Source organism: Erithacus rubecula (genome assembly GCF_903797595.1).
Source record: "Erithacus rubecula genome assembly, chromosome: 5".
Taxonomy (NCBI): domain Eukaryota; kingdom Metazoa; phylum Chordata; class Aves; order Passeriformes; family Muscicapidae; genus Erithacus; species Erithacus rubecula.
In genome coordinates, this window is record NC_136687.1 from 1,379,296 (window position 1) to 1,450,143 (window position 70,848).

Here is a 70,848-nt window from a genome sequence, read left to right on the forward strand (position 1 = left end):
AAAACAGAGAGGGAGGAGAAAAAGGGGAGATGTGAATCCAGCACAGAAAGCTGATGTAGGGTGGCAAAATGTGTCTGCTCAGCTCTTCACTGGATTTCTTCCACTTGAATTTGAATGGAGAAGGATGAGGATGTAATTCACTGTGATATCGTCGTTCTGCTGTCCAGCGTGGGTGGAAGAAGATGTGCATGATAAGAGAACTCCAAAGATAACAGCAAATTTTGGAAAGAATTTTTTAAAATGCCATTAGAAGGTGGAGGTGGCCATGCAAGCCCTGGAGCCAGGTGAGTATCCAAGGTGAGGCATGGCCAGAAATTCTTCCTGTCAGTTTTCCAGAGCTTCCCATCCTTGGCAGAACCAGATTGCTGCTGTTCTCCAAGAGTGTGCCTGCACTTTTCTCCATCCCTGACACAGCTCCTATTTTTATTTAAAAAAAAAAAAAGAAAAAAAAAAAGGTAAAAAAGTTTTGTTTTGCTGATTTTGTTGTTTTGTTTTTTTTTTTTAAACACAGCCTAACAAAACTCCAGATAATGACAAACAAGTGAGCAAGACTCTGGCACAAGCAAACGAGATTGAATCTGTCAGCCCGTGGGCGGCTGGAGCAGGGTAGTGCTGGCTCTATTTTCTTAAGGTGGCTCTTTCCATCCCTGGGGCTGCTTAAAATAAAGCAGATGGGAATACAGAATTATCCTCGATGCTGAAATATGGTGCTGCATGCAGGAAATGTTGCTTTTTGTGGAGTCTCTGCTCTGACACACTAAATCCACACCAGCAACTCAAGCACTGACTGGAAAATGATGGCCCAGACATTTCAGTGGCAGTGCTGGAGCCAGGGAATCAGATCCCTCGGGATGTTTGAGCCTGATTTTGGGGTTCAGGGTGTTGAAATGCATGAAGAAAGGTCACCTGGGCTCAATGAAAAGAACAAACCCTGGATAGTCCACTGATAAAACCCAGAAATACCTCACCAGGCTGTTGGGTGTGAGAGCTCCTGGTCCATGCTGGGATTCATTTAAGGGACCTGGACCAAAATCCTGGTGCTGTTTAAGTCACCCCATGAGCCAGGAGGTGGCAGTGGCTGCTCTCCTCCAGTCCTGTTGCATTTTTTGCTTCCCTCTGATCCAGACTGTGTCAGGGAGATAAAGGTTCAGCTTGGTTCATACCAAAGACCTGATGCACTAAAGCAATGATTGGGCAGAACCACTGAACACAGAATCCTAGAACCACAGGATCCAGAACCGTTAAGGTCAGAAAAACCCTCTAAGATCAGCAAATCCAACCATTCCCCCAGCACTGCCAAGGCCACTCCCAAACCACTCCCAAGTGTCACATTGACAGGCTTTTTGAACACTTTTAGGGATGGTGACTCCACCACCTCCCTGGGCAGCTGTGCCAGGGCTGGACAGCCTTTTCCATGAAGAAATGTTCCCAAATATCCAATCTGAGCCTCCCCTGGCCCAGCCTGAGGCCGTTCCCTCTCCTCCTGTCCCTGTTCCCTGTTCCCAGACCCGCCAGTGTCCCCTCCTGTCAGAGAGTTGTGCAGAGCCACAAGGGCCCCCCTGATCCCCCTTTTCTCCAGGCTGAGCCCCTTTCCAGCTCCCCCAGCTGCTCCTGATGCTCCAGACCCTTCCCCAGCTCTGTTCCCTTCCCTGGACTCTCTCCAGTCCTTCTTGTTGGGAAGAGCTAAAACTAAACCCAGGATGCTTCTCCTCTCTCTGCAGACAAAGGAAAAGTCAGGAAAGGTTGACTGACTCAGGAGTGCCATGGGAGAAATGGATGAGCCCAACTCCATCACTGGCAGGACCCTGAAAGGACAATTCTCTCAGGGGTGCACAGGGTGGGATCATGGGGTGCCCTGTGCAGGGCCAGGAGTTGGACTCTACTATACTTGTGGGTCCTTTTCATCTCAGGAGATTCCATGGGTCTGTAATTCTTTAAAAAAAATGGGGATACATACAAAGGAAATAGGATGCAAGGGCATTCTTATATTTAAAAGTGATTAAGCACCTTTTCAGCCCACCTGTCCTTGTGTTTCAGCAGATGGGAGGAGAAATCCCTGCCCCTTTCTCTTGGCTTCCACCTCTCTCTGCTGGCTCTGTGGGAATTTGTGCAGCTCCTGCTTTGGGGGGGGGGTCACTGCCAGACCATCAAGCCCCTGCCTTGAGACCAGTGGCTTCAAAGGGTGGTGACCATGGGATGGCAGCAAAATCCATCACTGGGCCCAGTTTTCCCAGTCCTTTCTGGCACTGGGACACAGCAGGGCTGGGGCTGGCAGTGCAGAGCCCAACCTGAGGCTGAAAAGGAACAGGCATGAGGTGACATCTTTTTTCTCAGGGGTAGTTTTGCTTCCCTTAAAAAACAAAAACCCAAAACAAACCAAAGAAGAAAAAAACAATATAACTGCAAAACACACCATTCATTTTGGATGAATCCTCCCGAGCTGGATGCTTTCTATAAATGGGGAAGAAGGTGGATGAGAGTGATGAAAAATTAAAAATTTTGCAACAAAATGAGTTGGTTTTTTTTTTTTTTCCCACATCCAAGCTGTCCCTCTCCAAGCAGCAACCTCTGTGGATGCTGGGAGAGCAGAAGGCACTCGGGGCAGGCAGAACAGGCTGTTCTGCTCAGGGATGAGGAGATCTCTGCCTAATGAATTGGCCCCGTTTCCAGAATGACTGCCAGGATGAAATGGGGTCTCTCCTCCACTTATTCATGGGAATTGGCTGCTTCCAACCTCTCTGCCTGTGTCATTTCTGGGATGAAAAAAAAAAAAAAATTTAAAAAAAAAGTGAAATGGGAAGGAAAGGGAAGGAATGAGTTCACATTTATGTTCTGGTAGGGATTTTGGCTGAACCCCATGAAAACCAAAGTAAATCAGGGCTTTTTATCAGGGTTTTATAAAGTAACACCTACCTGGCATCCTTTTCCTTTTTTTCAGAGCAGATAAAAATTGCAGGAGGGAGGAAAAGAAAACTAAAGCTGTGAGGTTTGTTGTATTTTTTTTTCAATAATGACATTTTGAGAATTTTTTTTTTTAAATAAAGTAAGCATGTCCCGATTGACTTTCCCCACCCTCCTTTTTAAACTTTATCATGGAATAGTTTGGGTTGGAAGGGACCTTAAATCCCATCCAGTCCCACCCCTGCCATGGGCAGGGACACATTCCACCATCCCAGGTTGCCCCAAGCCCCATCCAGCCACTTCCAGGGATCCAGGGGCAGCCACAGCTTCTCTGGGTACCCTGTGCCAGGGCTCACCACCCCCTCAGGGAAGAATTTCTTCTTAATATCCAGTCTAAACCTACTCTTTTTCTATCTGAAGCCATTCCCTGTGTCCTGTCACTCCATCCCTTGTCCAAAGTCCCTCTCCAGCTCTCTTGTGGCCCCTTCACTCCAAGGCTGTAATTCACCCCAAAGCTTTCTCCTCCTCAGGCTGAACAATCCCAGTTTTCCCAGCCTTTCCTCATGGCCAGATGCTTCACCTCTCCTTTCCCTCCAGCTCAGAACAGGAGCAAAGCATCTCCTCCTCCTTTTTCCATCCTCAATAATTATCCAGCCCCTCAGACCTGAGAGGACTGACAGAGGGGAACCTCCCCACCCATCCCACTTCCAGACAAGGATGGGGTCAGGTAATCATCTTTCCCAGCAGATTTAATTGGGAATCCACCCCACTGACAGAGGCTGGATTCACTCTATCTCTTCGAGGTCAGCATGCATACAAATCAACTCCAGTGCCTCCAGTTACAGAGAGCTCTTAAAGCTGTAGGGTTAGGATTGAAGAGTCTAATAAGGGGGGAGAATTAAGCCTGCAATCACTTGGACTGATTTAAATTAGGGTTGTTTTTTTTTCCCCTCTTGCTTTGATTAAAATAAGCCGATTTTCCCTTCCACCTGTGTTTCTTATGCGGGCAGAATTTCCATTAACTTCAGTCAAAGCTTTTTTTAACTTCTCAAAGCTCAAACTTCATGGCATCCCTTCCTCCTGGTTGCCAGGATTTTCCTGAGCACATTCCCTCCCTTGTGATATTAATTATATAATATCTCCCTGCTTTATGTACCAGTCACCTCTGTTATTAAATGGACCTCCTGTGTGCTTTTCTTCTCTCTTATTGAAGAACACTGACCTTCGTTATGCTACAGAAAATGATGAATATTCATTATGGGATAGGGATGATCTTGGGCTTATATTGTCTGCAGGAAGATTTAGGTCAGGAATAAAGGAAACCCTTGCTGTGACAGGGACAGTGATGGACTGGAAGGGTTTGGAGGTGGGAAAGGGCACGTGGCTTTCAAGAACACAGACAGATATTAGGGATGCAGCAGCAGAGGTGATGCTGATTTGGGGTGAATAGGTGGGATCCTAGGCAGCCCTTGTCCTTTTGCACACTCCCTATGGAAACAGGAGTATTGGAAACCTTCCAGTGAGTTCTCCCAGTAGCCATCCATTAAAATGAACAGCACAATGTTTAATAGCATAATTTTCAAGCTCTGGACTAATTGTACAGTGCTTAAATCAAAGAGAAGACAAAGTAACCTAGACAGTCATCTCTGGCCATCTATTCATCCTCCAGCCCTGCACTAATGGCACTAAAGACAGTACCTGTCCCCATCCCCCTGATGTATTCATCAATATCCAGGAAATCCTCCAGCAGCCACACTGAGCTCATCTCCCTGCCTTTCACCCAGCTTAGAGCTGGGATAATGCCCAGCAGAGGGATGGGAAGTGCCTGAGGAGCACAGAGAAGGATACAGCAGCCCTGGGAGCTCTGGCTGCAATCCACTTTCCTCAGTCCCATAGATACTCACAAGGTATTCACACCTCCCTCTTGACTTACAGGAGGCAATCCTTTAAATTCCTTGGGTGGGGGCAATCCTGAGCTCAAAGGCTGTGTGGAGAATGAATTTAGATTGATTAGGATTATTTAAATCTTGATTGTAAAGGTGGTGAGGCATTGGCATAGGGTGCCCAGAGAAGCTGTGGCTGCCCCTGGATCCCTGGGAGTCACCAAGGCCAGGCTGGACAGGGCTTGGAGCCACCTGGGCCAGTGGAAGGTGGCAGGGGATGCAATGGGATGATCTTTAAGGTGTCTTCCAACCCAAACCATTCCATAATTCTATGATTTGGTTGCCAGTGGCAGATGGAATCCAGTGAACCTTGTTCATGGGGTTACTGGTTTTGTATCTCTCTCCTGGGGATCCAGTTTAGCTACTTTAAGATCTGCAACAGAGCAAGGATAATTTCTGAGCATCATGGCCTCTGTTGGAGACAGACCTCTGCAGAAAGAGGCCCTGCAGACACTTTCCTGGCTGCTTTTGAGGGATATTTGTTGCCTGAGTTTCCCTGTCCTTCCCTTTAGAACACCATGGAATATCTTGAGTTGGAAGGGACCCACAAGGATCATCAAAGTCCAACACTTAAAAATCCCAGACTTTCATGATTGAAAATACACAGAGGCAGCAAAAGACTCCTGGTACCTCTGGCACAGTCCATGTGTCAGCTCTGACCTTTTCCCACTTCCCTGGGGGATCCCAGCTGCCTTCCCCAGATTGTTCCCACAGCCCAGGCTGCTGTCACAACCTCAATTACTTGTCCCTACAACCTACTGTGGGTCTAACCACCACCAACAACTCACAGCCTTCCAGACTCTTGGAAATCTTCCTGATTTTTTTAAAGCTGATCTTGCAAGGATGGCAGTCAGGGCAGTATTTTGGGGGAAAGTGGAACAAAATAAGCTATTTCTCTTCGGAAATGTTCTGTACAGCTTTTAAAATGATTCCTGGAAACCTGCTGTGCTGGTCATCAAGGAAAGCAAGGAACTGGATATCGTGTGCCTCGAGCCTAATCCAGCCTGACAGTCCTCACAATTCTGTGTTCCCTCTGTTATCCACAGAGCAGGGACAGGGACAGCACAGGCAGCTCTGCTCCCTTTTCCCCACTGCCCAACCAACACCAGGCAGGAGCAGCTCCATTTGTGGGCAGACAAGGCAATTCAGTCCAGACATTTAACACAGGCAATACCTCAGCACCAGCAAGGACTGCTGCCTCCTGATCCTGCTGAACCCCTGCTAAGCACTTTGATTTTAAGGATTCCTTTAATTTATTTTTGAATAAAGATACTCTGTCTTCTCCTGCTCTCCCCTGACTTCCCCCAGCAATGTGATCCATTTGGATTAGCTCTGGGAAGATGAAAGCAGCCTTGCTGCTCCCAGAGTTATCTGTGCACTCCACGCAGTGCGAGGAGAAAAGTGAATATTCCTGGTTGCTGATGCAGCTCTTGGCCTGCTGTCAGCAGAACACAGCAGTGGTATTTCACAGACAGATAAGGAGACTCTGCAGGCTGCATCCACACTCATCTCTGCCTGGACATGCAATTCCTTTTCTTCTGGTTCATGGGCATTTGTAGAATTGCATCAAAATTCAGGCTGGGTAGTGCCTTGTCCAGCTGAGTGTGGGATACCTGCAAGGGAAGCAAAGCCCCCAACCCCTCTGGGCTTGTGGTCCAGCATTTCACCACCCTCACAGTGCAAACATTGCTCCTTGCCTTATGGAATTGCCCTTGCTGCAGCCTATGCCTGCTGCTTTTCATCCTTTCATCACACACCTCTGAGGGGAGTCAGGCTCTCCCTTCTCTATGATCTTAATTACGAAGCTGAAAAGAGAAATTGAATCTCACAAGGCAAGACCACAGCTGGCCAAGACAGAAAGATCTGCTAAATGAAGTCCAGCACCACCAGGACAGGGAGAAGAGAAGCTGGGTTTATCCAGCCTCACTGAAGAAGTCTGGAATGGAGATGAGTGCAGGCAGATGAACACCCACCCTTGGGTTACACCAGTAATGCTGTTGTGCCACATCTTTTGCTGGTAAAAAGGTTATCACAATTCAGGATCCATCCCCTGGTCCATTCCACTATGTGCTCATGAGCACAGAGGGAAGGCAGAGGTAAAGGGATGCTGAGAACAGTGGGAAAAAGCCTTTAGAGGAAAGGAAGCTTTGCCCCAAAGACAACAGGCACCCCACAGCTCAGTCTTCAGCCAAGCCAACATAAAAGTGATTTCTTCTGTGTGCATCCAGAAAGAGAAATGCAGCCCATGACTCCAGCTGCTCATGCCAAAAGCAGGATGTGAAATGGTGAGCAACGTTCCCATTAAGCAGAGTCTGCAATCCAACTAACTGCTCTGGATTTATGGAGTTGGCTGGAAAGGTGGATTTTTGCAGCTAAAAGCCTCCCCCAGGCAGCAAAGCCATTACAGCTGCAAGTCCCCGTGGTCCCTGGGGACAACCTGAGGGAGGAACTGCTGGGTCACAACTGCTCCCCTTTCCTTCACCTGCAGCAAAGAAACCAAATTCCATTTCGGCATCTCTGCTTTTCTTTCCCCTTCGTGCTGATGGATTTTTGGAGACGGGAGAACAGTTCTTTGTTAATTTGTACTGGAAGTTCTGTTCATCCAGGTCTTGGTCACTGCTCGTGTGTTGTCAGCTGAGTCACAGACTTTGAGGGACTTTTATTACAAACGCAGCTGACGCCCCGAGAATGAGATAGCATTTGTAATTAAATGGGGTTTAATGGAAACACAGGAAGGCACAGGTGAAATTAAAGCGAGGCTGCAGTGACCGACTTCTTAACTAACGACTTGCAAATTGGTTACAATTTACATTTTGAAAAGATACATGAAACTCATTAAAGCTCTAGACAAACAGCTCGATGGGCATGAGAAGAGAACGGGAGCAGCTCTGAATGACAAAGACACCCAGAAGAGCAGCAAACTCTGAACGTTTCCACTACGCTGGTTCTTTTTTTCTTGCCCTCCCCAGGACGGACTTTGACAAGAAAAGCAGTATTTTTATCTTTGATTTTTAGCTACCAAATTCCAGAGGAGAAGCTTGCCCGGTGCTGGGACCACAATAATGCAGCTGGAGCTAAGTCTTGGAAAAGACCTCCAAGATCAAGTCCAACTTTTGACCCATCACCACCTTGTCAACCAGCCCAGTCACCTCCAGTCATGGGACACCTCCAGGGATGGGGATTACAACAGGTATTTTCTAGGAACGTGTCCATCCTCAAGAAACACTGGTCAAGAGTCATTTGGAATAGTTTCTAGCCAAAAGAGATTAATAAAATATTGAAGATGAATTGAAAAGACAGCCACAGATGGAGCTGCAGCCACACAGGCTGAACCCTGTGGTCAGGGCATTAACCAGGGATATCCAGATCCACCACCTCTGTGGTTTCACTGCACCAAAGAGCCTTTGAAAGGTTTTGTGGCCCCAGGAGGGAAAGCATCTGAATTTCACTTGTAGGAATTTCACTTCACCATCATTTTTTTCTTATATCCTCTGTCAGCACAACAGTCTTGATCTCCAAATATTTTTGAAGACCTGCTCAAAGAAATCCTTAATCTGGCTGAATTTCTTTTAGATTTATATCTTTACTGGCATTATTTGCTTCAAATCTTCCCCCAGCTTTTAAGGCAAAAGAGGCCTTTATCTGATCAAGTCTCACTCCCTGCATCTCTCAGACATCCTGGCCCAGAAGCAGCTGTGGCTGAACTAGACCAGGCACTCAAATCTTCAGAGCAGAAATGAGCTGTTATGAAACACAACACAGAGGGAATAGCCTTACAATGATTTCAAGCCTTCATATTTCTTAATTTTGTAATGTTGTTTTCGAGAACTAAGACTCTATTTTGATGATGGCCACTACTTGTGTTTAAATTTCTCTGTTTAAGGTAGATTTGGAAGCTATCTCAAGCAGCAATAAACCATTTTATTTCACCTAAAACAAGTGACACTAGTAGAGCAGTGAGAAGAAAGCAGCAGAGCCAGAAGATGCCAAGACAAGTCTCAGAAGCTTCTTCAGAGGCTTTGGCAGGTGCTGAGCTGCAGATGGTGCAGGGGGGTCCTGGGTGGAGCTCACCCCATATTTAGGGGCATCAGCAATTATGAAAAAATCTGCAGCTCTTTGGCACTCTGATCCAGATCCTTCCCCGAGTGAGATCCTGCAATCCAGAGCTCTTCCTGGAAGGTGCTGTGTCCCACTGGCACAAAGAAGTGATGCAGAAACGCTCCCCTTCATCAGCACATTTCGAGAGGATTTGGAAGAATAGCCGAGGTCCATATCCAAGTGGGCGGGAGCTGGAAAGCAGCGTTTCTTCCTGTAAATAAATCCTGCTGCACCAAGGTTGCATCCCTGCTGGAAAATAAGTACATCCATGGGAGAAAGTGGTTAGAAAGTTCCTCTGCACAAACTTGGGTGCCAAGCTGCATTTTCCTAGATAATTCCCGGCTCAAAGCAATCCAGGAACAGCTCCCAGCAGGCAGCTCGCATCCAGCCACCCTCTCCTGGAAGGCGAGGCAAGCTGACAAGTGTGAAGAGGGCGTTTTGTGCCAGTTGGCCCCGGAGGCCGGGATACACGGAGTTCCTGGATGCACTTTAGTTTATTAGCACGGAATCGCCTCTCCTTAGAGCCTCGTTACCGGCCATCCATACCTGAACACCGAGCGTCACTGGATGGAAGCCCCGGGGATGCTCTGCCAGCTGGGCGAGTTCTCCCGGCTGCTCCAAAAAAGTGATGAGCACTCACACGTGGATGTGCCTCCAGCCCCACAAGGATTTCAGTTTAAAAGGATTTTAAGTGTAGAGGTGGAATTTCGGGGTGGTTTAGTGGTGGTTTTGGTAGTGGGGGAAATCGTTGGATTTGATGCAAGGCTTTTCTAACCTTAATGATTCTGTGATTCTGTGCAATTCCTTTATACAATGAGGTGTTTGAGGGGGAATGTGTTATTTGATGTTTTGTCACAATAAACCAAAAAAAAGACCAGTTTTCCCTTAAAACAGCCTATACTGGGATCAGGCACTGCCCCCACACTGGGTGAGAAAATTCCATAGGTCTGCAAATAGTGGATTATTGTGATTAAGGATTTACAACTGCTGGCACAAGGGGAAAGATTTTTAAACTAAAAGAGGGCAGAATTAAACATTAAGGAGGGAATTGTTCCCTGTGAGGGTGGGGAGGTCCTTGCACAGGGTGCCCAGAGAAGCTGCCCCTGGATCCCTGGGAGTGCCCAAGGCAGGATGGACACTGGGGCTTGGGAAACCTGGGACAGTGGGAAGTGTCCCTGCCCATGGATGGAGTGGAATGAGATGGTCTTTGATGTCCCTTCCAATAACCAAATCATTCCATGATTCCATGATATTCTTGCAGTATTTGCATGACTGAGTGGAACAAGTCACGCTCCAGCAGCAGTCACCAAACTCAGTCACCACCCACAGCTCGTCACAGCTTTCACACATTCTCCCAGTGTCCTGGTAGAAAGCCAGCCACAAAATCCTCTGGAATTTACATGGTTATTGAAGAAACCAGAGGGATTTTTTTCAGACTTAAATTAGGAAAATACAAAAAAGGTTTCTGTGAAACACCACCCAAGGGATCTCAAATATTTCACAAGACTCTGGTGTGGTATCAAACCGACCTGAGCATCCCACGCTCGGTCCTTCTTTGGGAGTTTAAGCTGTTTCTACACGGGATATTGGTGACACCTACAGGAAAAACTCCTCTGCTCCCTCTGCAGCCCAGAGAGGAGCAGGTGACACCCCATCATTAGCACCATCTCCTTATCAAAGGCTGTAGGGAAATAAAACACTCAGTGCCTTGAGTGTGCACTGCCTGCAGGGCTGGGTGACAAACAGGGGCTGGGAATCTCCAGCTTCCCACATGTTCTTTAGCCAAAGCTGAAGCTGAGGGGGTGTTAGAGGGGGTGAGAAGCTCCACGTGGCCCAGCCAGACCCCCCATGCTGGGCTGACCCCAGGGTGGGCAGCAGGGAGGGGGATTCTGCCCCTGTGCCCTGCTCAGACCTCACCTGCAGAGCTGGGGCCAACAGCAGGAGGATGTGGAGGGGCTGGAGAGAGTCCAGAGGAGTCCAGGAGATGCTCCAAGGATTTGAAACACTAATCTTAGAAAATTAGGATTTTAGTTACCTTGCTGAAAATAATTAAAAGTTAGAAGGGAGTAGTTATGTGAAACTTAAACAATTGATTGTCTGTCATCTTATGTTTGCTCAGCTGTGCTTACAATGGGAAAAGATGAAATAGTGAGCAGATCCAAAGAAACACAGACAATGCAACCAGAAACCCATTATATCCAAAAATCATTTCTATTGTCATTGATAGAAAAGGTCAAGAGTTCAGGGTGAGGAAGACTCGCCTTACTTCCTCCTTTTAAGACCCCTCCCCACAGAAATAACCCCAGACTTAATTCAAGAAGTCAATCACTCATGCTTAATAGCCATTCAAGCTAATTATCATAGGAAGGATGGGAGGAGATGTAATTATGAATATGTATTTATTTGAATCCTTTGCCAATAAACAGACTCTGTGATCACCTGTGATTTTGCAGTGGGTATTAGAGGATTACCCCACGCTGCTGCCCAGCACTGAATAAACACACACTTTGTAACTTTAAATTGTTAGAGAGTCTTTCGTCTGTCACAGCTGAGTATCGATATTAGACCAAAACTCCTATTTTGGTAAATCAGGCTGGAGCCCCTCTGCTCTGGAGCCAGGATGGGAGAGCTGGGGGTGCTCACCTGCAGAGGAGAAGCTCCAGGGAGAGCTCAGAGCCTAAAGGGGCTCCAGGAGAGCTGGAGAGGGACTGGGGACAAGGGATGGAGGGACAGGACACAGGGAATGGCTCCCACTGCCAGAGATTGGGCAGGAATTGTTCCCTGGGAGGGGCTGAGCCCTGGCACAGGGTGCCCAGAGCAGCTGTGGCTGCCCCTGGATCCCTGGGAGTGCCCAAGGTCAGGCTGGACAGGGCTTGGAACAACCTGGGATCATGGAATGTGTCCCTGCCCATGGCAAGGGATGGAACAAGATCAACTTTAAAATTCCCTTCCAACCCAAACCACTCTGTGATTCTATGAATGATTCCCAAAATACCATTTTTTTTTTGAAAGGCTTTTACTAAAATAAAACTTTGCCATAAAACATTCAGCCTGTAGTTCAGTTCTTTTTTGAGAACTTCCCACTGTGTTGCTGGTTCTACGTTGCTAAAATTCAGCAAATCCCTCGGCAGAAGTTGCTTTTCATGGGCTGACAGATCTGAACTCATCTCGAGCTCGTGACAGGGAACAGGAACAGTGTGGAGTCCACGGCAATGACTAATTAGCTAAACCAGTGCTTTTGATCACCTTTAGATGTCCCACAGCCTCTGATTTGCATTTTCAATTTATTAAAACACTTCACCGAGAGTGCTTTAAAGTCACACTGAAAGCATTTCTGCAGCAAGAAAAGGCTCGATCAGCCAGAACTTCACAAGCACAAAATGAAAATGGGGACAGCTTAAAACATTTCTCACTCACAGGGCAGAGCCTGACAAAGAACTTCAGATCTAACAGCGGGTGACCATGAAGAGGGGAAATTTCTTCTAAATCTCCAGTGCAAGTTTGGTTCAGGCCAGGTCAGAACATCACTCCTGACACTCTGCAGAGCCAGGCAGCTCCAGCTTCACCCCATTCCCAAATTCCAGACACCTAAAGGCAAAAGACAGAAATTCCTCGGAGATGTAAATTAAGTTTCACCATTGCCTGGGACACGCCGACAGCTGTCAGCGAGGGGAGGATCTCCCCAGCCTGGGCCCACCCGCCGCGTGTGGAGGACGGCCGCGTCACCAGCCGCTTTTAGCAGCCAACTCAGCCGATTTTGCCTCTGAGTTTTTAATTTCTCCTTTAACTCCTGCTTTAATTCCTTTTTCCGCGCCCTCCCTCAGCGCCCGCCTCAGGCACCAGCCAGGACCCCTCCCGCGGGCTGCCCGCGCCGCGCCTGCCCGATCGCAGCGCGCCCGCCGCGCCGCGCCGCCACAGGCACCCCGCGGGGCAGCCCGCGCGCGGGGGGCCTTGCGGCAGGGGAAGGGGCCGGGGCGTACCGAGGGTGACGTGGGCGGGGCCGGCGCTGCGGGATGGACGCGGTTCTGCTCGCCGCCGCCGCCGCGCTGCTCGCCGTCCTTCTCTTCTTCGCCACCCGCCTCCGCGGCCAAGCCAGGGCAGGTGGGTCGCGGCGCCGAGCGGAGCGGCCGGGGCTCCCTCGCCCCTCCCCAGGCTCGTTGCGGTGGGCGCGGCCCCGCACGCGCGGGTTTGTCGGGAGCCGCCAGGGGGCGCTGCGCCGCGGGCCCCTGAGGGGAACCCGCCATGTTGGGGCAGCGCGGATCTCGGGGGGTCCCCAGGGGTTTTGGGGTGTCCCACGGAGGGTTCCGGGGCTGTCCCGGCGTCTTTACCCCGCTCTCCGTCCGGGCTGCGGGGCTGCTGCCGCTGCTGGGGCTTCCCGGCCTGAGCGGCCTCCGGGTTCGAAGTTGTTATAAATGAGAAACAATAGTCTCGATATTCAGCAAAATTTAGATTACTTTATTTTATATAGACAGAGCAAGCAGCGTGCTGGGAAAAACTTGAGGAGTCACTGCCCACTCCACGCTTCCACCCAACTTGGTTTGCAGCTCCCTTTTTATAGTCTGGTTTTCCTTCTAGTAATCAATAGCTGTTATTGTTTTGTTGCAATAATTCTGCAAGGTGAGTAGTGCTGGTCAAAGGAACTTCCAAACTTCCGTGGGGCAGCTCTTGGGACAATTGGTCATGTAACCATCGGGTCTTGGTAGATAAAAACCAGAAGTGGGAATTCTGATCTTTAGCAGATAGTTTGTGATTGATCACACAAAGGCAGGAAATCTGATTCTGCAAAAAAACCTTTCAGACTATGGAAAGCACTTTTTTTTTCTATTACAAACCAACAGGAGGATTTAATCATATATTTCCCTTTATCTAGATCCATGTTCTTTTCTTATTTTAAGTATTCTGACTTATACAAACTCCAAAACTTCTATTATTAACACGAATTATTTCTCAGTTATCACAATAGGAAAAGAGGAACTGATGTCTCAGAGGATTGTACCACCCTTCAGAGGGACTTGGACAGGCAGAGAGGGGCAGAGAAAAACCTTCTAAAATTCAGCAGAGTGCAGTTCAGGGTCCTGAACTGGAGAGGAACAACCCTGAGCACTGGCAGAGACTGGGGTCTGATTTCATGGGAAGGACTGAGCCAGCAGTGTTCCAAGGAATGCCAAGGGAATCCTGGGGTAAGAGAATTTCCAGCAGGTCAGGGGTGATCCTGAGAAGATCCTGAGATAAGAGAATTTCCAGTAGCTCAGGGAGGGATCCTGCCCCTCTCCTCAGTCCTGGGGTGTGTGTCCAGCTCTGGGCTCCTCACACAGGAGGGACCAGCAGAGGCTGTGAGGATGATGAGGGAACTGGGGCTGTTCAACCTGGAGAAAACTGAGAGGGGATTTCATGTCCATCAGCATCTGCAAGGAGGGTTCTGCCCCAATTTCTGCAATGGCACAGCAGGAACTGAAGCTTCACCTGAGCAAGAATTTCTGCACTGAGAGAGCTGGAAAGATTCCCCAGAGAGGGGAGGGTGGGGAGTCTCCTCCACTGGAGATATTCCAGAGCCATCTGCACTCAATCCTGTGCCATGTCCCACTCCTGCTCCTTTTCCACCTCACCCAGTGCAGGTGTGGGAAGCAGGTGGATGATGCAGCACTTCCAGCTTGGTGTTAGATCAGAGAATCACCTGGGCTGGAAAAAAAATGATAAAATCCCTGAATCCAACCATAACCAACACTGCCAGTGCCACTGTGGTGGAAGTGACCTCGTGTGGGTGGGAGTTGAGTGTTGTGGGACCCCCCTGACCTTGCTGTGTGCTCACAGTGCAAGGAGTGAGGTTGTTTGGCTGCCAGATGTCAAATTAAGATGTTTAGTCAGGACAAACTCTAAACTCTTGGTCAATACCTACATAGATTTTTGGGATATGGGGTGTTTTGGGGTTGGAATGTGTGTTATTTTTCTTCTTGCTCTGATAATTTTTAATTAGGAGGAAAAAGCACACCTTTAGTATAAACACAGTCATTCAGTGACTCAGGAATCTGTGTTAAAAGCAGATTTTTCTGATAATAATTAAATTTTCCAACACATTTCTCACACACTTCTGCTTCCACAGACCTGGTCTAAATCTTTCATTTGGAAATGTTTGGAAATTCATGTAATTTCACTGGATTCCTATGAATGAGGAGATGAATTTTTGGTAAAAGTGAGGGGTGCATGTCCTGGAGAAATACATCATTTCCTGAGCTTGACTCCTGTCATGATTTAGATAAATCAGGGGCTGTGGCCTATGGGAGGATTTATTTTCTCTTTAAGCATTCAAAGTTCTAAATTGAAGCCCAAGCATTACTTTTAAATAGTGTGAATTATTTTTAAAAAACCTTTAATATTGATTTTGAGCATGTTGGTTGAAGTTAATTTACATTCACCACAATTTAATCACGTTGAAGCCTTTTTTAGTGGTAACTCTTTGACACTTCCAAGTTGGTCATGCTTTTTTTAGTGTGCTTGTAAGCTATTTTTTACTTTAATATATTAGTTTCTGTCATGATGAAGCCCTTCACAGAATTTTAGCTGCTGGAGATGACTTTGTTCTCTGTATACAACAGAAATTATTTTTCAGAACCACTGGTACTGTGGTGTCTTTAGCAGCCACAAAAATTTAGTTTTAAGCAATAATTTGCTTTCCTATTCCATTTTCTTAGGTGGAAAATGGAAGCTGCCACAATTCTGCCAATAAATCTGTTTTGCCACCTGCAAAAGACTTGAAACCAGGGACATTGGACCTAAAGAAGTGGTGGGAGCTCTCACCTTTTCAGGGATTGGGGCAGCAGCTTCCTTTTGTGTTATCTCATGGAAATTGGCTTTTTAAAATGTTCAGGACTTTAGGGAGTTAAGGATCAGGGAGGTAAATTCTGTACCTTTGTATTTGCTTTGAAAGGTCACTGGGAGCAGCATATTGTCAGCAAGATCATGCCTGGACTTGTTCTGCTGAAAATTTAAAAAACAAAAGTGGCAATTCTTGATTTTACACGTGGTTGCCACCTCTCTTTCTGATAAGCTCCACTGGACCAAAGCAGTTCCACCTGTTGAACTTTGAATCCCTTTCTGAATTTCAGAGGTTTTGCACGGGGGCAGAAGGTGGAGGCACTGTGTCCCTGGGACAGCCCTGAGCTGCCACCAGTTCCTCTAGTTCCAGAGCTCCTCCTGCCAGCCCAGGTGTCACCTGCTCATCTGGGGGAACCCAGGGGAAGCTGCTGTCATTGGCAGGGGGTTCTCTAGAAAAGCATCTCTGCTCTGAGCAAAAGTTTGCACAATTTTGTGAAGGGACAGATTTCTACCTGCAGAGTGAAATATGAGGTTCTGATCTGGGCTCTCAATGATTCCATGGTGGTTTTTTTTTTTTTGCAGTGGTGCTTCACATCCAGTTCAGGAATGATTTCTCCTCTCCCTTCAGGAAGGAGACACAACCAGAGTCTCAGAGCTGCTGCTGTGCCCTGGCTGACAAGTCAGCTGAAATAATCTCTGCACTGATGCACCCTGAGCACCGAGGCAGAGCTGCTGTGCCCAGCACAAAAACATTCTTGGGTTTTGAGGGCTGAGTCAGACCCTGGACACTGAAGCTTCAAATACAAGCTGAGCCCGTGTCCATTTCCCCGTGTCCATTTCTCAGAGGGCTGTTGAGTGTTTTGTTTGTGTTACCTGTTAATTTGAGGGGTTTATCTCATTAATTCAGTCTGGCCTGCCACTCTGCAAAGCTTGTGCATGGCTTGTCTCACCTCCTTAATGCTGGCCATTAGTTTTCACTCAGATGGCTCTGGATCAAGGCTAATTAGTGCTTGTGTGACTGATCTCTGCATGATCTGACTAGCCTGGGGTGCCACTGCTGAGACCTCTGCAGCTCCAGGAAAATGAAGAGATGTGTTCAGATAAGTGCAGCAGCCAAACCCTGCCCTGTGCTGCAGGAGGAGGTGAAAAAAAAACCACCCAGCAGGGCCAGACCCCAGAGCAAATCATTCTTGAGCTCAGATCTGATGGTCAGTCCAGTCCCAAGGAAAAGGAAATGTGATTTTTGAGTGTGTCTTCTGTTCTGTGATGCCTCCCCTCTGTGTGCCATCAGTGTGTGACACAGCAGAGCTGAACTTTCAGCATTTTGCAGCAAATGCTGAGTCTGGAGTCTGGTAGGCAAAGCCCTGACCCCTGAGGGGGCAGGTCCAGGTGTGTGACAGCAGAGCAAATGAGGATTTTCTCCTCCTTAGAAGGACAGGAAGAAATGCAATGAGTAACATTCATGCTTTCCAAATCCCTGCCCAGCTGAGTGCCTGGCAAACAGAAGCTGTAGGATTCTGGATTCAGAAAGACTGGAAAAGTCCTTTATGATCATCCAGTCCACCCATTCCCCAGCACTGCCAAGGCCAGCACTGCCCCATGTCCCCAAGAGCCACATCCACACAAGTTTTAAATCCCTGCAGGGATGGGGACTCACCCTGGGGAGCTGTGCCAGGGCTGGACACCCCTTTCCAAAAGAAAATTTTCCCAAATATCCAATCTGAGCCTCCCCTGGCCCAGCCTGAGGCTGTTCCCTCTCCTCCTGTCCCTGTTCCCAGACCCCCCAGTGTCCCCTCCTGTCAGGGAGTTGGGCAGAGCCACAAGGGCCCCCCTGATCCCCCTTTTCTCCAGGCTGAGCCCCTTTCCAGCTCCCTCAGCTGCTCCTGGTGCTCCAGACCCTTCCCCAGCTCTGTTCCCTTCCCTGGACTCTCTCCAGCCCCTCCAGGTCTTTCTTATTGGGAGGGGCTCAAAAAGTGCCCCCAGCACTGGAGGTGCCCCAGCAGTGCCAGCACAGGGGACAGACACTGCCCTGGCCCTGCTGCCACCCCAGGTGCCCCTGGCTCATGTTCAGCCAGCTGTGTGCTGCTGGAAAAGAATCTGCAGTCAGGAGAAATATTTCAGGGACTGGAAGGAAGGAAGCTAGGAAGCTTCATTAAAACATTTCTTTTCCTACTAAATGAGAATCCATAGTGGCTTGATGTCTTCTGTTAATGTGCACAGTTTGGTGATGTGACAAATACTGTCCAACAGCTGCCCTGTGTGTTTGACCATGATATGGGGCAGGTTTGGTGGGGTTTAGTACATCCTGAGTGAGCCCAGTCCCCTTTGAGGAATTACTGAACCTCCTGTAGGGAATTAAATGGAGAAAAGCAAAGAGCTTGGTTCACATGTTTTTCTCTGTGAGGGTTGAGCTCTTCCGTTTGAAATAAATGTATGGCTTATAAATAGATTCCTCTTTCATAAAATGCAAAGCAGTCTCTGTTTCACAGGACAACAGGAACCAAAACCAGCATGAATGAGTGCTGGAACTGCACAGCTGAGCTGCTGGGCAGGACCATCTTGGGAATTACTGAAGCTTGCAGGTGAAAGGATGCTGAGGTTTCAATTACATCATATCTCAAGAACTTAGGAAGTGAAATACTGCATTTGTATAAAAAGCTTTTTGCAGAGTGTTTTTGGCCTTTATCAGTGTCCAAGAAGTGATGATGAAAATGTTTCCTGTAGCATTCCAAATGAGCTGTGAGTAGGACTGGGCAGGCCTTGAAGCAGCATCTCTGGAGCCTGCCCTGGTGATTTCTCACAGCCCTGTGTTGTCTGCAGAGGTGGATGGGAGCAGCAGGGTGACAGCAGTGTGGCAGGGCACTGACTCAGTTCCAAATGTCACAGAGTTTGTGGGGGCTGCTGACACCCTGTGACATCTCTGCTGCAGCAGCTGAGCTGCTGAGGGCTCTGCTGGCCAAGGGCTGCCCCAGGAGGCTCTGCTGTGCACCCTGCTGAGCTGGGGCTGCAGCCCTGTCCTTATCAGCCCTTTGAAGGCCCAGATAACTGAGGTGAGCTGCAGGCACACCCAGATTCAGTCATAATGAATCTTATTTTCTGATGGGAGATATGCTAATAGGAGTTTTTTTTTAGGAAGGCATTGTTTGGATCAGGAGATGCTGGAGACTTGGCACAGTGTGCTCCTGCTGGGACACAACATAATCCAGCAGATCACAAAATAATTGTGTCCTGAGTTGAGTGAGTAGTTTTGCAGTTTTCCATGAGACCATTTAAATATTTGCCTAAATTAAGGCTTAGAAGTTAATATTTTGCAGGATTGAGCAGGTAACAAATACCAGTTAGGCTTATCAACAGAATATGCAAAGCAGGTATCAAGAATGATCATTTTACCATTATCTGTTGGGGTTCTTTTTTGCATTACTGCCATAGTTAAAATCAGCAGGAAACCTCAAAAAAAGATAAATCTGAGAGTTTCCTATGGAAAACTTGTGAAATGAACCCACTGGTCAGTTCCACCCTCCCAGCTGCTCCTGTTAGGATGTTCTTCATTTGCCAGATCTTAATTAGTCACTGCAGCATATGCAGAGAGGATGGCAGTGAGATCTGCAGTGACTCTTAGTTTGCACCTACCTTTGTTTTGTGGAGTTTAAATCAGCGGGGTAAGATGAAGTTACTCTGTAACTGTGTTTATTTCAGCTGTAATTTGTGATCCTAGTTTGCTCTTGTCATGATTTACATATTCCTCTCTGAAACATTCACCTCTGAGTTTTCAATCAGCTGAATCTACATTACACAAGCACAAATTAAAATTAAAAAACCGGAATACTTCAGAAAAAAAAAAAACCCCACACTTTTGGGTCCTTGCTGTAGAAGCAGAGGCAGAAGTGAAAGCTTTAACAGGAATATTTGATTTCCCTCTTGCAGCTGACGAGGAGCACCAGCAGAATGTGGCAGCAGCAGCAGGAGGAGGGGCCAGGCCCCGGCCCCAGGGCGAGGAGGGGATGCCCCGGCGCCGCAGGAACATGGGCAGCAGGCTGATGGCCCAGAGGAGAGCCCAGCAGGAGGAGTGGCTGCAAGGTAACACTGGCTCCAGCTCAGCTGCACACAGTGAAACAGCCCTTCCCAGCAAGGGAAGGGGTGCAGCTGCCTCCTGGAGGAAGTGGTGTTTTGCCCTTTTCTCTATATACCCCTTACATTTAACCTCTGCCTCCTCCTGAGGTGAATCCTGAATATTACTGGTGTCAGACTCCTCACATCCTTCCTGCTTAGCCATGAGGGGAATTAAATTAAATTAGGGGAAAACAGAATCCACACCTTGCACTGAATAACAGGCTGTAGTAAATTACTGATTTCTTTTAAATTGGTGGGAAGCATTCATTCCTCAATGTAATCTCTACAAAATGTGGAGTTTTCTCTCCAATGAGCAATCCAGGTGGTGATCAGAATCAAGTGGGTTACCTGGAGATCACCACAGACTGCAGCATTTTGCCAGCAGGTTGTTGACAATGTGTTGTGTAAACCCTGTGCTGCATTTACAGTTCACAGCTATATTTCTGTGGTGTGGTCATAGACAAAAATATAGTGAAAATAACATCTTTCTACACCCTGTAAGTTTAATTCCCTTTTCTGGTGAAGCTTGACACATTATTCTCTTTATTGCTAAAGAGATGAGATCACCATGATTCACCCCCCTGGATTCTTTCTACTTTCAGATCGTGGGTGAAGTGTTCAGGCTTTCTGCTCAAGTGGGATTTGCTGCACTGGGGTTTGCAGTGGAGATCAGGGTGTCTCTGTGGTGTGCAGGAGGTGAAAGCACTGAGCACACACCTCTGTGATGCCTTGATAAGGGACTATTTGCACTTTGTTCAGCTTTTCTTGCCCTGCAGTTTGTAGAAAGCCTCATGTTGGCAGGTAAATGTGCTTTTCCAGCTAATTATGTTCAGCAGTTTCACAGATGGAGATTGGACAGGTGTGAACTTTTCAACTTTGGTTATTTCTTCTCCTGTGATAACATCCTGGAAAGAAAATGGAATCTAAAAATACTTGGTTTTCAACTCCAGACATCAAAAGTTTGAATGCTGAAGGCCGACAGTGAAGCTGTCAAAGCAAACAGCTCATCTTATCTTATCTTATCTTACTTTGTCACTCTGGCAATAGAAGAATCTGTGTCATTGGGCTTTATAAATAATTCTTTTGCAGCTTTCTGTACATCAGATGCAAGTGCTGCTGCTTTTGCATGAAGTTCCCTTTGAAATGACATGGCTTCTTTTATTTGTTTTCCCTAATTTCATACCCAAATTAAAACAGCTTCTTGCTCTTTGCTTCTGTTTTGTGCTGCTTCTGTGGGTGGTTTTGTTCATATTTTGGGATGGTTTTTCCAAGTGACTGAGCACAGGTGCACAGCAGGAGCAGTGAAGCCTTTGGAGAGTGAGCACACACTTGAGCTGTGGAGAGAAGCTGCTGTCCCTGTTTCCCCAGCACTGAGGTGCTCAGTGGCCATTATTAATTGGGATTAGCCACCCTCTGTGCTGCAAATCCTTCAGCCTGGCCTTGAGCTCCCTGTCTTAATGTGGGGTTTGGGTTTTCCCCTTACAAAAGGATGTGTTGAATGTTTTAAAGACCTCTCTGCAGACATGTGGCACAAGCCTGGAATCACTCTGGGATTTATCCCTTTTTTTTTGCATTTTCTCTGTGTCACTACAATAAAGAGCAGTTTTGCCTAATTGCTGCTTGCATTTGAACCAGCTGGAATAGCAAATTCTCTCCACAGCAGAGTTTTATGCTAAAGAATTCATTGACTCCTTGGAAAGAGAGCCCAGTGCAGCACCAGGGCTGAAGAGCAAAATTATTTGACAATTTAGACAGAAACACCAAACCCAAGCCAGTCTGGTGCTCTGAAAACTTCTGAACATCTGCAACCAAAGAAAACTTTTTTTTTTTTTTTTAATTTGTTATGATGTTGTACTGGTAAGTTTCTGTTCCCTGTGTGGAATTTCCACTCTGGGCCTGTGCTGAACTTTGGGCAAAGCTGCCTGATCCTTCTCTGTGCCACTGATTCCTTCCAAGAAGTGATTTCTTCACCAGCCCATTGCTTCAAGAAGCTGACACTGACCTCAGGGAGGGTGTGAGGATTCTCTTGTCCATCCCTGTGTCCCTGTAAGAGTCACAAAGGAGTCAGGTGGGAAGTGCTGTTGGCACCAAAGAGTTCTGCCTGCTGGGAGCCAGTTCTGCTGACTCTAGGAAATGTCCCCAAAGCAGCACTTGCAGACTTTGGAGTTGTGGTTAGCATGAGGGTTTTCTGTTTTCCATCTAACAATCAGATTTCAATTCCAGAATGAGAAAGAAGCTTTGAGGGTAAAGTTGTAGCCCACGGTTTCTGTTGTGTTTGTGCCAGGACTCAAATCTCTCACAGAAGAATGGGGGAGGAAAAACAACCTCAAACTCTGGGCACTAACATCAAAACCTTGAAAACTTCATGTCCCTTCAGTAGCTTAAATCTTAGTTGTGGATCTGGATCTGGATCTGGATAAAGCATCATCTCAGACAGAGATAGTAAGTGATTATCTTCAATATTCAAATCTACACCCATTGCCAGTGGAGCTAAACCAGGTTGTAATTCTTCAGCTTGCTGGGGGATTTAGCTAATTAAATTAGTTACAGATTGTCACAGACAGACAATAGTGCAGCAGCAAATATTTTGACTTTGCTCCCAGAAGGAAAACCCAACAGTGTTCCTGAGTGCCAGGATCCATGTGGGCTGTGCCATGGGACAGGACCAGCCAGGTCTCACCCTGCCTCAGTTTCTCAGTGAGGACTGAGTGCTCCAAGGTCACCTGTCAGGAGAACATCAGTACCTCTAAATACCTTCAGCTCACAAAAAATTGCTGGGACATGCTTCTCCTTGGTGACAAAGTAATTCTCAAAATGACTGAGACCCCTGAGCTGTTGTAGAAAAATGGTTTTGATTGCCTTAAATTGCCCAATTTAATTCCAGCCACAACACTCCTGCCTTTCCTGCAGCCCTCTGCAATCTGGCAGTGTTGTTAAAAGCCTCTGTGCTCTGCACATTGGAGCAGGGTGCCTGTTCCTTTCCCTGTGCAGAAGGAGTCTGCAAGGAGAGTTGTGTATTCATGTGATTAGGTTGAGATCCCTGCTAGCAGACTTAATTAACTCTGTGTGTCTTAATTTAAATTGAACTCAGACAGAGGTGGCTTTGTGGACTGGCTACAGCCAAACTGAAAATGCTGCAAGGCATAAATGGGTGAGGATTTCAGGCATTAATCATTTAGGGCAAGAGAGGCCAAGCTAAGCAGTGGGAAAAGGGGAGAAATTGGAGTTGGACTGAGGGTTGTGGTAGTGTAAATAAACAGCATTACCCATTTCCAATTTCCAATTCCTTCTATTCACCATCCAAGGAGGGTGTGCTTGGCTCTTGTTTTTGCCTGACTGATGCTCAGAGTGCACCCACTTGGATTCTGCTCACCTCTGGGTGCATATAAGGGTGTTTTGTTGAGAGCTTTTACTTGGTTGCTGATCATGTGCAGAAAAAACACTTGTCCAGCTCTCAGGTTGAGCTTGACCCTCCAAACCTTGTCCTTGAACACTGCAAAGAGCTCAGGAGTGCAGAAGGTGCTTCTCTTGAGGCTGAATTTTGGAGCAGAAAGTGAACCATTCTGATATTTGCATTAAAAACTTCATTTCCTCTCAAGTGACAAGAAACTCATGAAGATGAAATAATGACAGGTACAGTTGGGTTGTCTTGATCCAGCTGTGGTAAAAACAATGAGGGTGAGGAATTTCTGTCACTTGGAGTTGTGTCTTGGGCCAAAACTTTGCTGCTGTTGATGTGAGGGAGAGAGAAACTGGTGATTATAACTGCCCTAAATCATGGTATGGTGAGCAAGAAACAGCCTTGTCTGAGAAATGCCAGCACTTTTCAAAGTGTCCCACAGAACAGGCACCACTGGGTCTGCTGGGGGTGTGGATGGAAAAAAAAAGGAAAAGGGAAGGAGGTGTCAGAAGATCCTCAGCAGCCCAGTCCATTTCCAGGGAGTATTTTTCAAGGGTTTGATTTTGTAAGACACTCATTTTCACATCTTCAAAATGATCTTTCTGACTTGTGGCAAAATGTGTTGCTGAAAAATGAGGCTTTGTTTGGTTTGGTTTTTTAATAAACAGCAAGTAAGGACTCCCTCAAAGAAATAATTTGCTTTTGTCAGGTTGCTTTTATTATTTACCCCAATCTGTGACTTCTCTACTTCTGGCAGCAACATGAAACTCCAAGAGGTTAAATATTCCAATATCTCCATGGCTTCTCTCTGAGCTTTTAGCATTGTGCATCTGAGCACAAGTGTTGGAATCTCCAGTACAGTGAACATTTGGTTAAATTATTTTATTTCCACAGTATCAGTAATAATAAATCCAACAACTTTTGACAGTCTTGAGTGCTCAAGCTTGTAAAATGAAACATAATAAAGAAAAGTTAATGAGTGCAACATAAATGAAATTAAAAGTTCCTCTCTTCTTTTGCATGGCAAGGATTGGAGATCAGAATCTCACATTTTTCTTGGTGTTAATCACTATTGGGAAAGAAAGCAAAAAACAAAGGTTTTAAAAGTTTTTAAAGTTATAATAATTGGGCATTTAAAAATGCTCTTTATTGCTTTGTATGACATCTGAGCTCAGCATTCAAATCTTCCATCTAAAATAATCTTGCATGAGTGTTTTCTGCTACTTTTTTGGGGGGAAATAATATAAAAATAATTCTTCATCCCCATTGAGTGATGGATATTGTGCATAAGTTCCAGAAGAACGTGTTTGTGCTGAAATCTCTTAAAATAAGCACTTTTTCTGAGCACTGAAAGATCTGGAAAATGTGTAAATTTAGAAGCAGTGATGTGATCCCACGCTGTTCTTGTGAAATGGAGCTGTGTTAATTGGTGTAGTAGTTGAAATTATTTTAATGCTTAATCAGTAGGAAAACCTTTCTAGTACAGTTAAACTTTGACTAATATCCCAACTAGTGAATCAAAAGTCAGTTTTGCCTTGCTGCTACTCATCCAGTGAGTTTGGTGTTGTCAGAGTGCCCCCAGTGAGTGTCTGATCCCTCTCAGGCACAGACAGGCTGTGCAGGAGGGGGCTCTGTGGTTTCTCACTTCTGCCAAATGGTTTTAGCTGAGAATAAACTTCACATTCTGCTCTAAAGCTCTGGCCTCCTTTGTGTCTGCTGCACTTTGCTGCTCTGAGTGTTGCCTGCTTCAGATGAATAAACAGTTTCTTGTTCAGTTTCTCAAGTGGGTAGCTACCAAATTAAATTAAAAATTTCAAAAACATAGAAATTAAGAGTAGTTATTAGACTATAAATAATCCCACCACAGGATTGTGTTACTGAGGGATGGCCACACCTTTCCAGTGGCTGGTGTCACCCATCTGTTGGGTATTAATTACCTGCTGTTAATAACATCATCTGCTTTTGCCTGGCATCTTTCCCACCTCTCCTTTCTCTTACTCCTATTGTTAGGTGCTGCATAAATAGTAAATAAGGCAGCTGGCTGTGCCCAAAGGACTTTTTGTGAGTAGCCACCTGTGCAACTCTCATTCTTTTTCATGGATGGGAATCCATTTGCTTCACTCAAAATTTAAAAGGAAGCAAGACAAGGACAGCTAGGCCAGGTTGGATGGGATTTGGAGAATGAGAGGATATTTAAGGTCCTTTCCAATCCAAACCATTCTGTGGTTCTGGGATAACTAAAATACACAATGCTGATGGTTGATATTGGAAGTTTTTGTCTATTTTGTACACAGTAAAGAATTCTACTAAATTTCTGTCCTGATAGAGAACACCAGCACAATTTCTAAAGGAACTGGGAAGCATTTTTAAAAAGAAGTCTATGTATTTTCAGGAATCCAGACATCTTTCTGACTGATTACTTTCCTGTTGTGCTGCCTCTCAATATATTCAAAATACCAAGGAGAAGCAAAGATTTCCTTTAGCCACCTCTGAGCTGAGAGCCCCACATTTGTGTAAAGCAGAATATGTGACACTGGTTGTGCCCCCTGACTCTTGAGATGGGAACTCATGGGACTGTTAAAATCACAGAATGGTTTGAGTTGGGATGAATGTTAAAAATCATCCAGTTCCACCCCCTGCCCTGGGCAGGGACACCTTCCACTAGCCCAGGTGGCTCCAGTGTCCAGCCTGGCCTTGGACACTTCCAGGGATGGGGCAGCCACAGCTTCTCTGGGAATTCCATTCCCCTCACAGGGGAAAAATCATTCCCAGTATCCCATGTAATCCTGCTTTCTTTGAGTTTTAATGCTGCCTGTGAGGGGTTTCCCAGCTGGACACACACCCAGCACTCTGACCCCCTGCATCACCCCCAAAGCTCAGGGACAGATGCAGTGCAAATTCCAAGGGGTCTCCCACTGTTGTTCCAGCCAGGAGTGTGTGAAAAGTGACTGTTAAAAGCTGCTGAAACAATCACTGCTTTATTAAAATGAAATAAAGAATTTCTGGCTATGTGCAGCATCCTCCCTGCTTTTGGTGGAGCTGTTCTGCTGTAACAACAAATTGATTCAGCAAATGCTTTGCCTGTGTGTTTATATTCCTGTCAGCATGTTCAGCTTTATTTAGTCCTTATTAATTACCCTAATATCAGGTTTAGTGCCCTGCTGACCTCCCCAGCTCTGCTGAATCATGTGCTGTGTCTGCATCCCCATCTCTGGTTTTTGTTGGATTTAACTCCACACACTGGAGGAAGTGATGCTTAAGGGATCCCATCAGATGCTTCAAACAGGAGGAAAGAAATGCTCCTGAACAACAAAAGGCATGTTTGATCCAGAAGTGGGGAAAAAAAAGCCTTTAAAACAAGCCTTCCTTAGATTTCTTCCTCATGTCTGACTCAGGTAATCTTAATATAGATGAAATCTGAGAAGCCCTCAGGTGGAATAGTGCCATAGATGGTGTTTTTGTTTTATACTTGTGGTGTTTGCAAGAAATGATTTTCTAAACAAGAATACCAGAGCTGAGCTGTTAATTTTGGAGTAATAACTGCTGGTGCTGGGTGTGCTCACCTATTGTATTTGCAACTCCCCTCCATGCTGTATTTAAAATATAAATAAAGTTATTTTAAGCATCATTAAACTTAGAGAAGCCACTGTGTCAGCTCTGAGTATCCCTCCTTGCTCTGTGTGCTGCAGGAAAGGGAAACCCTTTTGATCATCTCAGTACTCAGACTCCAGTATTCCTCTGAAGCCCTCTCAGAACCAGGCTCATATGAACTCCATCTGAAAACAGCTGTTGTTTGAGAGCCACCTACACAGCTCTCAGATACATTTATTTCTCATGGTATCTTGGTGATTTAACCATAGTCCTGTTCTGTGACTTGGAATTAGTAAAACAAGAATGTTTCCAACCTAATTCTTCATAAAAAAAGAAGGGGGAGTGTCATTGATCCATATGCTCCTTTCATAGCAGCTTTTTGAGTTCCCAAAAAAAGGGGTCCAGGTGCTCTGGAGAGATCTCCCTCCAGAAAACATCCTGGCACCAGCCCTGCCACATCTCCTCCAGCTTGGATCTGAAATCAGCATTGAGCAGAGCAGCACTGGGGATGCTCAAAGCACCAGTTTTACCCAAAAAAAGGGATCCATGTGTGGGGATCTTTCACTTTGAGCCTGCCATGACTGTGGAGATGTTGTGTGGTGTTTGTGCAGTGAGCTGAGGATTTCTCTGGGAGGGCTCAGGTCACTCCCCAGCACTTTGGTGGGATCAAGGACTGATTTAGACCAGCAAATAAAGTGGCCAAATATTCCTGAGTTTTATTCAGGGAGGAAGTAGCTGCATTTAAAAGCTCTTTTTTTTCAGCCCTTGAGTGAGCAGAAATCCTCATTTTGCACACCCTTTGAGCATAAAACTCTTTCATATTTCACCCTTGCAGAAATCACCTCTGTAAACAACCATTTGTCATACAACAAGCAAATATTTACATGTCATTCTCTTGCAGGCAGACCCAAGATTTGCATTTCAAGGATTTTTTTTTTCCCCCTCATCCCTGAAAGGTTATTTTTGTCAGGCTGGAACCAGTGGATGAATGGGGTGCCTCTGAATCCCCCCTTTTTTCAGTGGATGTGCTCTGCAAAATCTGAGAGTAACTGGGAAGAAATTCTCTGCAGGCCAATATTGAGCAGATAAATAATGACAACCATTAACACAATTTATGTATCAGAAAAAGTCTCTCTTTTAATTGTGGAAAGCAAGAAATATTTATGAAAAGCCTTCCTTCAAAGGATCAAGGAAATTTTTGCTTCTGCCTTCACTTGAGTGTGTGTTTGCCTTGTTACTTCTGCTCTGTGGCTTTGGCAGTCTCCTGTGATTTTTTTTTTTTTTTCCTTTTTTCCATCTAAAAGGGACTTGTCTGAAATGTGTGTGTGTGTCTCCTTTTCATCTGCTGCTGCTTTCCTAGACAGCACTGAAGTTTTCTCCAAGGGACTTCTGACAGATGATTTAAAATTTGTCATTTATGCCATGTTGCAGAGGAAGAGGATGCTGAGGAGGTGCCAGAATTTCAGGTGTCTGGGAAAATTGGAGCAAAGAAACAGAGGAAATTAGAAGAGAAACAAGCCAGGAAAGCACAGAGAGAGGTGAGAATTTCCTGCCACGTAGTGAGCAGAGCCTGAACAGCTCAGCAGAGAACTGGGGATAGCACAGCCCTGAAAAGCAAAGGCACTGTCATCCCTAAATGATTATTTTATCTTAAAAATGTAAATTCACCTTTTGCTGGCCCAGTGGAAAACAGTGTCTCATTTTCTTTCAGTTCAGACTCGTGGAGAGGAATTAAACGTTATAATTCTCTTTTTTTTTGGATGTTTCTGTTGCTTTCCAGCTTCATGTCTGCCCTTAAAAATGCCCCATGGTGCTGTGGGGTTGGGAGGAGTGGTTCAGGTGCTCTCAGAGTGTAAAAACTTGCTTTATTTTACCTGTGATCTGCCATATTTATTGTTTTTACAGACTGGGGAAGATGAAAAGCATTTTGGTGTTAATTCCAGGGAAGCAAGAGGCTTTTCAGCCTTCTGAGGGCAGCAGTTTGTGCATTTTCCTTGGAATTACTCTATTTTTATTTTTTTTTGCAGACTGTATTGTTCTGTATGAACATTTTGAAAGCTTTTGAAATCCCAAGTTGGGAATTTTAGTGTCACCTGAGGTTTAAATCCAGTGTAGTAGATGGAGCAGTTGGTAATAAACTTAATTATTGTTTATATATAAACTTTCATTACAAATATTTTCTCAGTCAGTGCTTTCATCATTTTGTTACTTTCTATTCTCACTGTATTTAATTTTTCTTCTCTTTTTTTTTTTTTTGGTAAAAAATCTGAGCAAAGCTGAATGAAGTTGGATAAGCATCAGTTGGTAGAGCAAGGAACCTTCTGTTTCAGTTTAAAACATGCTGATTTTTATTTCCCCATGTAGACAGATAAATTCCTTGGATGTTTCTCTGAAACACTCAAAGCAAAATTCTCCACTAGAATTTTTTCTGCTTGTCCTCTTAATATATTTCCAAATTTAAGTATCCTGAAGAGCCTGAAAAAAAATCCTTAAAAAATACACTAAACACCCTTTTTATTTTTCCCTCATTTTGCAACAACCTCTTTGGCTTAAAAACAAAAATAAAATTATTTCAAGAGACCATTGCAGCTTTTTCTGTAAGAGATTCTGCCCAGGTCAATGATACATTTGAATGCACTTTATTTTTAAACTTCCAAATCCTTTCTTTTTCTTTTGTTTCCTTAGAGTCCATTTGAACTAAACTTTAAATAAGGAGAAAGAGAATTCTGTAACACAACATTGCTTAGCATCACTGTTGTAATAAGCTCATAAGCACATTCAAAACTTCAACTGTTACTGAGATACAGATAAGACAAGTGAGGAGGGTAATTTCTAAATTTACCACAATGATGAGTGTGCTGAAGGGGAGGGGGAAGTGAAATGATAAATGGCTTTTTATTATTCTTCTTTTTGATGTTTCTTTCTGAGCAGGCATCTACAAGGTGGTAAGAAATCCCCTCATGGCATCATCATATGAAATATTAAAATGTAGATTTTTTAAAAAAGAGTAAGGCTTGGCTTGCATCATGTTTATTTTAGGCTGAAGAAGCAGAGAGGGAAGAAAGGAGAAAACTGGAGTTGAAAAGAGAAGAGGAAAGGAGGAGAGAGGAGGAGAGGATCCGTCTGGAGGAGGAACGACAGGTGGGAATTGCTGTGTTTGTCTGTGCAAAACTTTGCTTTGGGGATTGCTGCTGGGGAAATTGCCTGCCCTGCAGGGACCACAGAGCCTGTCCTGCTGCAGCCACACCCAGATTTGGAGCTCAGCACTTTAACCAGCCCAGCTCTGAGAGTCTCCTCAGGATGGAGATTCACATTTCTGTTCCCTCTGAGCTGGAACCAGCAGGGCAAAAAGTGAATGGCAGCAGCAGCAGCAGCTGATTTTGCAAGTGTTGGGTGAAATTTGTATGATTTCATTTTAATTCTATGTATTTGCATGTGTTTCCCAATTAAAGATCCCTGAGCTGTGCATATGTTAGCAGAGGTGACCCAGAAAAACAGGTACTGCTCAACTCTAATGCTTTTGTTAAAGACTTTTCATTAGTGAGGGAGGAAAACTTGATTTCAGAGCTGCTTTTTGTACTCAGGCCATCAGTGCTGCTGGCTGACAACTTCATGCTCTGCTGTTGCTGCAAGTTGTGTGGTGGAAAGGACAGAGGTGTTCTGCACAGACCCAAGGTGAAAAATTGCAGCCCCCAGCTCTCACTGTTACTTTTTTTTGATTTTTTAGAAATTTGTGTGTCTGGTTTGTGGGGAGCAGATTTATTTTAATTTGCTCCAAGTGCAAGCTGTGTAAGTGGGGTGTGTTGCTGGTAGTATTTTAAAAAGGAAAAGACAATTTTTGCTTCCTTCTGTCAAAGGCAGGATAAAGCAATTTTGAAAAATAATCCATACATTCCACATACAGATTATATCCATGAGATCTTTATGTGAATATCCATTTAACTCTGGAGTTATTCCCCAAAAATCCTTTTCCTTCTCAACTCTCAGTTCCTTTCCATCAGTAGAAATCCTGAATTTCAGAAATTGGAGGAGGAGAATGTCAGCACTACAACATCAGGAGATGTAGAAAAGTCTGAGATTTTATAAAGCAGCTTGACCAAACTTCCAGAGGACCAATAATTCCACAGTTTCCCTTCCAAGAGAGATGTACAAATTTATTTCTTTAATATTCTCCTGAAGTTCTGAGAGTTTCATGTTCTTGAAACTCTGAATAAGGAGCTGAAATGGCTCCAGTGCATTGGGGGAATTGTGTCACACTGACTGGACATTAAGTGACATTAAGTGACACTGGAACTTCCAGTCCCTTGCAGGGTGGCAGCCAGCACAGCACAGCACAGCAGGTGAATTTTTAAGCAAATTCCACCTGAGCTGGGCCAAGCTGCCCTGAGGAAACTGTAGGACAGGACTGAGATTTCACCTGGGCTTTAGCAATTGAGCTGGATTAACTCAGGCACAGGTGAAAAGTTGACTAGAAAATAAATTTCAACAGCATCTCTTCACAGAGAAATGCTTATTTACTTTCTTTTAATTTTGTTTCTGTTCAGTTGAGGGCTGTGTAATTTATTTTTGGTTGAATGAGGAAACTCTTACTTGTTTCTGGTCCTAGTAAAGGCTGCATTCCAGCACTTCTATTTCACAAGGCTCAGGGAAAAATGGAATACAAACTAAGGCTCTGGTTTTATTTATTTCTTTATTTGTTCATGTGTTTATTTTTAAATTTTATGCACAGCAATCCACAGAGAACTTGGAAAATTGCTCAAATGCCTTGATCCAGCTTGACCACTTTAGCCAATACCTACCTACTTAAATCCTGTATTTTTAAGTTATTTTAGTTTGGTTAAATGATTTGTTTTCCCAGTGTTTATCAGGACAGCAAGCCCACCCACCAGGCTACACCAGGAACATTATTCTGCCTCTCAGAGGAAAGTGCTTTCAATATTTAATTTTTTTTTGCTTGTGTCTAAGTTGATAATCCAGTAACTGCTGAACATTTGGAGCGTGGATCAAAGTAAATATATCTGACAATATTTAATGTCCATGCTCAGCTGTTTTCTGGTAATTTTAAATCTGTCTTCATGGAGTCTGCAACAGGAAACAGAATATTTTGAAGAGAGCCTGTCCTTAGGCTCAGAACATCTCATCTTTCCAATCTTGTTACAGACTGATGGAAAAGGCACAGCCTCAGTGAGAGAATCATTGGGTTTATGGGATACATAGGATAAAATGTCATTTATTTTCCTCTAGAGGAGGAATTCTTCATTGCACCAAGTAATATCTTGTCACCAGGAAGGCCTTGTGGACTGCAAATGTGATGATTCCATTCTCTCACCTAAATTAGGAGATGGAAAGCCAAAATCCTGAAAGATACCTCAAGTAGTGACTGATAGGAGATAAAAACCAGGGGGCAGCTGTTTGTTTAAGAGGCATTTTGGTCACTGACATTGCTGCAGTTTATATAATCCCACAAGGCACAAAAATTCAGTTTATCACTGAAGTTTGCCTGAGAAAGTGAGGTATGTCAGATACTTTATTTCCCCCTTCCTGTCCCAGTACATCAGAATATTTCTGCAGGTTCACTGGCAGGGGCAAGTCCCCAAACAAGCAGAGCCAGCTTTGGTAGCTAAATTCCACTTGAACCTTTTTTTTTCCAGTCTCTCACCCAAGAAGTGCTACCAAAATTGTGCTGACAGGTGGGAACTGCACCTTGAGGGACTTATGGGGGCTAAAATCTTGCCTACTCTTGAGAAAAATACCCTCTGCTTCTATTTCAATAGATTGTATGCACTTATAAATAAAATGTGGTTGCCCCTTGACTTGAGTGTTACAAACCAGATCATGTATTTTTAAATTCAAGTTTCCTTTCCAGTGTTCTGCTGAGCTGATTGGCTACAGGCCTGAGGAAGCTCCTTTATAATTGGCATTTGCTTCAGCTCTGCTTTACCCTGGGGATTTCCCTTTCACCCTTGGAGTTTTTTGGTGGTGAGCTGGTTTACCAGCCAGCACCTTATCAATGAGAGTGAGCTTCCTCTGGTGTTGCAAAACAGAGTCTTCAGACAAAACCTGGCAGTTTGCTCACATAAAAAGCTCTTTTTCCTTTGCCTGTGCACGGAGATTTTGGTAAATTTTCATTTAAGTGCCTGGATTTTCAGAGCTGTAGCAATGGGGGTCAGGCAGGATCCTCTGGAAGTTTTGACTACTTGATCATTTAAGAGGCACCAAGTTTTACTTGTGTTATTATCAAGATTTGTTCAGCAGAGCACTCTTCATTATCTGTTTGATATTTATATCCATTTTTCCTGCATAAACAGTGCATTTCTGGAGGCTTGATGGAGAGCCACTCCATACTTTCAATTTAAGCATCAATTTTCAAGTGTGTGTACTTCCCTCAAAATTAATTTCTCCTAAGGGAATACAAGTTAAAAACCTTGCAAAAAATCTCATTCTCTGATTTTTGAGAGGATAAGGACCCTTACTCTGTCTAAGCAGTGAGGGGGGGGCAGGAATCCTCCAGATCCATCTGCTCTGTGCCAAATTATTCTCTGCAAAATCCCTTTTGCTTTCCTGCAGAACCTGTGCTGACAATTCAAAAACTGGATGCTGTAAAGGAGGGTTTCTTTGGTCCATGGCCCTCTAAACATGAAAATTATGGAAACAGCCACAAATAAAAGAATGGCAGGGAGCAGGTGGTGGCTGAAGAGTGTCCAGTGTTTGCTTTTCTCACTACCAGTGAGATTTTCTCCACCCAAGCAGCATCCCAGAACTCCTGAACAATTTCTGATCCCAAAAATCAAGATATCCTTCCAGCTGGAGGTCTAAGACAGATTTCACCTGGTAAAATTTGGGCTCTTGTGCAGTTGGCACAGGGAATGTGTTTGAAATAATCCCTGGGATCAAGGTGAGAGGCAAACAGAGGGTGATCTCAAAGGAGCTGAGCTTTATTTCCACAAATGAAAAACATTCTTCATGGTAATTGAAAAGTTACATTATTAAATGCAGGCTGAACAAAAGAAGTCTGATTACACTAAAAGATTTGATTTTTGTATCTAGCATGATAAGGAGAAATATTTTTAACTAAAATTTGATTTTTTCTTGTATAATTAGATTTGTCACACTGACTAAACCAGTGAAGAACATTTTTTTGGGGTTGTGTTGGACACACATATGGTATTTAAACTTAATACATTAGCTAAAGTCACTTAAACACTTAAGTTGGCTAATTGGTTAATTTGTCCTACTAAAAACAAATAAAGCAAAAGCATAACATCTAATTGAACTTCAGCTTTTTCTTAAGCTGTTACTTAAAGAATTTCACAATACTACTGATTTTTATACTTAAAGTTCACAATTTTTTGCAGGCAAAACACCAAGTTGAAATTCCTGTGTAATTCACATCTGTATGTCTGCTTTTACTTACACATGCAGGTTCTTGGTGGGCAGGAGGCACTAGGTGAGAAAAAGAACAGAAAACAAAGATTTGTGTGACACATTTATTTATTTGTTCAATTAAAATGTGTTCAAAGTGAGATAGTTTGTTTTTCACATGCAGTGGAATAAACAAATCAAAAAGAAAACTTTGCACTGTTCACCCCCCCAGTCTGGGTAATGTTTAGAGGGGTGAGGAGAGACAAAACTGCTTAAAAAAAAATTAAAAAAAAAAAAAAAGCAGCTGAAGATGAGCATCTGCTGTTACCAAATTTCCACCTGCTGGGATTTCCCCAGCACCCCACCCAGAGCACTCTCTGCTCTGAGCCAGGGCTTCAGGAGGAGCTGAGTGCCAGAGATGGGTTTGAAAGGTGCCTTTGAGCCCAGTGTCCCCAAATCTGGGCTCAGTCTGAGGAGCAGACCCTCAGGGGCTCTGGGTGTTTCCATGCCTGGCTTATTTCTATGGGATTTCTATTCTGTGGGATGCTGCTGCCTCATTTTGACCCTGCAGCTCCCACACTGCTCCATAAGCATGAGAGAAGAGGATTAGAGAGATTGTAAAACAAAAAAATAAATATTCCCAGACATCCTGAGCATGCCAGGGTTCCCCTGCTCCTTCCTTCTTGCTTCTCCCTGAGCACTTGTGCAAAGTCATCTCTCCTCTTGCTCTAAACCAAGCTGCAGTTTGATTAAATTCTTTTTTTTTTTTCCCTACAGATTGAATCACAGGTGAATTTAGGTTGTAAAACATGTGAGGCTCTGCATGAATTTTTAATTTTTAGATGAAAAAAAAAAAGCAGCTGGAAATATTTCATGTTACAGAGAAATTTGCAAGCACCAGGAAGCTTTGAGGGCTGACACACTTTAGCTACCAAAGCAGTGGCTCAGAGCACCTGGAAATGCTCTGCTGATGAAAATTCAGCATCTGGAAAACAAACTCCTATTGGCAAAAGAGGGGCTGGTAGCTGAGTGCTTTGCCTGTGTCACAGCAGGGCTGATTTCTGAATGGAAGTGCTGAAAGCAACGTGCTGGGATGTTTCCAAAAAATGTAAAGTGCTGTTTGTCAGGTAGGGAAGGACCACAGGAAGGAGCCTGGCTCATTTGTTAGACCTTCCAGAAGCAGAAAAATGTGTTTTAGTTATTGTTGCTCTTAGTTACAAATGGGACACTGTCTTCTGATCTTTTTTCTTTTTTTGCAGAACAATCTAGAAATTATTTTCCAAAGCAATTTTGAGGCTTTGTGATTGTTTTTTTTTTTCTCTCTCATTTCAAATCCTGCTGAATTACAACCTCTCTAATAGACCAGGGGAAGAACATTATTCTCTTCTTTCCAGGATCAAGATTAAATTTAATGCACTTACAAGAAGAGAACAATTGCTGTTGCTTCCAAATGAAATATGGTTATGTTGTTCTTGGCATCTGGAGTGCATATAAGGAAAAAAAATCTGCTGTTGGATTAATTGTTGTGGTGATGAATGACCCAAAAATGATCTTGTTTAGTCTCAAGAGCTTCCTCAGATCTGTAGATTTTTCATGAGATAGCAGTTTAAAAAATGAATTTGGCTTTGCAGATACACTGAGATCCTTTTCAGTCCTGTTTTTCTCATTCTTGGATGTTGGCAGGATTCTTCCTCCTGACTTTCTGGGAATTTGATGAAATAAAAACAGGACCAAATACTCTTTGTTTTTTATCAAAGGGCATCTTTTTAATATGGATATATTTTCTATATACTAAATGACCTGTTCCTGTCTCTCCCTGTTTTAATGGAACAAATATTTACATTCCAGCTATTTAAGGAAGCAATTAGCATATTATTATCAAACATATATCATGGCAAGCATTTAGAAATCAATATCATTGTTCTTTAAAAGATCAATTCCTCTGATTATGACAGAGGAATGCCCTGAGGTTGTCACTGAAATTAGAATAACTTCTCTGTTTGTTTTATTCACTCTGGAATGTGATGGAGCCAGGGGCCAGATCCTTTTGGAATCTCTTTGTACCACGTGCTGCACAAACATAAATTCCTCTGTGGAAGGAACTGTCCTGTAGGGAAACATTTTTGTTCTGTGTGAGCCATGGAATCTTTTAGATTGGAAAAGGCCTCTGACATCATCCAGTCCAATCTCAGAGAAAGCAAAACAAATTTAAACTTAAAATAATAGAAAACTGAAAATTTAGGAGTTCCCAGTCAAAAAAAACTTTTCTTATTTGAAACATTTTTCTAAGTAATCTGTCACATTCCCAAACCTTTAATCAGCCTTTTGATTTGTGAAAGTGTGAATTCACCCTGTCACTGATGCTGGGCTTGGAGTTTTCTGGGTCAGCTTTATTGTGAGCTTTAAGGCTTTAATATTTATTTCAGGGTAAGCCATGAAGATTTTTTATTGCAGATAAGTAAAAGCCTGAAGCTTTTGTTTAACAAACAACATGTAAAAAAAACCTCCTTTTGTTAATACAATCATGCCTTGCCTTCTGTGCCTGAAACACTTTATATAATAATTTATATTCCATGTAGGCACAGTTTGCTGCAAGAAAGTTTTCCTAAGAAAGAGATTTTCCTTGAGAACTTGATTTGACTTGAAACTTTTACAGGTTGGCTTTTTCTCTCCACCAGTGTAGCTCCAGTTTTCCTTGTGAGCACTCCCAGTGTCCTGCAGTGGCAGAGCAGAAAACTGGGGCCAATAACCAAAAATGTGGACGTTGCTTCAAAGTGCAGGGAGGGGCAGGGACTTCCTGTCAGAAGCAGCAGATTCATGCAAATGAAGCAGGCAGGTTTGCTATTTAAGAGTGGTTTTCTGCCCTCTGTCAGCTCTGGTAAGAACCAGCCCTGGGTGTGAGATGGTCACTGCCTCAGGGGTGGCTTCTGACACTGGCTGTGCCATCAAGGGACAACTTAGGTTCATCTTAAAAACTTTTAATGTGCTGGCTGCAGAAAAAGAAGATGCTGCTTCACTTAAAACCTGACTTGGGAAAGAGCAAACTGACAACTTGTCATCTTTTCTGTCCAGGAAGAGGAAAAAAGGAAGGCAAAGGAAGAAGAGGAGAAGAGAGAACATGAAGAGTACCTGAAGCTGAAGGAGAGTTTTGTAGTTGAGGAGGAAGGGGTTGAAGAAGCAATGACAGAGGAACAGGTACGTGGGGCTGCTTCTGCACTTCCCCTTCTCTTGCTAGACTTGCTGCATTCATGTAAAATCAGCTTCAAAGTAGGAGTCAGCCAAAGGGTTTTGCTTGTGAAAGCTAAACTGTGTCTGTGGAACAGGTTAACTCTGGAATATTTCCTGGGGAATGCTGCTCTTCCTCATACCAGACTCCTACAGGTTGTTTTAGAGTTCTGAGGGAACCTGCTGGAAATGAGTTCTGTCCTTTCTGTGTCTGAGAACTGAACTAAAACTCATTCTGGAATTCAGATAATCTATCAGTGCCAGCAGCTCTGCCTTACCCACAGACACTGAGCCAGTAAAGTTGAATTTAGAGTTTGAAAGTGCCCACAGACCTTTGGGGCAGTTATTTGGGTTTGGCTTTATTTTCTACACCAAGAGAACTGCTGTGAAATCAAATTAAAAACCAAGCTCTTGTCTCAAAAGGCTTCTGATAAGGGAATCCTCAGGGCAAACCCACAGTCCTGCTCTTGTGGCTGTCTGCAGAGCTGCTGGGGATGGTGGGTGAAATGTGATATTTGATATAAAATCACAACAAACCTGAAAAAGTTCTGCTGTTGCAAGAGGCAGAGTTCTTGTTTTGTCTGGTGAAAACCTGTGAGACACAATTTATTTGCTGTCACATTTTGGAATTGCTTTTGGGTTGTAGCTGCCAATTTGAGCTGTCCAGTGCATTTCTTGGGAAGGATTTATTTCAGGGCCATGTGTGCATTTGCTCCTCTGCTGAAGAGACTCTGGAATTAAATGGATTTTGCTTTAGTGTGACTGAGAGTGGCTTTGAGCACAGCAGGTTGTGCCTAATGTCAGGCAGCATTGACTCATTACAAGTTCTCACTATGGAGTTTTTCCCAACAAGAAAAATTCCTCCATCACACCAGGATTAACACCAAGAGAAGTTCTGTCTGGTGATGGGGAATTCCCTAAGATGCAGTGAACAGCAAAATGCACACTTTTATTGAAACAATTCCTTCAAAAATCTGTACCTGTCCTGTTAAGACATGAGATTAACCCTAAATTTTGATATGTTCCACTTCAAACACCCTTTTAAAGATGGAATGGTTGATTATCCATGTTCCTACAGCTGCCTGTTAAGGAGAAATTAATCTCCCTCAGTGTCAGAACAGAGAAGGGTGTTCCTCACCTGGAAGAGCTTGGCAGGCAGTAGATGATGCCTGGATCTCAACCTGAGCTAACTTTGATGGGGTGGGGAGTTAGAACTTGAATTGCAGGCAATTTAAGTCATATTCAGAAATAATAACAGGTCCAGAGTTATTTGGAGACAGCAGAAATGAGCAAGAAATTAAGTGGACACTCCTGTCCTGGTGGTGGCTGAAGTACTGAAACATTTCAAATAAAAAAAATTAAAAATTGCACAGTAACCTTTCAGGAAACAAATTGTACCCGAGCCACATATTTCTAACATACCTGTCAGAAATCTCTCATGAAGATTAAATCTAGATTATTTTTCTTCCCAGTCCAATGTCTCAGTGTATGTAGCTAAAACTTAGGAATTATGCAATCTAAACACTTTCAGGAAGTTTTCGATGCATTTAATGCTCATGAATTTAAAATAATTGTTTTCCTTGCTGTCTCCAGTCTCGCAGCTTTCTTATGGAATTCCTGGAATATGTTAAGGTAAGGTGCCTTTGGTTTTTCTCCTTAGATGGTGTAAAATACCTTTTGTCTAAGAGAGACATCTTCACTTCCTCTTTCATTTATTTCAATATCCAACAAGTAACAAAAGTGATACCTTCAATACTTGTATTTTTCTGAACCAGCACAAGCACATCCATCATTGCTAAAATAGTTTCATTCCAGCTGGGTCCTGGCTTTTGGGGCAGGATGTGATTCTTGCCCTGTGCTACAAAGACAGACCTGGTGGGTCTCCCTCAGAGTTTGTGTGGATTGGTATTTGGGGCATTCAGGCTTTTTTTGTTTGTGAACATCAGCCACTGATTTAAAAACAGCCTCTCCATGTGAGCTCAGCAGGAAGGAGAGTTGCTGTACCAGAAGGTTTTTGATTTTTGGTTCCTTCACTTTTTTTTATCCATGAACTTTCCAATGTTGTCTTAAAGCAGCAGCTCCCTTGTTTTAACAGGGTGTGTCAGTCTCCTTTTCATCCCATTGTATGGCTGGCTATTTAAAACCTGAGCTGTGTTCCTGCTTTTGATCTGTGAGGGCAAATGCTCTTCACTAATGCCATATCAAAGGTCAGATGCATTTTTCTCCTCTCACTCCAACCCTGTTATGCAAATCTTTTTTCCTAATGAATCCCTTTCTGAACTCTCAGGATTTGTGAAGTGTGTGCAGGGCTTCTCTAGCAAGCAAATCACCTGGATGCTTAGTGAGCTGCTAATCATTTTATATTCCAAATTCTCACCTTTGGGCCGGTTTTGCATGTCCATTATCCCAACAAAACCCTGCACTTAGAGCAGATTTCTCTCCTGAACTTAGAGATTTGCCTCGTGGGTAACTCTCCTTGGGGAGTCCTTTGGAGTGATTGCCAGGCAGTTCTGGAGAGCTCTGCTGGCTGCTCTCTGCCTCTCTTTCACCTCTCTGGGTAAAAAAGGAGATTCCAGATCCTTGGGATCTCCCACAAACACTGAAAGGTTTCTATAACCAGGGCAGACTCTGCCCATTGCCCCAGGGGTTGTGGTGGATGGACCAGATTAGTCACAAACTCCCAGCTCAGTTTTTCAGCACTAAGTTTTGTATCAGTCACTTCATCTTGACGTCAGAGAAATTAAACTTGGGCTGGAAACTGAAGTCTGAATATTCCACACCTGATTTCCTCTGCAGAGCTGAGCTGCAGAACTGGGGCATTGCTTTCTTTCACAAGTTTTAAGTATTTTTCTTTAATCTTGAAAGTGTGCTTAATGTATAGATTATGTATTGCCCTCATCTTCTATTCTGTTCACAGAAACCATTGACAGGAAGCAGTGCTGAGCTGCTCATAGCTGTCTGAAAAAAATGTATAAATTAAGAGTAATTGACATTTTTTTAAAAACAAAATTGAATTTAGCTCTTCTGTTGAATAATTTCTTATGCTGGTATCATTGACTGGAGATAGCTCACCCCATGCTTCATTATTAAGGGTGTTGGAAGCAAAATGCAGCCTCTGGCTCTGTTTCATCCCTTGCTGAAGACAGCAGCAGCAGCACCCTTAAAACGAAATAAATTCAGGAAAATGTGGATGTGTTTTTGTTGCTGGAGGAAAGTTAAGCCTGTCTCTAGAACATGATGCATGTGGAGAAGTGTTTTATTCCCCTGGGATCTCATGGTGTATTCCAGAGTGTGGGGGTGCATCCTGATCCCACCCACCCCCTTGGGCTCTCATTCCCAGCAGGATCTGCCTTGGAAAGCTTCCACTAAACTGGGTCATTGAGGGGGAATATCTTTAAGTGAAGGTTTAAGTCCTGTTTCTCTTGTTCATGTGGCTTTGCACCAACCCCCCAGTCCCTTTAAAAGAAGATGTGACGAATGTTGGCAGTTCCCAGCTCTGAGAACTGAATTCCATGGACTGGTTCCAGTTCCATGTGTTCAGTCCATGGTATTCAGTTCTCTAGCTTGGCTGCATCAAACTTCACAACTGCTAAATCTCTGTGTGGCTTTCTTTTTGGTCTGATTTTATTAATGAAAGAGATTCATCTATTTCAGCCTCTCTTGATTTCTTCAGTGGCCTCCCAGTATGCTCTCAAGACCAGAAACAAAGGGATTGTTTGAAGTATTTAATTTGTTAATGGAGATGCAGCTCCTGTGGCTGTACACACATGGATTTTAGGAATGTAGTCCTGAATATTAACTGAGCTTTCCAACAGTTTTGTCTTTTCCAAGCTCCTTACAAACACTGCATCCTTTTGCAACCAAACTGATGAGCTCCTAAAACTTTGGCAGAGAAGAAAACAGGAACCAAGTAGCTCCAGACAAGCACTGCAGGTGTTTTCTCTGGAGCTACAGAGAAGCACAAAACCAGATGTGAGCAGTGGTGGCTGTGCCCTGACTGAGAAAAGCTGCAGCAAGAATCTGTCAAAAGCAAAATGACAATTTGGAGTTCCAACACTGACAATTTTAATAAGGTGTTGGCTTGCTTACTAAGATTATTATGGCATTAATACACATGACATCAGTAAAACAGACTAAAGCACTTAATGCTGCCAGTCTTGCCTGGGCTTTATGTAAGTGCTGATACACACCAGTGATCATTTTAAAAGGTGCTTTGAAACATCCCTCAAAGAAGAAAGGGATCTTGATAAAACACACTGGAAATTAAAGGTAGCAGCTGAGAAACTCAGGAGGTGGGGGAAGAGAGTCATGGCTGTTCCTTGTGCTCATCCTGATGTAAGGAAAAGTCCAGGATCAACAGTGGCAGATGTGTTTGAGTCTTGCCCTAAGTGGGTCAGAGCACTCAGTCTTTCCACAGAGCTCCCTGCTTTAGGTAACTTGAGAGTTTTTCATCAGAGGAAAGTGCTTACTAGGACATTTTTTATTTGAATGAAAAAAAAAAAAATTCCAACTTTCTCATTCATCAGCTTAACTCTTGTTTGTCTCCACAGAAAACAAAGGTTATCCAGCTGGAGGACTTGGCTTCACATCTGGGTTTAAGGACACAGGTAAGCACTGACTTTTGGGGTGGAAATATTAATTTGTGCTGGGCTCCTGTCTCCCTCTAATACCAGAATTCCATTTAAGTGTGCAGTGAGTTACTTAAAGGATTTATCTGGTTAAAATCTAAATTATAATTTCCTTCTGCACTCATGTAACAACAAGAAAAAGGGAGAGGTAGAACTGTAGCAACCAACACTTAAGGTGCAGTGGAACTGCATGCTTGGAGTAACTGTAGAGTAAACCCAGCCATAAATTCAACAAGTTGCTGCTTTGGGTTGGTAGGAGAAGTTTGCTCCTAAATGGAGCAGGAAAAGATACAAAAAACATGGAATTTTTGAGCAAGGACCTTGGGAAAGGGCTTCAGTGTGCTCCATGGAACTTCATGACACTGCACAGCCTTTCCATGGGAAGATTCCTGTAACCCCCTGCTCCTTGAAGCAGCACTTAATTGCAATAAAAGCCTCTTTTAAGGGATAGGGATTTTAATTTTTAATCCCAAAATGCAAAAAAAAACCCCAAAAAAACCTCCTCCCTCAAAGACCAAAGGGCTGATTGCATCTCTCTGTGTGGGAGTACTGAATTCCTTAACCCTGAGAGATTTCAGTGTAAACCTCTGTAGTTTATATGAACATGTGAAATGTTTTTTGCTTCCCTTTTGATCAGTCTCTTATTCCTTTTTCTCTTCTGCACAGGATGCAATTAACAGAATCCAGGACCTGATGGCAGATGGCACCCTGACAGGTGACAGCCAAAGCACAAAGGGGATTTTTTTGCAGCTGGTGAAGAGGTGGTGGTGCAGAAAATGCCTTCCCTGTGGCAGAGAGAGAATTCCAGTGTCACTGCTGTTTTAAGGATCTAGTAGGACTTGATAGCCAGATATTTATATTTTATTTATTTACCTATCTGTGAAGGCCTTTTGGGGTTGCTGAGCAGCCAAGCTGCAATTGGGACCTTCTGAAATGTGAATTTGAGAGGATCATGAGGATGGATGGCAGCAGAGACTGAGCATGAACAGGGTTGGTTTAGTGCTGGGCAGTCTTGTCCTTCCCAAAAGGGAGAAGTAGGGGAAAGGTGCCAGCACAAACATTTATTGACCTGATCTTGTGCTCGTGGCTGGAGAACATCTGTCTGAGCAAGAACATCTGGAAACCCTCCCAAATGCCCTAAAAGTGCTGGGAATCCAGGGATAAGGATTTTGGCTCTGCCTTGGTGCAATGCACAAAACAAGAGTTTTATTCTCAGTCTAGTTGGAGCAATAGAAATATGGAAACTGAGCTGCATTCCCTTTCAGAGGGGAAGCTGGAAAGGCTGAGCTGGACCCCACAAGGGCTCTCCTGCACCCTCCTGCTCTGCCTTTCTCCAGCAGCTGCCTGAGCTGAGAACATGGGCACCAAAAAAGCAGGGCTGCAGGATGGGGAAGGGTCTGGGGAGGAATCCTTGTGAGGAGCAGCTGAGGGCACTTGGCTTGTTCAGCCTGGAGAAAAGGAGGCTGAGGGGGGATTCCAGTTCTGCAGTTCCTCCCCAGGGGCAGCTCTGATCTCTGCTCACTGTGACAAGGACAGCACCCAGGGCATGGCTGGAGCTGGGTCAGGGGGGTTTATTTTGGATATCAGGGAAAGGTGCCTCATCCAGAGGAGCACAGCACTGCCAGGGATGCTCAGGGTGGGATTGTTGGGGTGTCTGTGCAGGGCCAGGAGCTGGATCATGATCCTGGTGGGTCCTTCCAGCTCAGGACAGTGTGGTTCCATGAACACAAGGTGTGGAGCTCCCTGCCAGCTGTCCCAGGGAGAGGAGCCCCAGAGCTGACTGCAGGGTCCTGTCTTTGCCTCAGGTGTGATTGATGACAGAGGGAAGTTCATCTACATCACTGCAGAGGAGATGGCAGCCGTGGCTCAGTACATCAAGCAGCGAGGCCGAGTGTCCATTGCAGAGCTGGCCCAGGCCAGCAACTCCCTCATCAACCTGCAGCCTGACAGCAGAGCTGTGCCTCCAGCCATGGCCTGAGGAGCACTGCAGGGGCTTGACCTCCTCATGAATAAACCACTCATTAAAAACAGACTAGAACCCCCCCTGTGCCTGAAGGTAGGATGCTCCTCTGAAGCATCAGCTGCAAACTCAGAAGTTTTGCTTTTCCTTCTGCTGGATCTGGTGTTAAATGGTAGAGCTGAGTACAAGAGACTGGTCAGCAACTCAAACACTGGTGCACCTGTAGCCCAGGAAGATCAGTAATTTATCCCTTGGCAGCCAGTCTCATGTTGCTATAAACAAACTTTTTATCCTTTGCAGATTCTGGTGTCTGTATCAAATAGATTTGGGGTTGGTTGCATTCAGGATTCTCCAGGATTGCTCTGCATTATGGAGCTGTTTAATTTGGTGGTAGACACAGCCATGGGTGTGCAGGTTTTGGCTGCTGTACCCAGATTGGAAGGAAAGAGCAAAAAGGAAATTTGTCTTTGTTCTTGCTGAAATAAATCCTGAAACTCTGGAAAGAATCGTTGCTCTCTTAAACTTCCAGGGGCTATTTCAGGAAACTTTTGCTATATAAATATGTTCATATATTGATTTATGTAATTTAAAGTTTACTTGCAGACAAGCTGCATCATTTCCCTGTAGCCAAGAGACAGAAACCCCTCCAGGGAAGGGCTGACTGGGCTCATTTGTTGTGCAGGCCAGTCCTGCTGATACCAAACAGATCCTGGTGATTCATCCTTTGAAGTCAGAGCCAGCTCAGAGTGTCTGAAGGCCTCAGACACTCCCACCCTGTGGCCTCTGTGTTCTGCAGGTTTGGGGGTTTTTAAATAAAAACTTCAGACACTCTGAGTCATGCAATTAATGTTCCAAGTTAATGATTATTAATGTATTAATTGTACAGGTCAGTGTATTTCCTGCATAAGAATATTTATTTTTAAATCATTCATTCATTCTCCTTTCTGAAATCAGAATTTATGTGAATAAACAGTAATTGGGGAGGACAAGAGATTTTGTCTCTGCCAAACTTAGAAAGAACTTGAGCAGACTAAAAGCCACATTATCAGTGGGATGAGACAGCAATAAAACAATGGAAGGAAACATTTCCTGTTCATCTGTGCACTGCTGCTGGATGTGAGAGTGCAGGAGAGGGGAGTTCCACCAGCACCACGTGTTGGTGTGAAAGATCAGCACATCCTCAGTGTCCAACCACAGCAATGAGCTTATTTCACATCTGAGGCTTGCAAAGTCTCTTACAGATTGCATATTAAAGTTTTAAAAAATATTTGGGTTTGCCGTTATATTTTTTTATTCTATCTTCAACTACTCTTGTAATAAAATCAACAATATTGAAAGAATTGCAGGGTTTGTGTTAGAAGTGGGCAAGGACAGGGTTGGGGTAAGACATGGCTGTGATCCTCTCCCACCATTTCCATCCCTGTTTTTACCCAGCTGCATCCTCTCAGCACTCAGCAAAACTCATTTTTAAATGTCCTTTTGGGCTGTTTTGCTGCATGAGAATTGAGGCTGGGGATTAACATGAGCCAGGAGAAAATAATGTAGGTAACAAAAAACATGAGTGGAGTTTTTAACTGTGCTGAAAACTCCTGTGGAACAATCTGCTCTGCCTTGAAGGAATTGTTGCACTTTTCTGAGTTTGCTGAGTGGCTGCAGGAGGGGAGGGCAGGTGGGTGTTGGAGCCACCACTGTCCAACTGCAGCTCAATTTTCTCTGAAAGAAATGTTTTGGTATTTTCTAGGAATTCACTTCCAGAGTCCCAGGAGGCAGTTGAAAGTCTGGAACACAATTTCAGTCCATTTGTTTGGATGGCTCATAAATGAGGCAATTCAAGGCTAAGCTGCTGTTTCACTCTGTGTCTGTGGAAGTGGAAAGGGGGGAAGAAATTCAGGGCTGTGCTCCCAAAATTACTTCACTGGCTGAATTCCAAGCACACATTTAATGCATTCCAAAGGGACACCTGATGGGCAGAGAGTTGTTCTGGGGGCACTGGGATGCTCTTCTCTCCTAATAGCCAATAAACCCCAGGGTTCAGATGTTAAACTTCATCTCCCTCCTGCTGGAGAGCAACCTGGGACAAGGGATGGAGGGACAGGACACAGGGAATGGCTCCCACTGCCAGAGGGAGGGATGGATGGGATATTGGGCAGGAATTGTTCCCTGGGAGGATGCTGAGCCCTGGCACAGGGTGCCCAGAGCAGCTGTGGCTGCTCCTGGATCCCTGGGAGTGTCCAAGGCCAGGCTGGACAGGGATTGGAGCAGCCTGGGATGGTGGAATGTGACCCTGCCATGGCAGGGTGGGACTGGATGGGATTTAAGGTCCCTTCCCAACCATTCCATCACTCTGTGCTCTCTCAAACCATGGCTTTCCTCCCTTTTACCCCAATCCCCTCCCTCATCCCATTCCCTGTGCTCCTGTGGGACTCAGCTGCCAGTGGCACAGTCCCCACCAAATCCAGGGCATTAAAACACTGGGAAAATGGTAAATGCATTAAAATTCTGGGCAGTAGATTTTGGGCTCCTCACTTTGCAAATCACTCATCAAAATCAGCCCTGGGCAAGGGCAGCTCCTCCCACTGCCCCCTTTGTGAGAGACAGGATGGTGGTGATGATTTTTTGCTTCCTGCTGCTTTGTCCAATCTGCTTTCATCTGTTTTTAATAAGTGGAACACCCCCCTATTATCTGACTTTCAAAAAAACTCCCAATTTTCTGTTAAACTGCATTAAATTAAATTAAAATGTTGAATGCATTGTGCAGCATTTTCCCCCCACGTTTTCCCTCTGAAGTAGCACAGGAGTCCTAGGTACTCTGGCTGTACACAAAAATAATAATAATAATGATAATAACAATAATAATCTCATTGGAGTGAACTTGTCCTAATTTTACCATTTCACCCAATGGCAAAGGGGGGAAAAAAAACAAAAAACAAAACAAAACAAAACAAAAAACAAAAAAAACCCCCACAAACAAAAAAAACCCAAACCAACCAAACAAAAAACAAAACAAAACAAAAAAAAAATCTCCAAACCCAAACACCTCCCCCCCAAAAAAAGCCCAAAACCAAAAATAAATAAATAAATAAAATTGTCTCCAGAACATACAAGGTGAGATCAAGGAAAACTCCACCTTCTTATCTGATGGAAGAATAGAGTTTATGCAAAGTGTTTACAAGTTTAAAAATAAATTTAAAAGCAACAAATGCCAGAAGTTTTCATTTTATTTCTTTGTGATAGGAGTTTTTCTACCCTTCACCCTCAGGGTCTCTGAGTTTCCTCTGTAACTATGGATACTGGGAACAGATTTCATTTTTTTTTCTTCTTGTTTGGGGTTCTGTTCTAATTCATGTTGTTCATGTTCATCATTTTAGGAGGATGTTAAATATCACAAGATGGCAGTGAATCACAAAGCTGCAATATTCCCCTCTGCACAGGAACAGCCACGTTCTGCATTCACAGATTTCTTTCTTTTTAACCCCAAAAGCAAATCCAGATCATTAGTACCAATCTTTGACTGCAGGGATCCCTGAAAAAAAAAAGCTGATTCCCAGGGAAGTGTTGTGCCCGCTGCAGGGATGGGACTTTAATTCTTTTCATCTTCTTTGATACAAAAGAAAAAAGCAAAACAAAGGAGGAGGGAATTATCTCCTTGCTGCCCTAAAGACAGAAGAACATTTTCTGATCACTCTGGGTACATCAAACATGGCATTTTCTATCCTTGGGGACAAGGTGGAACAAAGAGTGACATCAGCTGCTGCTTGGGGCTGGATAAACCCCACACCTGGAGTGCCCAGCCCACCTGCTCCAGGTGGAGTTGTGCCTTCCTCACCCATGCTGGTGGGATGGTGGAAGTGTCCTGGGCTGAGAGGGGCTTAAGGACCCTTCCAACCCAAACCAACATGATTCTTCCAAAGTTGATGGGATGGACTGGTGGGGTGATGAGATCAGAGGGACAACTCCAGATTTATTCATTGTCCAGTAATCCCAGTTCATTTCTCTTTTGGAGTCAAAGACCTGCCCTTCCCTTTGTGGAGTGAACCAGCTGAGCTGTTTATCCCTAAACCCCCAGGTCCTGTGCAGTCCAGCAGCACAGGCACAATTCCTCTTGGTCTCTCTCTTTTAGTGACCTTAAAATCTGTTTAAGATGACTGAAAAGCAGAGTTGGAGTGGTTGCAAAAGGGATCTTGCTGTGTGCTCAGGTGTGAGCTGTAGGAGGGATGGGCACCTCCTCAAACACCTCCTGGCCAGGTGGATCCCTGCAGAGGACAGAGATTCCTGGTTTGTGCCAGGGGAGAATTCCTGCCAGGCTGGAATGCAGAGCAGGACCCTGCCTGAGCCTGGCAGGGACTCTGGGCTCAGGAGTGTGGGATGTCACAGATATCCTGGTTCTGCTGGAACCTTTGGGCCATCTCCCACACCCAGAGGAGCTGGGGGACACTGCTGGGGCTTTGTTTTTCCCCATCCTGCCAGGAAAATGCTCCTCTGGGATGCTGTGTGTGAACAACTCCCACCTGGCAGGAGCTCTGTGGGGAGGGCAGGGCATCATGGGGCCAGGATGTCCAAGGAAGGAGAAGGCTGGGATGGGACAGAGCTGCAAATTTATCATCTGCTCCAATGCAGGAGCATTGGAGAAAAAAAAAACCAGAAACAAAACAAAAACCCAGGTGGGACAAAGACATCCCACAGGAGCATGGCAGCTCCTGGGGACACTTTTCCCTGGGTGATGGTGCAAGCACAGGGCCAGGCTACCCCATTTTAAACCATTTAATACTTTAAATGAAAATAATTTAATAAAAGACCACTGTTTCTGGCCTTTAGCACAAGCAATTCCATGTTCCAGCTCCTGTGGCTTTGTCCCTGAAATGGTCAGGAATCCTTGCTGGGTGTCCCATCTCCTGCCTCATGTCCCTGCCATCCAACAGCCTGGCACGTGTCTCGTGTCACCTGCACCACCAGGAGCTGAGCTGAGCTTTCCATGCTGTGGGCTGGGATCCTGTAAAGGTGGTCTCTGCACCATTTAATCAGTGGCTTGTTTTAATTTTCTTCTGTCTTTACTCAGATTCAGGATTAAAAAGCACAAAGGAGATGAATTTTTTTCACGTTCAGGCTTGGTTGTTGATTAACTCTCATCTAAAGTACAGAGAGTTCTGTAGCACTCCTAGTTACAGCTCCAAGTGAGCAAAATGGAGCTGAATCTAATTAGTCACAAGGTCTCTTAAAGCTAAACAGTCCAATAGAGAATTAACACCTGTATTATTTATACTTTTGACTGAATAACCAAATTCCTGTGACCCTCAGAGCAGCACTGACTGTCCAACCAGAAACTACAACCTGAAATCATGAAGAAGACAGAGACACCACCCAAAACCCTCCATCATGTCCCACACCTACCACTGTATTCTAAAACCTCTAATTCCAAACCCTTCACCATGTGGAATCACACATTTCTATTTAATTACACACCCATGATTTTAACTCCATCACTCAAATTTGGAATCCTTCTCCAAGGCCTCAGGTTCTCCTGGGGGTCAGTGTTAGATAACACAGAGAGCTGAAAAATCCCAGGTTTCTGGGATCCAGCAGAATCCCTGATCCCTGTGAGCTCCTGCTGATGGGAAGGATGGGAACAGGTGGGAAAGTGCAGCAAAAGCTGCAGCTCTTGGTTGTCACCCTGAGAAACGAGGCTGAGCTGCAGCTCCAGCACGTCCCACGCTCATTGTGGTGCCTCCACACAGGCAGAGAGAGCTCAGAGCCATCCCTCCCCTCCATCTGCACCCTGTGCTGCCACCTTCCTCCCCTGGCTGCTGCACTCAGGGTGCCAGTGCCTCCTTCTCAGCTCTGTTCCTGCCCAGCCACCTCCCAGCCTCTCTCCATCCTGGGCCTGACCTCACCAACCCTTCAGGGTCCTCCCAGCCCTGCACACGATGTGCCCAAAGCTCCCAAAATAAAACATGGGCAGTTCTGGGCACTGTCCTGGTTTGTGCCAGCACTGGGGTGGCAGCAGGGCCAGGGCAGTGCCTGTCCCTGTGCTGGCACTGCTGGGGCACTGCTGGGCTGCTTGTGACAAAAAGGACATTGGGGAAGGGTCTGGAGCAGCAGGAGCAGCTGGGGGAGCTGGAAAGGGGCTCAGCCTGGAGAAAAGGGGGATCAGGGGGGACCTTGTGGCTCTGCACAACTCCCTGACAGGAGGGGACACAGGGGGGATTTGGGATCTGGGAACAGGGAGGAGAGGGAACAGCCTCAGGCTGTGCTGGAGAAGGTTTAGGTTGGATATTTAAGAAAAATCCTTCACCCAAAGGGTTTTCCAGCCCCGGCACAGCTGCTCAGGGCAGTGCTGGAGTCCCCACCCCTTGAAGGATTTAAAAACTGTGTGGATGTGGCACCTGGGGACATGGGGCAGTGGTGGCCTTGGCAGTGCTGGGTTAATGATTAGACTAAATGATCTTTGAGGGCTTTTCCAGCTTTTAATGAGTTTATGATTTGAGGTCATGGCCATTGGAATCGTTAATGGTTTTTTTTGGGGGGAAGATCCCGCAGGTTCAGGGTGACATTGTGCCAACAGCCGGTGACCCCAGGTGTCACCCCACCCTGCAGTGCCCAGCCCGGGCCATCCCCGACCTGCCCTTGCTCTCCAAAGCCCCGTTCCCATCCCGGCTCCTCCAGGAGATGGCAGCAGCATCTCTCGCATCCCCCTCCCTCCAGCATTTCCATGGCAACTCAGCCGAGCATCCCCAGAGCCTGGAGGGCCACCACAAGGGAGGGGAGAGCCCCAGGGGCGAGCAGCCCCTCTCCCTGCTCGCCAGGGGCAGCCCCAGCTGCTCTGCTCCTCGCCCAGCCTTGCGACACTGAGGTGACAACCCGGCTGTGCTGCTTGAGAGGAATGAGGGATTTGTCTTTACAAACAAGCTGCAGATCTGCTGGTAGATAAAACTACCGCTGAGAGATAAAAGAAACAATGGGATGGATTCCACTGATTGATGAATGGGAAGAGATATTTGCCTTTACAAACTGTAGGTTTGCTGGTAAATGAAATTGGATATCGGAAAGTAAAGAAGGGACGGGGGAAAACTATGAATTGTGAATTAAAAATTAAAAGGGAGGGTTGTACATTAGAGGGGAATCTCAGGTATCAGGTGTTTGGGAAGTCTGTGCCTCTCAAGGTACCTCAGCCCATGGGGAAAGAGAGAGGGAAATGCTGCCGGGAAATTGGGATGAAAAGGAGGCTGCATCCTCCAAAAATTGGAAAGATGCCAGGAGAAAGCCCCATGGCCTCTAACTTAGCAAAAGGACTCCTCTGTCTCCTTTTTGGACATAAACCTCTGGTGTCTGTGGATTAATTTCCCTGACAATTAACCAAGGCTGCCGAATTTTACTTCGTTTAGCAGGACGGAAAAGCCGCTTGTGAAATGATCTCGGCACCAGCAGAGCCCAGCGGCCGTGGGCTGGGAGCAGCCGGAGCCGGGAATTGCTGGCGATAATTCCTCCGGTCCTGCTCCCCCAGCGGAGGCTCCGCAGCGTTCGGGGTCTGGATGCTCCCAGCCTGACACCCCGCCTAAACTGCTTAGCACATGTGGTGTAATCCAGGGCCGGAGCGTGGAGAGATCATTAGCTAATTTGCATCTGCTGATTTGCATTTGTTAATTTGCATTTGTTAATTTGCATTTGCTGGTTTGCATTTGTTAGTGTTCCTTGATAGCAGAGCCCAGAGCTTCACGCCTTGTCCCGGGGATTGGCACCGAGAATTTTGGGCAATTAGGGGGTCACATAACCTGAGTTGTCACCACTTGTGTCCTTCCATCTCTGGCTGAAGCTCCAAAGAAGGACTTTCCCATAAAATGATGGAATTTGGGTGGGAAGGGGCCTTAAATCTCATTTCATTCACCCCTGCCCTGGGCAGGGACACTTTCACTATCCAGGCTGCTCCAAGCCCCATCCAGCCTGGCCTCAGACACTTCCAGGGATCCAGGGGCAGCCACAAAATTTGGATATTTGCAAATGAGGGATGAAGAAGGTTTAAAGAAATCTATAAATGCCAGGGCCTGATTAATTTCAGGGTGGGATTGATGCTGTTTGACAAAATCCCATAGAACCATGGAATTATAGAACCATGGAGTGGTTTGGGTTGGAAGGGACCTTAAAGATTATCTTGTTCCAAACCCCAGCCATGGGCAGGGACACCTCCCACTGTCCCAAGTTGTTCCAAGCCCTGTCCAGCCTGGCCTTGGGCACTGCCAAACATTCCTTGGAGTCAGGGCACAGCTCAAGGAGGGCAAAGGTTTGGAAGGGTTGTATGGAGTCCTCAAGGTTGTTGTCAATAAATCACATTTGTCTGCTCAATCTCATCCCTGCAGGTGTCCAAGGCCAGGCTGGAACAATCTGGGATTGCTGTCCCTGCCCATGGCAGGGATGGGACAAGATGGGAATTAAATCCCCTCCAGCCCAAGCCCTTCTGTAATGCCAGTGTCCCTCCCCTCAGCACTGGGGATAACCCAGCAGCCCTGATTTGTTCTCCATGCTGACTCCAGCCCTGGAGCTGGCTCATCCCTGAGAGCAGGAACAGCTCAGATCCCATCCTGGGGCTGCTCTCCAGCTGCTCCATCTTTCCCTTTGGGATTCAGCTGCAGCCAGAGGTGCTGACAGTGCTGCTGTCACCCTGCTGGCACCTGACACAGCACAACCCTGCTGTTGTTCCAGCCCTGCTGACCAGCTGCTGTGGTTTCAAATCCCAGAGATGGACTGACACAGCAGATACACAGAAAAACACACATCATCATCATCTCATCATCATCATCAGGCCTTTGGGATCCTTAGGAATCTGCCAGATGGCTCCTGCTCCTGTGCAGTTCCAGGTTTCTTTAGAAGGATTACACGTGGTTTTCTTTGGAAGTTTCGTTTTCAAGCACTGGACAGATCCTGACTCATTTCATTTTGTAATTTGAGCAGCTCTGAGGGGCTGCAACTCTCACCAGCCCAGCAGTGGGTGAGGTGCACTGTCCCAAGCCGTGTCCCCAAGGTCTGGAGAGCAGGAGGATGGCACAGGGGCAGGACAGGGAGCTCAGCTGTGGTGCCAGCTCAAGGACCCACTCAAGGAGAGTGGGAAAGGCACAGGTCAGCTCTCCTGGGCTGCTGGATCATTCTCCAGAGATGCTGCATGTCTTTGTCTTCTTTTTCCCCTTGCTAATTTTCCCTGCTGTCATTATTTGCCTGACTGGCAGAAAGGATTCACACTGAGTTAGCAGAAGTATATTCACATGCACACTCATCCCAGAGAGCTGCCACTCACCAGCATGCCAAGATATTTTGGGTAAATTGAAATGGAATAGAATAAAGCCAGAATGCAAAGCAAACTGCTTGTGCAGACAGCACAAAGCACCAGTGATGTTTGCAAAGGACCTTGGTATTCTCTGCTAAAAGGTTGATTATGCCAGAAAAATCATCCAGCCTGCTGTCCAAAGAGCCTGAGCTCCACTTCTAATCTCTGAGGAGCTTCACAAACAGCCAGGTCAGCCCAGCTGTTTGTCCTGTTCTTAAAACCCACCCAGGGAACAGCCCCAGGCTCTGGAGCTGTGGCCATTGGAGTGAGCTGACACATCCCTCAGCCTGGGGGGCTCCTCTCCATGTGGAAGAGCAGAAAAGGAAAAATTCCAGCACAAAAACACCCCCCAAAAAATCTCATGGAGCTCTTGCAGTGAGGATATGGGGTCACCCCACATTTCACATGCCCAGGGATCATCTGTAGCAAGGACCAGGGGAACCCTCCCTCTCAGACCAAGCTCTGCTTCCCCGCCCTCCCTCCCAAGCCCAGCCCCTGTGTCTGCTCCAGACAATAATCTTGGGCAGAAATGTGGCAGGAGGATCCTCTCCAGAGGGTTTGACTCCTGCCAGGAGTTCCTGTTGCTCTCCCAACCACCAGAGCTCAACGGGGAACATCAAACCTTGAGTTTGTTGGAGCCTGTTCTGAGCCAAGGCCAGCAAAAAAAAAAAAAAAAAAAAAAAAAAAAAAAAAAAAAAAAAAAAAAAAAAAAAAGAGTAAAAGGAGTTTTTCTTCCTCTGCAAGACTCAAAGGAGGCTGTCAGGAACCACATCCCTCTTCTTCACCTCTGGATATTGAAATTGGCACCTTCTTAAGATGTCCAGACACCTCCTGTGAGGAAAAATCCCACACTGAGTGAAATGGTTGCAGCTGGGCTCCCATGGCTTTTCCCCTGCCAAGAGCTTTAAATAAAAACGTGTTTTTCACATAAAAAGGGCAGGGATCCATCAGGATGGGAATGACCTGTGCAGCCACAGGATCCAAGAGGTTCCTTATGTAAAGGGGAGATTTTTCAGCATTTCTGGAAGCTGATCATGACAGGAGGGTGGCAGGGCAGATCCCAGGGGGACAGAGGGAGGCTCCAGGTGCATTCAGAGCAAAGGCTCTGCTGGAGGCTGAGATGTCTCTGCTTCACTCTCCCTCCCTCTCCACCTTCCTGGGAGAGTGTCTGGGTGTGCCAGCAGCTGGGAAAACATTTTTGCCAACATTCAGGCACCTTATTAAATCCTATTGAGAAACACGAGCTGGAGGCAGCACTGGGGATGGAGAAGGAAGGACACCAGCAGGGACAGGGGCTCCCCAGTGTGAGGGACACCAGCAGGTCCCAGTAAGGAACAGGATTTCCCCACTATGGGGGACACCAGCAGCCCCTCCCAGAGCTGTCACTGCTGTCCTGGGCTCTGCAGAGCTTGCTGAGCTGAGCCAAGCACAATTCACTGCCTTCCCAGCTCTGCCTGACATTTGCCAGAGGAGATTTCCATCCCCAGGTGCTGTTGGCCCAGCTGGGGCAGCAATTCCTGCCTCTCCTGAATCCAGGATTGTTCACATCTGCACAGCCTGCATGCTGGTGGGGATATAAGTGAGCAGAGCCAGACAAATATTATCAGGAAGCATCTCATTTGGAAAAAAAACAAACTAAAAAACACCAGGATCCACCCCCTCTATCCACCCCCAATATTAGAATATTTAGGGATGTTTTTAATAAAGCTGCAGAGGGTGTTGACTCTGATTAATTTCAGGGTGGGGCTGATGCTGTTGGACAAAATCCCATAGAACCATGGAATCCTAGAACCATGGGGTGGTTTGGGTTGGAAGGGACCTTAAAGATCATCTTGTTCCAAATCCTGCCATGGGCAGGGACACCTCCCACTGTCCCAGGCTGCTCCAAACCCCATCCAGCCTGGCCTTGGGCACTGCCAGGGATCCAGGGCAGCCACAGCTGTGCCAGGGCCTCCCCACCTCACAGGGAATAATTCCTTCCCAATATCCCACCTAACCCTGCCAGATTGAAGCCATTTCATCATCCCCACCCTTCTTTCATGGCATCAGTTTGGGGTTTATTCTGAATTATTGAGGAGCCCCAAGCTGTGGGAAAGCAGGGATTTCCCATCACTCAGCACCTCAGCTTTTATCCATCATCCCTGGGCAAGACCCAGGGAAAGGCTGAGCTCAGGGCACCCAACAATGCCATGGACTCCAACACCTGCTTTCCTTTGGAAATGGGCTAAAAAAAAGCAAAATAAACCATGTCTGTCTTCAGCCATCCCAAAAATATCACTGGTTTGTGGTGAGGAATCAGGGTCCAGCAGCACACAGGACATGGAAAAAAAAATTATCTCCTTGAACCCCTTTGTGACTGGGATGGGATGGGATGGGATGGGATGGGATGGGATGGGATGGGATGGGATGGGATGGGATGGGATGGGATGGGATGGGATGGGATGGGATGGGATGGGTGAGGTTGCACATGACAGCAAGTTCCAGCTGTCCCAGCAGATCTGACAATCCCCACCTGGTGCTCCCCAGAATAATTTGTGGTGATTTGGCCCCTCTGGAAAAGAGGGATGGGGCCTCTCCTCTGCCTCCACCCCTGTGTGGGGCCCCTCTGATGTTTTGTCCCAAACACAGGCCCTAATCAGGGATCCTGCAGTGTCTAATTAGGGCTGGTGACAAAGCCCCCCCACCCTGGGATGATTTCATCCCAGGCCAGGTGTTGGGGGACAGGTGCCAGCTCTACTCTCACACTGCCAAACTGCTCTTGGCATCCCTAAAATCCCTCAGCAGGCTCTGGGAAGGATAAATCCAGCCATGGGATCCACTCTTTCCCCTCTTCTCTCACTATCCAGGAGCTGGTTGCCACCTCCTGACTGTTCTGAAGCCCCTTTTTGGGGAGCTGCATCTGTACCCCACCCAAAACAGGGTGGGATTGTCCCAGACAAGACTCAATTCCCACTCCTGCTGCTTCCTCCCTCCAGGAAACAAAAGGCAGGAGGAATTCGCCTCGTTCCCACCTGGCACTGAGGCCAGAAATACCCAGAATTTGGGAGAAGGTGAAAATGGGATCTGGTAAAATCCCCCAAAAGGGGGTGAGGAATGAGACCAGATCTCACAGGACACTCCAAAGCAGCTGCTGGCTTGGAAATGTGACAAATCTGGATGTCCAAGGAGACCTGGGACAGAAATCCACCCTTTTCCAATGGGATGGAGCTGATACTTCACCAAAAGTGGGGTTGTGACGGTATCAGCTGATTTTTTCATCCACTGGGAGTGGATGGGAGGGAGTGGCTCAGTCAGGAGTTTTATGGCTTTGGATGAGGATGGTATTTCCACCTTTTCAAGGGAAAAACTGAAGGTGGGTGTGACAGCAGCGTGGGTACAACTCATCCTCTCCATGGGGAGAAAACAAAAGTGAGAGTGAGCAAAGGATAAAATCTGGGGAGCAGGAAAAGACCAAACAGGAGCAGCCACTGGAGGGAAAGGGCCATAATTCAGGCATGGTCAGGGGATTATTGTCCCATGACTGTGTTTGCTCCATGTGAAGGGACAATTCCAGGAGCTCCTGGTGGCACAAGGATCCCTGATCTCCTGGTGTGTTGGGTTGGAGTGTCCAGCAATGTGTGTTCTGTCCCATCTGCTGACCCGGCTGGGGCAGTGCCCCTGATCTCCTGGCACATATTCTCTGCTCATGGGCCATCTTTAAACCAGCTGGGCAATCATCTTTATCTTCCCACAGCCCATCCTCCCTCCAGCAGATATCTCCTGTTCATGGCCACTGAGTCCCAGGGCATGGCTGATAAAATTCCATCATCCCACTGGGAGATGCTCCAGCCAGGGCAGGAGCCAAGCCTTTCCTACCCAGAGAAAAACTGAGATTTGGAACACCAGAGCAGCCTTTCCACTGGATTCCAGAGGAAAGCCAGACCCTTCCACATCATCCCTGGAGCTTCAGAGGAAACTGCACCTTCTCCAGGAGCACTGCTCCAGCTGAGCCACATCTGCCCCTGCAGGAGGATGCAGCACCATGGAATGGGACTGTGCCACCACCCTGACTGACTGACTGTGCCAGCTTGGATTCTGACTCTGGCAGGGTTGGGATTGTTCTGTGTAATACTGCATTTCTATTTTAATTTTCCTAGTAAAGAACTGTTATTCCTAATTCCCATATCTTTGCCTGAGACCCCCTTAATTTCAAAATTATAATAATAATTTGTAGGGAGGGGATTTACATTCTCCATTTCAAAGAGAAGCTCCTGCCTTTTTTGGCAGGCACCTGTGCTTCAAACCAGGACACCTGGGCATGGTGGGGTGGAGGCCCAGAGGTGGCCAGAGGTGCAGGGACATCAGCAGTGGTGGCATTTCTTAGGAAGCTGCAGGACAACAACCTTGCAGTTCAGCTGGAGGAGTGGAAATCTTTCCCCATGGCCTTGCCCAAAAGGCTCTCCTTTAATGAGAGGCTCTGCATGGAAAGCAAATTTCTTCTCCCAAGCATTTGCTTTTCTTTGGAGCAAACTCCATCAGTTTCCATCCAAGCTACTTTTACAAATTTTGCAGCACTCACTGGGTGTGATTTCCCAACAGCAGGGAAACTGAGGCACAGAGCAGGATGTGACAAAGGATGTGGAGGGACCTGCCCAGGACAGCCCAAAGGAGGAACTCTGGTAACTCTTACTCCTAAACCATTGCAATTGATTGTAGAACCATGGAATCACAAATTGGTTTGGGTTGGAAGGGACCTCAGAGACCATCTCATTCCACCCCCTCCCACTACCCCAAGCTGCTCCAAGCCCCATCCAGCCTGGCCTGGGACACTTCCAGGGATCCAGGGGCAGCCACAGCTTCTCTGGGCACCCTGTGCCAGGGCTCAGCCCCCTCATAGGGAGGAATTTCTCCCCAATATCCCATCCAACCCTTCCCTCTGGCCATTCAAACCATTCCCCTTGTCCTCTCATTCCAGACCCATATCCAAAGTCTCTCTCCAGCTCTCTTACAGCCCTTTCAGGTGCTGAAGGTGCTGAAAGGTTTCCCTGGAGCCTCCTCTTCTCCAGGATGGACAATCCCACTTGGGGCTCCATTTTCTCCCTGCTGAGCAGATCTCTGCTCTCCACCTCCTACAAAAGGTGCTGGGTTCCTGATCCCTCCTCAACTCCTGGGATTGGCATTTCCCTTTTAGGAAGGAAGATTTGTGGGCCAGAGGGCAAGAAAAAACCCACAAATCTCATTTATTTATCACCTCTCACTATAATTAACCCCTTCTCACCTAATTAGCCGGAATGAGCACTCACAGCCCGGGGCAGGGACTCTGCAGGAGGAGGGCAGAGGTGTTTCCTGCATTTCCACACATTTCCCTCCCCTGCCCATCCTGCTGCTCCTGGGTGTCCCTGCACTGGGCTGACCCCGATAATTCAGAGTTCTCATTGCTGCCCTGGCCACCCCTGTGATGCAACTGAGGCTTGCACAACCTTTCCAGCTGCAGGAATGAATCTTTCAAATAGAAGCACAAGGGGAAAAAAATAAAAAGAAGTAAAAATCAGGAAGCACAGAGGGCAGGCTGAGGGTGCAGGTCTGTGTGAGACAGGCTCTGTGAACCCACTGTGGGGCTGCCCTGCTGCTCTCTCCAGGCTCCAGCCTGGGATAAGCCTCCCCCCAGTCCCCTGCCTGTGGAGGAGGTGCAGTGAGCTGATCTTTGAGGTCTCTTCCAGCCCAGGCCTCGCTGGAATTCCATGAGCTGGTGCCTGCAGGAGGGACAGTGCTGCCCCAGTCGTTTCCTGGGATTGTCTCCCTGTTCCTCCTCCAGACCCAGCAGATCTATGGATAAACTCTTGGATGGGAGGAGCAGGTGAGGGTCACTCCTGGACATGGGAGTGGGAAGGATCCTAGGGGAACTTTACCCCCCAAAAAGGGCTCAAATCTCAATGCAGCACATCCTATGGATCACCCAGCTAATGCTGCATCTTGCACAGTGTCCAATCTCTGAGAGCAAGAGGGAAGAGGGGAACAAAAACCCTGCCAGTGTGCAGTGATTATCCACAGCCTCCAGCAACTTCAAATTCAGACAATTCCTAAGGAAAAGTCATAGAATGATCCAAGAATCACGGGAAGGTTTTGGTTGGAAAAAACCTTAAAGCTCATCCAGTCCCACCCCTGCCATGGGCAGGGACTCCTCCCACCAGCCCAGGCTGCTCCAAGCCATGTCCAGCCTGGTCTTGGACATTTCCAGAGATGGAGCAGCCACAGCTTCTCTGGGCACCCTGTGCCAGGGCCTCACCACCCTCCCAGGAACAATTCCTTCCCAAAATCCCATCTAACCCTGCCCTCTGGCAGTTTATCCATCCCCCTTTATCCTTGCCCATGTAAAAAGTTGCTCTCCCTCTTTCACAAGCCAGAAGTCAAATTTTTGTGAGAGCCTTTTGGGATTATCAGGTGCTAAACTCTTGGGATCGTGTCAGTATTTTATATTTGCAGCACCCCCGAGCAGTAATTCCCTGTTTAGCTGCACAGGTGATGGGAGCAGCTCTCTGCTCTGTCTGACCTGTCCTACCCAAGTGTCACTTGCTTGCTCATTTATCCCCAGTTCTGTGTCCGTGTCCTTTTTCCAGCCACCCTTAACTTTACAATTAATTTCAATCCCATTCCGATGCTCCTCTGTCACCCCTCCAACAGGAGCCATCACCTCTCTGCCCCTTCCCTCTACAAACTCTCCCAAAAAACTCCTAACGAGGGGTGATCAGGATGAACCAAAACCCATCAGAGCATTCCCGAGGGGGAAAACTGGGAGACCCCAGGCAGCACGTGGGCATCCCTCTGATCCCTTACGTAACCACTGGCACATTTTATTGTTGTTTGTTTTTCTTTCCCGACTTTTTATTTGTGCTCTTCTCCCGCTGGCCGCTCCCAAAGCCGCTTAGAGCAGTGCTAAACCCCGGCTTAGCTCTGCTCCTGAGTGACTCACTGAGCACTTTCCTTGCAAGAAAAAGCCTCCCCCCTCCTCCCAGCATCCCAAAAGGATGAGGCTGGCTCTGCCACTCCCTTCTCCATGTGCTCACCCAGCCCCTCTGGTACTGAATGGCTTTTTTCCCCCCTCTTGCTGTACCAAATTCAGAATTTTTGTGGTTTCTCCCCCTGTGTGGTGAGTCTGGTTTGGGACCTGCTGCCCATGAGATGCTCAGGTGGCCTCCTCAAAGGGTTGGCCAAGGTGTCAGAAACAACAGCTTGCCAAATTCCCCCCCTCCCAAAAAAAAACCAACTCAAACTTGCAGAGGTACACAGCAGCTCAGGCTGAGGGTGGGAATGGGTGTGCAGGAGACACTGAAGTCCTTTACAAAGTCCTGGATGTTTTTCTGATGTAGTCTCATCTTGCCAGTGAATTTTTCATAAATCATATTGTGTCCTGCTCTTGCTTTGTGCAACATTGTCCTCTAAAACCTTTGTTGTGTTATTTGTGTGCAAATGATGCACACACACACGTTTTCTGTGAAATCCCACCTGCTAAACTCCCCTTGCTGAGGCAGATCAGGAGTTTTGGGGTCTCACTGAAACCTCTTTGCTCTAAAGCGTGGCTGTGTAGAAGCCTTGGTCTATCCAGGCCTTTCTTTTCTATGCTTGTGTCTTTTTTGAAAAGCAAATGAATTTTCATGGGCCCTGGAACAAAAGCAGTACCTGAGCTTTGTATCTTCTCCAGAAGAGCCTGACCAGTTTGCTGCTGGGAGAATCATGGAATCTCCTGATCTGGAAATGACCCACAGGGATGATCAGTCCAACTCCTGGCCCTGCACAGCACAACCCCAAAAATCAAACTGTGTGCCTGAGAGAATTGTCCAAACTGAACACAGGCACAGGAGCTGGGACACAGCAATTAACTGAGGCAGGACATTTTTAAAGCCTCCCCAAGTGCTGCAGCTTCTCCAGCCCAGTTCCAGACCCTTCTTCCCCCAGACCAATCCCAGAGTGGTGACTCCCAGCTCAGAGGCAGCTTTTCCCTTTGTGATGCTGAACATCAAGGAAGGGATAATTAAATTACATCCACACGATTACATGGACGAGTGCACCCCAGAGAGATTTGTCCTTTGTCCCTGCAGGAGGGCCACTGGGTCTCTCAGAGAGGCCAGACTGGATTCTGAGCAGGGAGGTGGGAGCACTGATCTGCATTTTGATTGATTTGGGGTTCCCTTTTCTGAGCGCTCCAGCATCTGCTCACCTGGTTCCCAACAGCTCCTTCACCTCACCCGAGATTTTGGGGCGCTGCACCCCCCCTGAGCCCTCTGCCTTGACCCCCATGGCACCCCAGCTGCTCTCTGGAGGGGTCCCCCATTCCCGGACCCCCATTCCCGTAGGAAGCAGCTGCTTCCCGGCTGGAGCGGCGCTGCGGGGCTTGCACAATTCCGGGATGAATCAGCAGCACATCTGGGCGCCTGCTGAGGCTGCACAGTCACATTTTCCCCTCCATCCCAGCCCGTGGCGAGCTCTTAAGCCCCGGGAAGGCAGCGATCCAGCCGGGCTGCTGGCTGGGAGCGGCAGAGAGGAGCCGGGCTGGCTTTGCCTTGCAGGGGAAATATCAAACGCTGCCGTCAAATAACTGGGTCACGTCCCTGTGTCTGCCTGAGCCGGGGTGAGGAGCCAGCGCTGTGTTCTCAGGCTGGGTTTGGCTCCCTGTGTCCCTGGAAGGGGAGATTCCCCTCTCCCCGCTCCTGAGCCCGGCCCCATGGCACAGGGATGGTCCTGGGATTTATGGGGTCAGGCACTGACAGGAGGGGAGAGCTCAGGGTGAGCTAAAGGAGATGGGGATGGATGGGGAGAGGCTGGAAAGGAGAAGGAGAGGATGAGGAGGGAGAGGGAGAGGCTGGGGATGGATAGGGAGAGGATGGGGATGGATAGGGAGAGGATGGGGATGGATAGGGAGAGGATGGGGATGGATAGGGAGAGGATGGGGAGGGATAGGGACAGGTTGGGAAGGAGAAGGAGAGGCTGGGGAGGGAGAAGGAGAGGCTGGGGATGGATGGGGAGAGGCTGGAGAAGTGGCAAGAGAGTCTGGGGGTGGAGAGGGAGAGCTGGAGATGGATAAGAGGAAGATGGGGAAGTGGAAAGAGGTTGGGGATGGAGAAAAGGAGGATGGGGATGGAGAAAATGAGGATGGGGATGGAAAAGGAGGATGGGGAGGTGAAAAGAGGGGCTGGAGATGGAGAAAGGGAGGATAGGGGTGGGAAAAGGGTGGATGGGCAAGTGGAAAAAGAGGCTGGGGATGGAGAAAGGGAGGATGGGGGTGGGAAAAGGGTGGATGGGCAAGTGGAAAAAGAGGCTGGGGGTAGAGAAGGAGAGCTGGAGATGGAAAAAGGTAGCTTGGGGAAGTGGAAAGAGAAGTTGGGGATGGAGAAGGAGAGCTGGAGATGGAAAAAGGAGAATAGGGAAGTAGAAAGAGGCTGGGGATGGAGAAAGGGAGGATGGGGATGAGTAAGGGGAGAAGGAGGAAGTGGAAAAACAGTCTGGGGATGGAGAGAGGGAGGATGGGGATGGAAAAAGGGGAAGCTGGGGAGAGAGAAGGAGAGGCTGGGAATGGAGAAAGGAAGGATAGGAATGGAGAGGACACGGGAAGGAATAAAGGAGGTTGTAGATAAAGAAAGGGAGTATGGGGGTTGAGAAATAGAGGCTGGGAGGGGATAAAGGAAGAATGGGAATGGGGAAAGGGAGGATGGGGATGGAGAAGGGACAGCCCTGAACCACGAGGAGCTGCAGCCAGACTGAACAAGCACCTTCCACCCCCAAGCACCGTGAGCATCTCCCCCAGCCCACAAGGCAGGGGAGCCTGTCCCAAAACCGCTCCTTATCCCCAGCACAGCCCCACCCACGGCAGGGACCCTCCCCTGCAATCACCTGCAGCCTTTCCCCACCCCTCCAGCTCACCCCAGACCCGGGACCCCCGGCCCAGCCGGGCTGGGGGCGCTGGGGGGGCTCGGTGTCACCGCACAGTGTCACACACACAGTCCCTGCCCCGGCCCCAAATCCTGCCTTTTCCCAGGGTACGGGGGGGAGAGGCGGGGAGAGGGGTGGGAGGTGTTTCACAGCTGGAACAAAGCAGGAGGGGATGCTCGGGGAGCAGGTTCCCTCCTGGGGGATGTGATTTCCTCTGCTGGTCCCCCCTCCTCTTTTCCTCTCTGAAAGAAATGGGAGATCAGGTGCAAAGTCAGGAGATCAGAAGGAAAAAGGAGCGTGTGGATCCCACACTGCTGGCCCCTTCCACAGCAAAAAAAAACCAGCCAAAAAACAACAACCACACCCCAAAAAACAAACAAAAAAAACCACACCAAAACCCAGCAAAAGCCAACCAACCAAAAACAAACAAACCCAAAACCAAACCAAAAACTCAAACAAAAATCAAACACCCCCCCCCCAAAAAAAAACCCAAAACAATAAAAAAATAAAAATAAAAATAAAAATAAAAATAGAAAAAGAAAAACCCTACTTTCCCACTTTTCCAAGGAAAAATGGGAAGCTGGGGAGGTTTGTCTGTAATGCAGAGCTGTGCATCCCACAGGTGAACTCCTGGTCCTTTGTTGGAAAATCCCAGCTCTAAAGAAATGGGGCAAGTGAGAGGAGTTTTTGTAAAAGATTTTATTACATTATCAGTCTCATTGAAGGGTGAAACATAAGAGATGTAAAACTCTACACCATTCTATCAGAAGCTAACTTATTTCTAAATAAGCTAAAGGAAGCTGAAGAATCCTTTACAAATCCATTTCTCACAGTCCTTCTCTCTGCTGAGAGGCACCAACGAGACCAAATTGGGTCCTTGGACCTTTCACAGCAGGATTTGGCCTCTCTGAATTATTGCCTCATTCCTCCAGTCAGACCCATGGGTGATGGAGAGAAGGGGACACCACTGGGACACCTCAATGATCCCATTTGATCTCATTATTAATCAATATTAAATGGCTGATCCAGCACAGCTCAACCTCTCCCTCTAACCAGGGAAGGAAGGAGAAATTCTCCAGCTCACTCAGGTCACAGCCTGCCTTGATTTCCACCCTGCCATTTCCAGATGATTATCTTTGAAGTGTTGCACTGCAAATTTAGAAAAGGCAGCAAAAACCTTGAGCACAGGGCAGGGAGTTTGGTCTCATTAACCAGCAAACCACAACGAGCCACGACATTTTTGTCAGCATTTGTTGTAACAAATTCAACACACAGCTCCCAAATTATCCAATTACTGTTAATTCCCATCAATAATTCAATTATGGGGGTTTCACACAGACTTCTGAGCATCACATGTGCTTGCCCTTCTCAGAGTCACCATGGCAAGTGTCCTGGTTTGGAGGACAGGTGTCTGCCAATAAATGCAGGAGCTTCTCTTTGAAATGGAGAATGTAAACCCCCTCCCTCCAAATTATTATTATAATCTTGAAATTAAGGGGGTCTCAGGCAAAGATATGGGAATTAGGAATAACAGTTCTTTACTAGGAAAATTAAAATAGAAATGCAGTATTACACAGAACAATCCCAACCCTGCCAGAGTCAGAATCCAAGCTGGCACAGTCAGTCAGTCAGGGTGGTGGCACAGTCCCATTCCATGGTGCTGCATCCTCCTGCAGGGGCAGATGTGGCTCAGCTGGAGCAGTGCTCCTGGAGAAGGTGCAGTTTCCTCTGAAGCTCCAGGGATGATGTGCAAGGGTCTGGCTTTCCTCTGGAATCCAGTGGAAAGGCTGCTCTGGTGTTCCAAATGTCAGTTTTTCTCTGGGTAGGAAAGGCTTGGCTCCTGCCCTGGCTGGAGCATCTCCCAGTGGGATGATGGAATTTTATCAGCCATGCCCTGGGACTCAGTGGCCATGAACAGGAGATACCTCCTGGAGGGAGGATGGGCTGTGGGAAGATAAAGATGATTGCCCAGCTGGTTTAAAGATGGCCCATTAGCAGAGAATGTGTGCCAGGAGATCAGGGGCACTGCCCCAGCCGGGTCAGCAGATGGGACAGAACACACATTGCTGGCACATCCTGGATTGCAAACCAGCACAGCAAGCCACCAGCACCACAGACTTTTTGCTGTGAGTTTGGGAGGGTGGCCTGGCTGGTGCTGTTCTCATACCCCACACAACAACCTGCTGGGTCACAGAACCAGCCCTGGTTTCAGTCAGACCCTCACTGGTGGTTGGATGTTTTTGAGGTGGAGCCATGCTGTTGCAAAAGGCTGGCTGAAAGCTGGTGAAAGGCCTGGCTGCTGGGCAGACTGGTTGCCACACCAGCAATGCTCATCTGACCATTGGGCAACATGCTGATTCAGCTAAAATCAGCTGGAAAGGGCTAAAAAAAGCTCCAGGACAAGCTGCCAAGGCCTGCCAGGACCTTAGCCCTTGTCTTGCTAAGCTAAATAAGGAGCATGACCTAAGGGCAGTGGCCACACATTATTTTTGTGCTCCCAGGGCATGAAGGCAGAGCTGTGACCCTGAGTCTGTCCTGCAAAGGGGAGATTGAGATGGGATATTTGGAATAAATTGTTCCCTGTGAGGGTGGGGAGGCCACAGGGTGCCCAGAGAAGCTGTGGCTGCCTCTGGATCCCTGGAAGTGTCCAAGGCCAGGCTGGATGGGGTTTGGAGCTGCCTGGGCTGGTGGAAGCTGTTCCTGCCCATGGCAGGGGTGGAATGGGATGGGATTTAAGGTTCCTTCCAACCCAAACCATCCCGTGACCTGTGCATCCTCCTGCAGCAGCCTTGGGTCCATCCCAGCCTCCACACTCTCCATCCAGCACTTGGCCTCCACTTTTCTCTTGGATACAAGCAACAAAACATCAATGATCACTGTGTTCCTACAGGATTTCCCTGAAATCTCAACATTAAGGGACTTTTAGCATCCTTCAGACGCTGAAGAGCAAAGCTCAGATTTCCTTCCTTTCCCATCCTCTTTTGGATATTATTCCTTTCACTCCCATCACCAGATCTGTTGCACAGTGGGGTAAATTCCCATTTCCAGACATCCCTGCCTCAAAGAGCCTCAGGTCCAGAGGATGGCCAGAGCATCCCTGAGCTGGGAGGAGGAGGATAAAACTCTGCTGCAGTGTGAGGGAATGGCAAGGAGAGGTTTTTTTGAGCTTCTCAGTAGGAAGCATATGGCTGCCACTGAGCTCCCAGGCTTATTTAGGATTTAGTGACTATTTGATCTATTTTAATCCAGATGTTCAGGCTCATCACATAACGAGATCCCACCAGAGGAGCTGTGATGCCTCCCAGATAACCCAGTCCCCAAATTGCACTGGGGAGAAGGAGCAGCCCCAGCAGGGCTGAGCATCCCAGGGGAGCTGGTGGTTCCCACTGGGGTGGCATCAACTCACCAGTGCTGGGACCCCAGGCAGCTCCTTCTGGCATCCAGCACAAGCAGTTTCTAAAATCTGGAGTTTTTCTGGAGATTTTGAAGGGTTTCACTGAAGATGGGATGTGTTTCTCTCCAGCCTCCCTTTCCCTGGGCCTTCCACCCAGACAGAGGAATAATTTCTTCTCCTTATTTTGGTGCAGGGACTGCCCACTGCACCATTCACCATCCCTCCACCTGAATTTTGGTGAATTTTGGTTTGTTTGGTTTTGTCTGTTGTGGATTTTTTTGCTTTGTTTTGTTTTTTGTTTTGTTTTGTTTTATTTTGGTTTGGTTTTATTTAGGATAAAATGTATCTAGATTATTTTTTTTGTATTTGGGTTTAGTTGTTTATTAAGTTTTATTTATGGTATAGAGAGTTTCGTAATATTTTTAGTTATTAAAGTAAAAGTGAGAAAATGGAGGTGAATTTAGTCAGTTAGAAGGTTTTTTAAAGCTAAACAGTTTAATTAAAAGCTAACATTTCTATTATTTATATTTTTGACCTAATAACTAAACCTTTTTGACCTGCAGTGCAGGACTAACAATTCAACTAAAAACTATTACTTGAAATCATGAAGAAGGAAGAAAAAGGAAGAAAAAGGAGAGACAACTCCCAAGAACCTCCATCGTGTCCCATACTTATTACTATATTTTAAAAACTCCAAATTTTAAACCCTTTACCATGTGACACCACACACTTTTATTTGACTACACGCCCATTATTTCAACTTATTTTTTTTATTATTCAAAAATTTATTATTCCAATTTGGAATCCTTCTCCAAAAAGTCAAAAAAGTCAAAGGCAGTGCTCTCCAGGGGGACAGTGCCAGAAAGTTTAAAACTCCCAGGTTCTTGGTTTTCAACTCCCAAATCCTGCTGTCACCACTGAAGGATTTACAAAAGAGATTTTTTAAAAATATCTTTTAAAACGAGATTGAAAAGTTTAAAAAGGGTTTTTCCCAAGTGCCACGCTGACCCTGGGGCAGGGACCTGGAGCAGGTCCAAGCTGGGTCAGGATGCAGGAGAGGAGCTGTGTGTGTTTTTGGGGGGATGGAGGTGCTGAGTGTGTGTCCTGCCCTGCTGCCTCCCCTCCTGCTTCATCTCCAGGTCTCCTTGGGAGGACAAATTGTACAGAAATATCCTTTGGGAGTGCCAGCTCTCCTCAGCTGCAGAGAGAGCACCTGGCACCTCTCCACATCAGACACTGCTCCTTTCCCAGAGATTCCAGCAGGGAAGCACACAGCAACAGGGCTGACTCCAGAGTGGAGAGTCAAAAAAAGCTGGCAGCACCTCAGCTGTGCAATTCCCATCCCTGCAAGTGTCCAAGGCCAGGCTGGACAGGGCTGGGAGCAGCCTGGGCTGGTGGAAGGTGTCCCTGCCCATGGCAAAGTGGAATGAAATGAGCTTTAAGGTCCCTTGAACCCAAACCATTCTGTGACTGTGATTCTGTGATGCCCCAGACCCCTGGAGGGTGGTGCCAGGCTGCCCTTTGCTGCAGGGAAGCACTTTTGGTCCTTCAGGACATCCCACACTGATGCAGGACAGGGTTGGCTTTCCTTGGGGGTGATGTCCTGGCTTTGGAGATGGAGGAGCTGCAGCTGTGTTTGGGACATCACAGACCCTCCTGAGCTGGAAGGACCCACCAGGATCACTGATCCAGCTCCTGGCCCTGCACAGACACCCCAACAATCCCCCCTGAGCATCCCTGGGGTGCTGCCCAAACCCTCCTGGAGCTCTGGCAGATTTGGGGCTGTGGGAGTCAGTGAGTCAGGGGTCACCTCAGGGAATGCAAACAGCTGACAGGCCTTGATTCAATGAGGAATTAGATGGTCATCTCTGGAAAATGAGCACCAAATTCACCCCAAAATTAGCTTCAGCTGCTATATTGAGAGGGGCAAATTGCTGAGTCAGAATGACTGGAATATTATTTTGATGCAGAAAACACCTGGGTTTACAAAATTTCCCTTCCAGGTAGAATTAAGGCCTGGCCACTGCCTAAATTCTAATTGGAAGAGAACTCCTTGACATTTTTTTATTAAAAAAAATGCAAGACTCTTAAGAACAAAAGCTACAATTAAACATTTCAGGATGAGAAAGAAATCAAATTCCTTCAGCAGTTCATTCTCTCTGAAGTTTTTCTTCAGGATGAGATGGTTTGAACATGGCAGGCTGCTGGAGTGTTTCTGTAATATCAACTCAGGAAAACCACAAGACTAGAAATTCAGAAGAGACTTTCAATGAAACTCAGATAATATTCTTGGAACTCTGAAAAATACTTAAAATCATGAGACAGCACCGGGTCAGGTCACAGGAGACCTGCTAAAATAAGAGAAAAATAACAAAAAAGAAAACAAAGGAATATTAAATTCACAATGTAAATTATGATCCTCATACATTTGATTCAAGGGCATGTCTGGGGAGCCTGGGCTGTGCCAGCACCCTCTGGATGAGGAACCTTTCCTGATATTCAGCCTTTCAAAAAACAACCCAAAGGATTTCAGGGGATCCTGCCTGGCTGTGATCACAGTTTCCCCACAATTTTCCTACCCACAGCTCCCCCCTCCTCACCACATGGTAACTGAGCTCTCCATGAATCTTTCCAAGCAAAGGCCACTTAAAAGGTTAAAAAAACCCAACAAACCTCTGCATATTTTGACATTTAATTAAAGAGCTGTGAGTGGTTCATGGGGGATGCAGAGTGCACAGCACTGGGACAGGAGATGCCCTTGACAGAGCCTGGATGTGCTGGGCTGGGGAGGAGGAGGGGAAACCCATTTCAATTAAGATGCTGAGGCATGAAAGCCCTCTTGGCCTCATTCCTCTTTGCAGTGATGACCCTGGGTTCCCCTCCTCCATCCCAGGTGGCTGCTGGGAGGTTGTGGCACAGCACATCCTTGGAGAGAGGCAGATTCCTGCCTGTGGGACCTGCAGGGGCTTTAAGGTCCCTTCCAACCCAAGTGAGTGATTCTGTGATTGATTCCCTGCTGGAGGACCAGCTTTGTTCTCTGGTGGTCCTGGTGCCAGGGAGTGAATGTAGCAGTGATCATCCAGAATCCAGGGTTTGTGTTTTCAGAGTTTTTTTCTTTTCCTTTTTGACACCTCCTGCAGGTAAAGTCAGAGCAGGAAAAGCACCTCCACTCTTATTGAGAAGGAAAAGTTGTGGTAAACTATCCCTTTAATTATTTCCAAGGATTTCTCTGCTCTCACAGCCCTGCTGCAGCCTGCTGGGCATGGCTCATTCCTGAAGGGGTTAATTCCATCCTCACATCTCATCTTGCTTCCCAAGGCCAGGCTGGACGGGGCTTGGAGCAACCTGGGCTAGGAGAAGGTTCCCTGCCCATGGAACCAGAAGTCCTTCAGGGTGACCAATCCACGATTCTGTGCTGATTCCAATGCAAACAGACTAAATCCCAAGACCCCAAAAGCTCTGAGCACTTTGTCCCCTGACCCCATCCCTGAGCAGCAGCACCCCAGGCACACCCAGCCCTGTTTTTCCCGTGTCCTCCCGGGTTAATGAGCCGGGAATTGCCCTTGGCTCAGGAGGAATCTCCACCTTAATTGCTGCAGACAGAGCAGGGAGGAGGGGTGGAGAGGAAAGGAGATGGATTGTCCTGTGCTGATTCACATCACTGGGAGGTGTCTGGAGGCAGGAGAAGTGCAAAGAGGATGGATTCACTGCCTGGATCACCTCGAATGCCCAAGATCATTGGTGTTCCAGCCCAGGGTGTGGGAATCTGCACAGCTCCATCCACATTCAGCACAGCCCTGCCCCAGCTATTCCCAGAAGATGCTCGGGGTTCATGTGGATCTCTGGGCACATCTTGGGTTGCAATTCAGGATGTGTCAGCAATGTGTGTTCTGTCCCATCTGCTGACCCGGCTGGGGCAGTGCCCCTGATCTCCTGGCACATATTCTCTGCTAATGGGCCATCTTTAAACCAGCTGGGCAATCATCTTTATCTTCCCACAGCCCATCCTCCCTCCAGCAGATATCTCCTGTTCATGGCCACTGAGTCCCAGGGCATGGCTGATAAAATTCCATCATCCCACTGGGAGATGCTCCAGCCAGGGCAGGAGCCAAGCCTTTCCTACCCAGAGAAAAACTGAGATTTGGAACACCAGAGCAGCCTTTCCACTGGATCCCAGAGGAAAGCCAGACCCTTCCACATCATCCCTGGA

At 46.5% G+C, this 70,848-nt stretch overlaps 1 protein-coding gene and 1 long non-coding RNA gene across 2 annotated transcripts; both read left to right on the forward strand.

The window, feature by feature from the left end:
* The first annotated feature begins 12,939 nt into the window (after positions 1-12,939).
* On the forward strand, positions 12,940-44,101 carry DDRGK1 (DDRGK domain containing 1). Its single transcript, XM_079307314.1, has 9 exons — positions 12,940-13,043; positions 19,680-19,832; positions 28,288-28,394; positions 29,896-29,997; positions 37,291-37,413; positions 39,037-39,075; positions 41,994-42,050; positions 42,738-42,786; positions 43,877-44,101. Exons 1-9 carry the CDS (start codon positions 12,956-12,958, stop codon positions 44,047-44,049), a joined length of 891 nt encoding a protein of 296 aa, XP_079163440.1. The 5' UTR covers positions 12,940-12,955; the 3' UTR covers positions 44,050-44,101.
* An 8,165-nt stretch (positions 44,102-52,266) lies between these two features.
* LOC306802814 lies at positions 52,267-54,063 on the forward strand. Its single transcript, XR_013774478.1, has 2 exons — positions 52,267-53,551; positions 53,584-54,063. It is a non-coding gene; the product is annotated as an uncharacterized lncRNA (long non-coding RNA).
* Positions 54,064-70,848: the final 16,785 nt, after the last annotated feature.

What these genes read in the sequence shown, in the direction of transcription:
- DDRGK1 (XM_079307314.1), top strand. Translation starts at nt 12,956, where the DNA reads ATGGACGCGGTTCTGCTCGCCGCCGCCGCCGCGCTGCTCGCCGTCCTT. An exon ending in CCAGGAAAGCACAGAGAGAG is followed by an intron (nt 28,395 to 29,895) that starts GTGAGAATTTCC and finishes TGTTTATTTTAG; the next exon opens with GCTGAAGAAGCAGAGAGGGA. An exon ending in AAGCAATGACAGAGGAACAG is followed by an intron (nt 37,414 to 39,036) that starts GTACGTGGGGCT and finishes TGCTGTCTCCAG; the next exon opens with TCTCGCAGCTTTCTTATGGA.